We start from the raw sequence: 71819 nt of genomic DNA, 5'->3' as shown, positions 1-71819 counted from the left end.
GTTTTGTGTTTGTCTTAGTTAGAATAAGGGTGAGAGTTATGAAATATTGGAGAAAATCAAAATACTATTGTGATCCATGTGGGTCCAATGCCTAACTCGGTCCACATTCAGCCTCGGCTCGGCAGTTGACTCCCGAGGAACCTGATCCATGTAAAAGATGGTCATGAGTATGCCTTTGTGCCATCTGCCGTGTCAACGGACCGGTGCGGCGGCGGGCGGTCCGGTGGTTTGTTGCCGCTCGCTGCTTGGTGCATGCCTGAGCCTAAGAAGCGGATACGCGCGCGGCCATTGATATTTAATTTTCTGGAGGCCAAAGTTAAAACGCCTCCACATGCCATTTGCCAAGCGTGTTAGCCCTCATCCCATTAACCTCCGAGCCGGAACGGACGCCGCACGACCGTAGCAGAATCCGGACTCTGTGAACCGTCGGATCACATGTGCGGCCCGGGACGCCGCTGACTTGACAACCAAGTCACACAGCACACCGCAGCTAGCGCAGTCCAACATCATTCCATGTTCTCCCCGCACTATCTTTCTCATTCCCCCCTCCCCCGCAAATCCCATTCCTATTCCCACATGCATCACACGCCTAGCTAAAATTAAATTAAAAAAACACAAATGTGGCTCCAATGGGATTCGAACCTGTGACCTCTTAAGCAAATGTGTTCGTAGCTACCACTACACCACATGTGTGTTTATGTCAATATCTGTTACAGTAAAAATATCTACTACATCTCTCCCAAAGCCCACCTGCTACCTTTGCACAATGTGTAGTAGTAGATAATTATCAACGAGATTCCTAAATTATATTTTTGGATGGAGCGAGTAGTATTTAAAAAAGAGCCTTGCATGCAATTTCTTTTGTTTTTCAACTTAAATTCTTTTTTATATGTGTGACATTTATTCTCCATAATATTTTTTCTATGGATCTGACTTGTGAGTCATTTTCATAAACCAACGCCAAAGATGAATCCATGTTTCTTACTTGGAAACCTCGAACAAACACCACTGACAGGAGACGCTCGCGTTGGCGTCGCTCATCGACGACGAAAAGAAGCTTGGCGACTGCCAGTTCGACCTCTGGAAGCAGTACTACGTGGCCACATGCGTCACTGTGTTCGGCAAGCTCCGGCGCAGCCGTCGCTTGGACGCGGTCCAGAGCGGCTGCACCGCGTTGTCCATCTTCAAATAGGGGGACCTCATGGTCGTCGCCAACGCCGGCGACTCTCGGGTTGTTCTAGGCACCGCATCCGACAACGGCGTCGTCACACCGTCCAGCTCATCATCCACCTGAAGCTCAACCTCCCACGTAAGTAACTACTGACCGGCCATGAATTCTTGTGCGCTGGGACGACGGTCGTTGCTGACGTTGTGTGAGTGTCCTCGAACAAGATTTATGTAGAGGAGTAGCACATCCGGTGGTGCAACGACTAGGTGTACTACCTCGCTGATGAGCCCGGGGTGGACTTCGTTTGGCAGCCCAGCCAAGAGTCATCAGTACTCGCCATGTCGTGCACGTTCGACGACTACTATATCAAGGACTATGGCGTCATCTTGGCACCAGAGGTGACGCAGAGGAGGACCGACGGCAATGACCACTCGTCATCGTCGGGGTAGCTTTTGTGCCGGCCTGCCTTTAATTCTCTTCGCAAACACATACACTTGCTTTTTTGTTTAAGCAAGCGTGTATGGTGGTGCGTATCTGATGACTGATAATGTACGAGGGAACTTCTACCGGCAGGTGTGACAAGTGCTATTCAATGATGAGACCATGCAAATCATGGCATATATCGAAGTCTGCATGATACTGATGGTTGCAATGGAGTAGTGAAACAGCTAAATTAAAATAACAAAATTTATGTATGGCTAGGATTACAAATGGACTATAAAATATTTTTTATAACAATATAAGACACATTTTGTATATAAGTTATTATATGTTCTCGTTGCAACGCATGGGTACTCACCTAGTTATTTTCTAAGCATGCATGATGCACAGTGGAAGCACGTACTTTTCCTTTTGGTTATAACATGAATTGCATTGGAACGGTTGTATCATCACATCGGTGCTTGGAATATGGATGGTGCTATGTACGTACGTGAGTAACATGCTTATTAAATGTTATAAATATTCGTAGAAACCGTGTAACTGTAGGTGCAAGGGATATGTTTTCTCCCTATACGTTCGCTTAAATTGACCAGTCAAATACAATTTAAACATTCGCACTAAGGCTAAAAGAACTTTAAATTTAGATACATAAAATATCTAAACAGATATATGTCTAAATTATAGACAACAACACAAAACAACCGTTCACATTCATATAGAAAGAGTCCTAAATTATTTAGATGCTTGAGCCTAAATATGTAAACAGATCTCTATCGGATCATCAACCCCCATTTTGTAAGATCAGAATTAAAGACACTTGTCGGATCATATATACAGTTCGTATTCTCACTAATTAATTAGGGAAAATGAAAAAACATAGTTGCATTTTTATAGTGTTTTTGTTGTCTAGAAGTCTAGTTTGACAAAATATAATGTACGTGATTTATTTGATGCTCATGCTAATTCACATTATGAGAACAAGTTCATTTCTCTACTCTTGGAAGGATATTTCTTTGTGTGGCCTAGTTTATGACTCTGAATACAACTTCATGTATGTCTTTCCAAAGGAGCCAACAACAGAGGTGGATGAGAGTGGGCTTTTGCTCACTTGCAATGGAGTCCGCAAGCTCGATCTCCCAAGGTCTAGGGGACGACATATGAGAAGTCGTTGAAGCACCCGAGCTTAGCCAAAAAAATGCGCGCAAAGGGGCACCAGACTATCAAGTGGTCACTGTCTTTGTCAGCCAAATGGCATATGTCGCAGGTCGGGTTCTGAAGCACTTTTTTCCTGACAAGGTTCTTTTTGTGGTTGATTTTGTCCTGGATGAGTATCCAAATGAAGGTCTTGACCTTTGGGAGAGAGTAGGAGCTCCACACAAATTGGGGGTTGTTGTTATGACCGAGCAGACTTACAAGAGAAGGGATAAGGCTGGCAAACACCAGACCGCGTGAGGGATAAGTGTGCTAGGATATGCAGACAAACCGCGAGATTCAAGTTGTTAGGCTGTCTCCAGCAACGTCCCCTAAATTTCGTCCCCTAAAGGAATATTCCCTGTACTTTACAGAACACTCTAAAAGATTCTGTCCCCTATATATTCTGTGTCTCCAGCAACGTCCCCTAAATTCGGTCCCCTAAAGCTACAGTGTTAACAGAATTCCTTTTTCCATTTCTTTTTTTGTTTTCTTTGATTTGTACCCATTTCATCAAATTGTAAGGATGATAAAAAAATGTATTCAATATTTTTACAAATAATAATATAAAAAATGGTTCATTCATACTTTCGAATTGTAACAAAAAATAACATTCCATTTTTTGATTTCTGTAATTGTTGTTCAAAAACGTGTCATATTCTTTAAATTGTACGGAAAATTTGTTTATAAAATGTCATGCTTCCACCGTAAGCCACGACACTTATTCAAGAAGCCATCGACTAGCTTCGGCTGCACGACAAGAGTATGGCTTCTCTCCGAAGCGTATCCCTTCTATAAATACTCACAACCTCAACACATCACTCACACTTCGCATACACTGCTCCACAACAATGAACCCGTTCATAGATTCCAATATTTTTGTTCGCATGGCGCAAGACATGGAAGATGAAGACCATGACCTCGAGGTTGCGACGTACCAACATCGTAGGCGTCGTGCACTTAACGAGCGTCGGTATGCTGGTTCCATTCCCGGGCGTGTTCGCATCCATCGTGACCATATCAGCGGTGATGCAAGAATCCGAGCCGACTACTTTTGCGCGCAATCGGTGTACACGGATGCACAATTTCGGAGGAGGTATGTTTTTTGTTACGCACATCTATTCACGTCCATAGTACGTACTTCACACTTGTACTGAAATATAGGTTTATCCAATATAGGTTTCGCATGCGTCGTCATGTGTTCGAGCGGCTCGTTCTTGCGGTGCAACAAGTGGATCCCTACTTCGTTCAACGTCCAAACTGTGCCGGTGAGCTTGGTCTATCTGCCCTTCAGAAAGTTGTTGCTGCCGTACGTATACTTGCATATGGTGTTCCTGCGGATGCCGTTGACGAATACGTACGCATTGGTGAATCTACGGCACATGAGGCTTTGAAACACTTTTGCACCGCCATCCAAACCGCTTTTGGGGGGTACTATCTCAGGAAACCAACTCGTGCTGATATCGCTAGGCTTCTCCAAGTTGGAGAGGCACGCGGCTTCCCCGGTATGCTAGGTAGTGTCGATTGCATGCATTAGGAGTGGCGTAACTGCCCAACTGCATGGAAGGGGATGTTTACTGGTCGGGGTAAACACCCTACAATGATCCTCGAAGCTGTTGCCTCATATGACCTATGGATTTGGCATGCATACTTTGGCATGCCCGGTAGCTGTAACGACATCAATGTTCTTCAACGTTCTAACCTGTTTGATTCGCATCTTACCGGTGATAGTCCACCAGTCACTTTCTCTGTCAATGGACACACGTACAACATGGGATATTACCTAGCAGATGGTATTTATCCGGACTGGCCAGCGTTTGTCAAGACAATCCGTCACCCGTATGATGTCAGGACACAACACTTTGCCACTATTCAAGAGTCCGCTAGAAAAGACATTGAAAAAACATTTGGAGTACTACAGAAGCGATGGGCCATAGTTCGTGGTCCTGCATATGGTTGGTCTCCACAACACATTGGAGACATCATGAAAACTTGCATCATCTTGCACAACATGATCGTAGAAGATGAAGGTCCTTCGTCTTTGAACACAAGCTTCGACAACATCGGAGTTTTGGCCGACACCTCTCATGGTTCCATGTCCGAGCGCAATGAGTTCATAAACAATAGGTACGACCAACTACATGATGCAGTTAAATATAATCAGTTGCAGGTTGATCTAATCCACCACCACTGGGCGCGGCTTGGATCGGGAGCTACTTAAGTATGTAGTTTATGTTAGTACCATCAATAAAATGTCGTAGTGTCATGTGTAATGTCGTATGTTCTGTTTGTCTGAAGGTAGTATGCAGTAATGTCCTAGGTTATGTTTGTCCCAAGCTATTATGTGTAATGGTGGAATGCAACTACTGCAATATGATGAAGCAAGTCTACTATTATTATGCAACAACATTATTGTACAACCCCTACAATGCACAAGTGCAGAAACATAAACTTGTTCTTCATTCTCAGAAAAATGACAAGTGCAGAAACATAAACTTGTTCTCGAAACCATGACACAACAGGAAAATGTCAAGTGCACAAGTGCTGTAAATAAACTTGTTTTCGAAAACAACTAACATTACTTCCTCAAACACTACAATGTCTTCATGAACATTCACTTGCTTGACGACGAGCTTCCAGTCACCCTTGCCAGAATCTCCTGTTGTTTCGCCTCATAGTACTGTCGAAGGAGGGGGTTACATTTTGTCAAATCCATGCTCAATATCAGTACCTCCTGTTCCGTCTCCTCCTTCACCTTTTGTCGTTCCATCTTCATCTTCTCTAGATTAAGCTTCTTCCTCTCCAATATGAGTTTCTGCCTCTCCTGTTTCTTCATGAACTCCAACTTCTTCTCCTCAGTTGAAGCTACTGATTTGTACACAGATAACCGTTCCAAAGAAAGCTCACCCATCCGTGTTAGGTACTCCGAATCAGTGGATGATGTGTTCTCTGATCTTTGCTTCTTTGCCTTTTCCTTGGCTGAATCACGACCAAGCGGTCTCTTCGAAGTAAAACTTGATGGAGCTGAGTCTTCACCACCATCTAAGTCAATAGTATTGGATTGGGTTCCAATAGGGTTTGGTGGAGGAATCTGGTTACCCATGTGCTGGTCCATCCATTTTGGTTGATCCTTCAATATGGACCAACAATGTAAGAAATGGAAGGGCTTCTTTTCAACAGCAGCAAACCGAGTAGCCGCAAGAGATGTCTGCAAAACATATAATGCATTTACTCAAACCGCTGGGATGTAGTAAAGTACATTGATGAAGAACATATGCATAATACAACATACACTTACCTTATCTGCATCAGTCATGCCACTTGGGTTTTGTCGAAGCACAGCCATCATGTATCCAGCAAATGTAGAACATTGAGTTTTGATACTGTCCCACCTGCTCATGAGAGATTTTGTAGACCTCTCTGGCATTGATCCTCTGCGAGAGTTGTATGCCTCTGTAATCCGATTCCAAAATCCTTGACGCTTCTGACCAGTGTTGACAATGGGATCACAACTCACAGCCAACCAAGCTTGACAAACCCTCATATCCTCTTCAGACGTGAAATTTGCTAGCTTTGTGCGTTGAGGAGCCTTCTTCACAGGAGGTGGTGCTGGTGATCCCTGGGCTGGTATCTCAGGCGTAGGAGCAAATGCAGTGTTCTGAAACTGAGTGGCATCATCCTCGGAGAGGTAACTTCCATATTGTGCCATAACTTGGTTCCAGTTGGTACCCATGCTGTACAATGAAGGTACTCGCACAAAAATAGAACATATTTAACTAAATAAGTGTACTACATTTCAGGCAACCATATGAAATGAATACAAACCATGACACTGTTATCAGTCTCATGCACAACAAAGTCAGTAGTGGCGAGGACTACATATATTGCAAAGTTCATAACATTAAGCATTACCAAAGATAGGTATGGACAAACATAACCAGCATATGAACTAAAGCAGGTTCTTGTGGCACACATCAGTTGTGTTCACATACAAAAGACTAGTACGACATACATAAACCTAGCACATACACCTAATCTAGTAGGGATAGGTGTCGTCGGTGGAGTAGTCACGGCCGTCGTCGTAGCCGACGATATCGTCATTGTTTAACTCTGAATCATAATCAATCAGAAGCTCATCCTCTGTTTGTGATGATTCAGCAATTGGTGTAGGGGTCATGTGCTCCATCTCCCAGTCTTTTTCCAGTGCAAGCTGATCAAGGTCGTTGGCGAGGTCCTCGATCTGAACTAATGCACGATTCATTTCATTCAAGACTGGTCCGCTAACTGGTTGGAAGGCACCGTGGACGACATCGACGATGTCGGCACAACGCTCCTCCACTACTCTGATTAAATGAGCGAGTGCTCTTCGGAGCTTTGCGTTCTCCGAATCCATGGTCTACATAAAAGATATGGTTCTGTTAATATCTGTAGGTCAAAATTTTATGTAAACCGTGGCCTAGTTCATAATTTATAATGCTAGAGAGTGTATACAAATGGATTGTGAATACCAGTCCATATGTTTTTGTCAATACACACCGCATTCAAATGTTGTGACTGTCAAAATCAATAATGAAGACACAACCTAGTGCTGATCATTCTGTGTGTCGAAACCCTAAACCTAGTGATGATGATTTAGTGTGTCAAAACCTGTCGCCAAGTATTTGTGAATACACATCGATTCGCACAACAACAAGTATTTGTAGCACATTCAATTTTTGTCACTGTCAATAGCAATAATCAAAACTATACCAACTGGTCAATGAACCCTACAAGCATGGAATGTGTGTTGGCGTAACCATAAACCCTAGATCTGGACGAGTTCTACAAAATCAACTACTTGAATCATACAAACGACAATGGATCTGCAATGGATACCTTTTTCTCTTCGGATGTGGAGCACCGGAGCTAGTGGAAGCCGATGAAGATGGCGGCGACGAGATGCGCTTGCGTTTCTGCGCACCTTCCTTCGTCGGCGCCGTGGATCTTCTCAGCTTCTTCGCGATGGCGGTTCGACGGCGACGAACACCGACGGTTGCACCGGACCCTTGGATCTCAGTCTCCTCGCGGGCCACCTCCTTGCCTCCAACCACCGAGAGCGGTCCGCCGCCGGACCCGCTCGAGCACGGCCGCTTTGAGCCCAGCTTGCTCGGCTCCGCTGACGAGCCGCGCCGCGAGGCCCCCTCGCCGAGATGAATCGAAGTCGCCAGCGACGGGACTACAGCGCGCTCGGATTTTTCACCCCCGCGCGAGCCCGACGACTCGCCCGGATAGCGCACGTCTCCAAGTCTCCACATCTAGGGTGCGTGCGGCGTCCTCTAAAATTTAGAGTGTCATTTAGAGGACCTTGCTGGGCGCCTAGAGGAGGCTTCTGAACTCTAAATTTAGAGTACAGAACGCTTTACAGTGCGTTGTTGGAGCTAGCCTTAGATCAGCATGAATAATAACCAGATCTCCTATTTGTCAAGAGGTTCGACTGGCTATAGGCCTATATAATTAGGACTTTTGTAATCTGACAATCAGGCAGAGAAGTAATAAAGAAAGAGATTACTTCCTGCCACCTAACCTCACACATCCTACCCCAGCAACCACAACGCTTGGACTATCCTCTAGGCGACGCTTCCTTTGGCCAAGACCTCTCATCTACCACCGGTATTCCCTGCGCAGTGCAAGTCACACCAATCTGGTATTGCAGATGCCATGCTTAGAGGTGCCACCTGCACTCACCATCACGAACGCAGGATCGGGATACCCTCCACTGACGTCCTCCCAGACCAATGAGTTGGTAGATTTAAAGCACATGATGATGGACTTCCATCGTTAGATGGCGCAACAGATGTCTAGTTAGATGGCGCAACAGATGTCTAGGACCTCACCGTCCTCGATGATGTCATTATTAGATATATATGGAATATTAGATATATACAAGTATAGGAGCTGCGTCTCCTTGATTAGCTCCGGGAATATCTCCGGTTGTAACCACCTCGATGTACGGCTGTTTCATCTATATATAACCAGAGGCAGGCAACCCATAGAGGTGCGCTGCATTCCAATCTACATGGTAACAGAGCCAGCGATTCTTTCTTATGACCACCAACCCTTCCGAAAATTCTGATATTTCCTCCTCCTCCCCTACCACCGTTTCCCCCATGGCAAACACATCGGCTTTCATCCCTCTTCATCAGACAGTCACCATCCGTCTCAACAAGACGAACTACACCTTATGGCGCGCCCAACTTCTACCATTCCTACCGAGCACAAAGCTGCTGGGCCATCTCGATGGCACCACACCGGCGCCTTCCCAGATGATCTCGACGTCCATAGCTGCAGGTGCCGCCGTGGTCCCCAATCCGGAGTACGAGCGTTGGTATGATCGTGACCAACAGCTTCTGAGTGGCCTCCTGTCCTCTATGACAGAAGAGGTCCTGCGTGACGTCGTTGAAGCTACAACAGCTAGAGAAGCCTGGGATTCTCTCCAGAGAAAGTTTGCATCCTCATCACGAGCCTGCACGATACAGATTCGTGTGGATCTTGCTACATGCAAGAAGCGGGATCTGATGGCGGCTGATTTCTTCAACAAGGTTCGTGGCCTGGCCCATGAACTCGTTGTGGCTGACGCTGCCCTCCGCGACGAGGAAATTCTTGCCTATCTTTTTGCAGGATTGCCTGCCGAATATGATCCCTTTGTCACCACAATGACAACTATGTCGTCCACTCCGACCCTAGATGATGTCTTCGCACATCTAGTGGCCTTTGAAGCTCGACAACTTCGTCACCATGCAGAGCACCTGACACTGAGGAAACCCGAAGCTGAGGAGTTGCGCCTGGGAAACCCGAAGCTGAGGAGTTTGAGTTGATTCACCCTAATGCACCGGACACAGTCTGGTGGTGCATCGGACACTGTCTGGTGGCACACCGGACAGTCCGGTGCGTCAGACCAGGGAACACTTCGGTTTCCTTTTTGCTCCTTTCTTTTGAACCCTAACTTGTTCTTTTTATTGGTTTGTGTTGAACCTTTGGCACCTGTAGAATGTATAATCTAGAGCAAACTAGTTAGTCCAATTATTTGTTTTGGGCAATTCAACCACCAAAATCATTTAGGAAAAGGTTTGACACTATTTCCCTTTCAATCTCCCCTTTTTTGGTGATTGATGCCAACACAAGCCAAAGCAAATATATAAGAGCATAATTGAACTAGTTTGCATAAGGTAAGTGCAAAGGTTGCTTGGAATTAAACCAATTTAAACTTTCATAAGATATGCATAGATTGCTTTCTTCTTATTTTTAAAATTTTGGACCACGCTTGCACCACTTGTTTTGTTTTTGCAAATGTTTTTGGAAATTCTTTTTCAAAGTCTTTTGGAAATAGTCAAAGGTATATGAATAAGATTTTGAGAAGCATTTTTAAGATTTAAAATTTTCTCCCCCTGTTTTAAATGCTTTTCCTTTGACTAAACAAAACTCCCCCTTAATGAAATTCTCCTCTTAGGTTCAAGAGGGTTTTTACAAATTGAAAGAAGATCAAATATCTTAGATACCAAAATTTGAAAAACTCCTCTTTAAGATATAGATATCAATTGAGATAGAATTTCTTAGAGGCATACTAATTTCAAAGATACCAATTGAAGAACATTTAAAAACGTAAACTTGTTTCGAAAAAGAAAAAAATTGAAATTGTCATGGTGGTGCGGTCCTTTTGCTTTGGGCTAATACTCTCTCTCCTTTGGCATTAATCGCCAAAAACGGAGTCTTTAGAGCCCTTTTTACTTTCTCCCCCATTGGTACAAGTAAATATGAGTGAAAGATTATACCAATTTTGAGAGATGGCGGAATACCGGCAAAAGGATAGATAATACCGATGGTGTAGAGTGGAAGCGATGTCTTTGCCGAATACTCCATTTCCCTTTCAATCTAAGACTTAATACACAAGATACTTATGGAAACATATTAGTCTTAGCCTTGGCACAAGAGAGATAGGAAATATGCAAATGTACCAAAGGAAAGAGACATGGTTAAAAGGATATGTCAATTAAGCTTAGACAGTTCTATATAATATAGATTGTTCCCCCTAAATATGTGCCTTGAGAGGAATACAGATTTTGGCCTAAAATGCCAAGTGCACATAGTTAGGTTAATGAGAACATATCTATATCATAGAAACTGTAAAGTGCATTGTGTCATAATAAAAGTGTGATGCTCATGACAGACTATGCACTTATGAAAGCATGTTGGAAACATTTTAAGCAATTACCCTTAAGGATTTCAAAGAGACTTAAGGAGCCTCCACCTTTGGAACAAAGGTAGCTTATCCTCGTTACAAGGTTAAGCTTTAAGCTCTTGGACAATAAAATCACTTCACCTAGTATTAACAAAAATGCATAAATGTAGGAATGAAATTTTGAGAGGTTAAACTAGGTATGAAGCAGGGATATACATAGACATGCTTTCTCTCCCTTTTATACCAGATATGCAAGGAATGTATAGAAGAGGAAGATTTAGGTACATGTGTAAATGAGAGGAAGTAGTTTTACCTTTTTGTACCTTCACATAGAGATGCTCTCTTTATTGTGCTTTGTCCTTAGTCTTAATTACTTAAGACCTATATTCAAAACAGTGTATGGAAATATTTTGCACAAGAGAGGATTCTACAACTAGTGATCCTTTTCTAAGTCATTGTTATTATATATCAAGTAGATCACAAATTGCATAAATGTATCATGAATTCTCCTTTTAACTTAGTGCATATCAAGAGAGATATTGATTGAAATTATAAGAGGCACTAAGAAACATAAGTGTTAATGGAAGTTATTCAATGATCAAACAAATAACAGATGCGATTAAAAGAACAACATATGCATTAGATTATCAAACAAGCTTAAAATAAGAGAATCTAGTAAATATGCTACTTTAACAGTGAAAGTTACAATCCTTGATAAAGGTGACATTATTTTACCAAGTTGGATTGAAATGTAGTAGCATACTTCATGAGAAACTTATTCTCATACTTGAGACTATATGAGATTACTAAGATAAAGTGTTAGTCTCAACATAATCAAGATATAGAAATAGGCTCCCCTAAAGATATGCATTCTCAAAGACAAATAGGGAGAAGCATTATTTATCTTGATCAAGGCTTATAAAATTTACAATAAACAACTTATGCCTAGTGTTCTCATAATGAAAAAGATTTAGAATGCTTACAACCACATCATTGATTGTTTTGAAGACCTTATTGTCCAAGTAGGTGTTGTTGTTCTTGATGTCTTCTTCTTTCATTTGAGTGTCATCCTTTTGTAGTTGTCACTTTTTCCTTCCAAACTTATTGAAAATACTCAAGAAAAATGTTAATAGCACAAGGGAGTATATTATGAAGGATGATTTCTTTATATAAGAAATATAAACAATTCATCATCCATTCGTCACACAGACATGAAGTAAAATCCTTAGCATTAGTGCATATCATTATAAAAGAGGAATACGCACCTTTTAAACATTTTGATCAATCATAGGAAATTTACTTCTTCATATTGAATTTATTATCATAACTTAAAAGCATATCAATATGAGAACAGATGTAGCAAAGGCATGAATTAGATTCTAATGGACAAGTGCATTTATGAGAACGAGATTGAATGTGCATCTAGCTGATTTAAGTTCAATAAAGAATCTATTCTTCACATAGGTAGAATATGATAATTTAGAGTAAATAACCATTGATGGGAATTATATTTGTTTAAGAAGATGAGTTCTCATACCTTTGCTTTTACCTTTCTTCCTTTGGATGAAGAGTAACCCTTGAGGCTTGTGGCTTGCACTTACTTTCTTGTAGATTTTCATAAGTAAGCTCAAGAGATATGTCATTAGTAACACAAGCACTAGTTTCCCTTTTTGTAATCATTTTTGACAAGGAATGAAAAGTGGATTACTAAAGCACGGAAACTTTATAATATGAACTAGATTATTCCATGATGTATGCTCAGTTTTAACTTATAAAACAAGCATAGTTAATTCTTTAAGATTATGGAAATAAATTTAATTCATAATATGGAGAGCGATGAATGTAGAAGAATCATATCCAATATAAGCAAGAGGCAAAACAACATAAATCATTGGATTGACTTTTCTTTTCATGTTAGATTATGCATTTCCATAAAGAAACTTATTCTCTACATGTGAGACTACTTAGGTTATTTAGACAAAAACAATAGTCTCACAATTATAGATAAAAAGAGAGATTCCTTTATAAGTGTCCTAAGGATTTGGATTCCTTATATGGCACCTTATTCTTTTAAGAACTTGGAGTATCTCTCTATATCTAGAACATGTCAATAATAGGATAATTAGTGTAAAGCATGCCATGAGGTTTTTACAATAATTTCAAGCACGTAGATTGCCATAGTATAGAAATGATGAATATGCAATCTACCATATGAGAGTAATTTCTTCAAAGAATGGTGACATAATTTACAAACATTTGAAGTGCTTCCTTTTTCTATGTGACTACACAAGATACATAAGAAATGGTAATTTAAGATACTTGCATTTAAAAGCATAAGTGTTACCATCCTTTGGCTTTCCTCCATGTTGTAGGCCTTGATTTTTTCGCATAGGATAATTCTTTATTTCCTACAACATCAATATCTTCTCCCGAGATGATATGAGTTTTAGACATAACAATTCAAAATAACTTTGGGTCAATCTTGGATATATAGATCACTGAAGATTGATAGCTTGAGTTAATAATAATTGAATTGACTCTCTCAAGCACCCCAAAGCTTCATATCATCTCCTTCTCCTGCAAAGTTTGTCAAGCATATTTTGGTACCCATCGCTTGATGGGTCCATCAAGGTTAGTCAACAAAGATCTAGGAACCCAAAAGTCCTTTGTGTTAGCACTTGGTAAACTCATTACCTTTGTAGCACAAGTTGCAATTTTGGGTTGCCTAGTTACGTGTGAAATAATTGACAAGCTAGAAGTGGGATAGTTACCAATGGGACAATCCTTGCATTGATGTCCCTTCTTTCGGCATATGTAGCAAAGGCGATCTTCAAGTCTTGAAGATTTCTTCTTTCCTTATTTCTTGCTTGCTACATGGTTAGTCAATATTTTATTTTCTAACACTATGCCTTTTTGTTTCAAATAGGGACAAGACTTGATTAAGTGTGCCTTCTTTGAGCATTTGAAACAAAGTTCATCATCCTTGTTAATAATCAAGCCATTTTTAATATAGGGACATGACCTAATCGAGTGTCCCTTTTCAAAGCATTCACTACACTTTTTACTTCTCTTAGTGTGAAGTGTGGCTTGATCATTACCTTGGATGTTAAAGCACAGTTGAGGCTTTTGGCAGAGGTATTGATTTTCTTCTTTTGTTCCTTCCTCTTGGCAATCCTCAAGTCCTTGACATTTTCTTCAAGGGATTTAGTGCATGCCATGGTTGATCCCGTCTCAAGCTTCTTCACCATGTGATCACAGTTATCTTGAGAAGGTTGAGCAGTGCACTTCCCTTTTAGTTGTGTCAAGCTCATTTTTAGCATCTCATTTTCTTCTTTGAGCTCTTGATATGTATCATGTTTTGTTCCTGAAAATTCTAGCTCAAAGGAGGATTTGCTTGTCGACGGACAACAAGTATTAGCACATGGTAATATAGTTTCAATTTGAATACATGTGCATGAGTGAGGTTGTTGGAATTTTAAGTTTTCTATCACAACCTCATGAGCAATGTTTAACATGATATGATCATCCATAAGATTTTCATGAGAACATAGAAGCATATCATGTTCTTCTTGAAAAGCTAGATTTTTAATTTTTAGCTTTTCTACTTGGTCCTTAAGCAAGGCATTCCTATTTACTAATTGAGCGATACAATATAAAGAGTTATCTTGCTCAATTGAAATAGTTTCATACCTTTGGACCAAATCAACATGAGAGCACTTTAGCTCCTCATGTTCTTTAGTCAACTCGTCAAATCTTAGCATTTTTATGGAGAGAATATCTTCTAGCATTTGACGAGCTTCGCTTTGCTCTCTCGCTCTTTTTAGAAGTTTGAGTATGACCGCCTTATCTTTTAGGCTTAGATGAGCGTAGAGTTGCATGAAACTTCTTTCATCCTCCTCATCCTCATTTATGCTTCCACTATCATTTTCATTAGCTACACAACATATGTGGGAATCGAAATTGGAAGACAAACCTTTTGGAGAGGTGGATTCATCGTTTGGTCTCCATCATTCATTTTCTTCTTCTTCCTTCAAAGGGTTAGTTTCACAAGAACCAAAGTAAGTAGAAGCACAAAATGAACCATCATGTTTGGACTCATCAAATTTAGTTTTAATTCTAGTCCAAATATCATGCGCATCAGGAATATGTTCATAATAATTCATTATGAAGGCATGATAATCTTCCTTGCTAAGAGAATTAACTAGGATGTCAAAAGCTAGATAGTTTAAGCGTATACATCCTTGATCTTCTTTGGAAGTATTTTCTTATCATAACTAGAGGGTATAATACTCTTGTATAAGATTTGTTCTAATCGTGGATCTACGGTTCTAAAAGCATTTAGTACCCTAGTAGACCATGAATCATAATTAGAACAATCGAAAAGTAATATCTCAAGAGTTACCTCCTTGTTCTCCTTGGTCTTCTTGTTCTTTTGGGATCTTCTTTGAGCCATCACTTCGAGTTGTTAGACTCAATATGAAGTGCCTAGCTCTGATACTAATTGAAAGTCGCCTAGAGGGGGGTGGATAGGCGAAACCTAAAAATTATAACTTTACACCCCAACTAGATCCCTTGATTAGTGGTTAGAACAAGATGCACAATTATCGGAGTATGAAAACTAAGTCCTTTGCTTGCAACAAGTATTGTTTTCAAAGAGTGCGGAATTTAATCAATAGTACTACTACTAGAAATGTTAGTGGAGAATAATGCAAGAGGGCTTAGATAAGAAGAGGAGTAACACAAGTTCTTTCTTGCAAGGAGTTGCTTCTCTAAATGTGAATTTAACTTGAAGCAACACAAAGTAATATTAGCAAAGAGTAGCGCAAGAGAACTTAGAAAGGGAGAGAACAAACAAATCACAAGCAATAAACACAAGAGACACGGGTGATTTGTTTTACCGAGGTTCGGCCCTCGAAGGCCTAGTCCCCGTTGAGGAGTCCACTAAGGACGGGTCTCTTTCAACCCTTTCCCTCTCTCCACCGATCACCAAGACCGGCGAGCTCTTCTTCTTCTCAAGGATCACTTAAGACCCCGCAAGGATCACCACACTCTTAGGTGTCTCTTGCTAGCAAGCCTCCAAAACTTTGGAGGAAGTTCAATGGGAGTCAAAACTCCATGAGCGAATGATGACAAGATGTAGCGCACACTTTCTCTCAATGATTCTCATAAGGCACTATTGCTAAACTCACACGAGAAGCTTTCTTTTGCTTGCTATCTCTTTTGTGGCACTTATGTTGGTTGTAGTGGTCTAAATCTTGCGTATAAGATGGATCAATGAATAGAGGTGGTTAGGAGGGCTTGGATATGTCAACTATATGACTTGGAATGTTGCTTGGGCTCCCATCCCTTGAAGTGGCCGGTTGGGGTGGTATTTATAGCCACCAACCAAATTGTAGCCGTTGGAGAAGGCTGTTGGCGATGGAGCTGGAGCTGGTCTCACTTCTGTCGTGTTACTGTGTCCGGTGCGCCACCACGTCACCCTGTCGTTAGGGCTTGGAGCTGGTCGACCGTTGGAGGCTTTATCCTCATGTGGCACCGGACAGTCCGGTGTCACACCGGACAGTCCGGTGCCCCTCTGACCTGCTGCTCTCACTTCTGCCGCGTTACTGTGCTGCACTGTTCATCCGTTAGAGTCGACCGTTGCGCGCAGATAGTCGTTGCTCCGCTGGTGCACCGGACAGTCTGGTGAATTATAGAGGAGCTGCGCCTGGGAAACCTGAAGCTGAGGAGTTTGAGTTGATTCACCCTGGTGCACCGGACACAGTCCGGTGGTACACCGGACAGTCCGGTGCGCCAGACCAGGGAACACTTTGGTTTTCTTTTTGCTCCTTTATTTTGAACCCTAACTTGTTCTTTTTATTGGTTTGTGTTGAACCTTTGGCACCTGTAGAATGTATAATCTAGAGCAAACTAGTTAGTCCAATTATTTGTGTTGGGCAATTTAACCACCAAAATCATTTAGGAAAAGGTTTGGCCCTATTTCCCTTTCAAAACCCCATTTTGTAATATCATAATTAAAGACACTTGTCAGATCATATATATAGTTTGTATTCTCACTAATTAATTAGGGAAAATGGAAAAAATGTAGTTGCATTTTTACAGTGTTTTTGTTGTCTAGGAGTCTGGTTTGACAAAATATAATGTACGTGATTTATTTGATGCACATGCTAATTCACATTATGAGAACAAGTTCATTTATCTACTCTTGGAAGGATATTTCTTTGTCTGACCTGGTTTATGACTAATCTTGTGATTTATAGGGGTGCATCAATATCCATTTCTCTATGCACATGCATTTAGTAATGTGAATTTAATTTAGCGGTAAATCTCCTTTTTCCAGTTTTTGTTTTCCTTAATTTTTTAGCAAGCTTAATCCAAAAACCATGACAGATAAGTAACAGGGTCCATGAACAATATCTATACGATGTATAATATTATTTTACCACACGTGTGTCGCATGTGTGCTTTCACTAGTAAGCTTAAAGTCTTTGTAGGGCACGCAATCACATTCCTCAATCAGACTAGAACACATAGTCCCATTAGTCCCTTTTTGTTACAAAAGTGTGATGCTTAATGCAAGAAGGTTTTGGAGCACATATGGTCATGATAAATCAATGAAGTAGCATATCTACTATATATAGTCCTAGCCCTAGGATTAGGATATTCATTCACCCAAAATGTTACGAGAGATAGAGTAATATTTGTTTTGTGTTTGTCTTAGTTAGAATAAGGGTGAGAGTTATGAAATATTGGAGAAAATCAAAATACTATTGTGAGCCAAGCGGGGTATAGCATTATTCTTATATTTTATGGACCATTTAACTACAACTTGTACACAAAATGAAGCACCAGATGTTGCTTTTGTCTCGTTCTTCTTCCCCTCTATCAATGCTTCTCACTAGCTAGTTTGGTGTTGGTAGAATGTATTGTGTCACATAGGCGCATTGCTATTCTAATCTTCCGATCACATGGTCGTACATAGATGATGTTGGGGGCCTTGATCTTCCGAAGGTCTAAAAAACACGGCTAACTATTTGTTTTTAGCATAAAACTAAGTATTATAGGAACTTCGTTACTAGGAAAGCTTCGACATAATTTAAGGGAGGCATCACGAAGCAAGCTTCGTCATCACGAAGCAGGAAGACAATGTAGGGAGAAGGTGATGTTCAAGTTATTGAATATAAATGACAATGTCGTCCCTATGACATTTGTAAGCCCTATATGTAATTGTTGAGGGCATGAATGTAATAATGCACGAAGCTGTACGATTGCCTATAAATAGATGAACAGTATCCACGTACTGTTCATGCTGGATTGTAATTGTTCCCGCGTCATTGTCTTCAAGCAAACTGAATGTATCGATGTAATACAAACTTTAATAGTATCTATACCTTCGTTATAAAATAAATATGTGGCTTGATCTTACATCTTGTAAATATATTCTTATTTCTACAAATGACGAGGAATGTGCAGCATGTTCCTTCTATACACAAGAATCTCGTTAGTGGAACCCTTCTATGTAGAGATGGATTCAAGATAGTTTTGGAGTCCAATAAATTAGCTGTCTAAGTCTGGACAATTTATTGGTAAAGACTATGATTGCGGAGGCTTGTTCTATTTTTCTCTGTTATATTTCAATAATAAGTCTGTGAACCATATTTGCGCTAATGTTGATAATCTTGCGAGTATTTGACATTCTCGTTTGTGTCATATTAATTTTGGCTATATGTCTCGGCTTTCCACCATGAGTTTAATTTCGAATATCACCATAGTCAAAGGTTCTAAGTGCCATAGTTGTGTGCAGTCGAAGCAACCTCGAAAGTCTCACAAGGCTGCTGAGGAGAGACACCTGGCACCTCTAGAACTCATACATTCTGATCTTTGTGAGATGAATGGTGTGTTGACAAAAGGTGGCAAGAGATACTTCATGATATTGATTGATGATGCGTCTAGATTTTGTTACGTATACTTGCTAAAAACTAAAGATGGGGCTTTAGACTACTTTAAAATCTATAAGGCTGAAGTTGAAAACCAACTAGAGAGAAAGATCAAATGTCTTAGATCAGATCGTGGTGGCGAATTCTTTCCCAAAGTCTTTGATGATTTCTGTGCAGAACATGGCATTATTCATGAGAGGACGCCTCCATATTCACCCGAATCAAACGGGATTGCTGAATGGAAAAACCGTACGTTGACTGACCTGGTGAATGCTATGTTAGACACTTGTGGTTTATCTAAGGCATGGTGGGGGAAGCAGTCCTGACTTCATGTCATGTTCTGAATAGAATTCCTATGGGCAAAAAAGATAAAACCCCTTATGAGAAGTGGGTTGGGAGAAAACCATCACTTTCATACTTGCGCACTTGGGGGTGCATGGCGAAAGTCAATGTACCAATTAATAAAAAGCGCAAACTTGGACCAAGGACAGTGGATCGTGTCTTTCTTGGATATGCTTCGTGTAGCATAGCGTATAGATTTTTAGTAGTTAAATCTGAAGTTCCTGATGTGTATGTTGATACTATTATGGAATCACGTGATGCTACTTTCTTTGAACACATATTTCCAATTAAAGACATTCATAGCAATTCTAGATACTCTTCTGAGATAACTCCTGAACATAGTACACCTGTTGAGAGTTCTGGACAGCCACATGAAATTGTCCTAGAGGAGGATGACAATGATGCTCCTAAATAGAGCAAGAGACAAAGGATTGAAAAATCCTTTGGTGATGATTTCATTGTGTACCTTGTGGACGATACTCCTACTACCATTGCGGAAGCATTTGCATCTCAAGATGCACATGATTGTAAAGAAGCAGTTCATAATGAGATGGACTCCATTCTTTCAAATGGTACGTGGGAAGTCACTGATCGACCCTATGGTTGTAAACCTGTGGGTTGTAAGTGGGTGTTTAAAAAGAAGCTCAAGCCTGATAGTACAATTGAGAAGTACAAGGCTAGGCTTGTGGCTAAAGGCTATACTCAAAAAGAAGGAGAAGACTTCTTTGATACTTACTCACCTATTGCTAGAATGACTACTATTCGAGTACTACTTTCCTTGGCTGTCTCGTATGGTCTTCTTGTCCATCAGATGGATGTAAAGACAACTTTTCTTAATGGAGAGCTGGACGAGGAAATCTATATGGAACAACCTGATGGATTTGTAGTAAAAGGTCAAGAAAGCAAGGTGTGCAAGTTATTGAAATCTTTGTATGGTCTGAAGCAAGCACCAAAGCAGTGGCATGAGAAGTTTGACACGACTCTAACGTCTGCAGGCTTTGCCATTAATGAGGCAGACAGGTGTGTATATTATCGCTGTGGTGGGGGCGAAGAAGTTATATTGTGCTTATATGTTGATGATATATTGATATTTGGCACAAACATTGATCTGATCAATGAAGTCAAGTCTTTTCAATCAAAGAGTTTTGATATGAAAGATCTGGGAGAAGCTGATGTGATTCTAAACATCAAGCTGATTAAGGCAGATGGTGGGATTACTCTCGCAATCTCACTATGTTGAAAAGGTTTTGAAGCGATTTGGCTTCTCTGATTGCAAACCTTCTCCAACACCTTATGATCCCAGTGTGGCACTGAGAAAGAACAAGAGAATTGGTTTAGACCAATTAAGATATTCTCAGATCATCGGTTCACTCATGTATCTTACTGGTGTAACAAGGCTCGATATTTCGTTTCCCGTGAGCAAATTGAGTAGGTTCATGTCAAACCCCGGGACTGATCATTGGCATGCACTTGAGCGGGTTATGCGCTACCTGCAAGGTACAATGAGCTATGGAATTCACTATTCTGGTCAGTATACAGCACTTGAAGGATATAGTGATTCGAACTGGATATCTGATGCAGACAAGCTTTATGCCACCAGTGGTTATGTCTTTACTATTGGTGGAGGTGCGATATCATGGAGGTCATGCAAGCAGACCATCTTGACGAGATCAACCATGGAAGCCGAGCTAGCTGCACTTGACACAGCAATCGTTGAGGCAGAATGGTTGCGTGAACTCTTGATGGACTTGCCGGTGGTTGAGAAACCAATACCAGCTATCCTTATGAACTGTGACAATCAGACAGTGATTGCTAAAGTGACAAGTTCTAAGGATAATGGGAAGTCATCAAGACATGTCAAAAGACGATTGAAGTCTATCAGAAAGTTGAGAAACTCCGGAGTTATAAGTGTGACTTATATTTCAATAGATAAAAATCTGGCAGATCCTTTTACAAAGGGACTACCATGTAATGTGATAGAAATCGCATCGAGAGATATGGGCATGAGACCCATATAAGTTGCCATGGTGGAAACCCAGTCTATGTGATCGGAGATCCCGTGAATTAAGTCCTGGGAAGAACAAGTCATTGGTGAACTAAGGAGAGTAACCTTTAACCCTCTCTAAGTAAAGATGCAATACTCTCAAATGCTCTAAGGCAGGTTGACTTTGTGCCTTAATGTGTTTTGTTGGCTTTTATTAGCGAAGATGTTGTCCTGCAGAACATTCTTGAAAGAACACACCTGTATGAGTTAGACTGTCTAACGTCGCAGTCTATGAGATCTGGGTGATCTCTAGTAAACTCATGAAGAGACCTTGGAGTACGACGTATATGCTCTACCCGAGAAAGGGACTACTGGTAGCCAGATACTGGTTATGGCTTTAAGTGAAACCCATTCACACAAAACTTACAATTCAAGGCATAGTCCATTATCCAAGTGAAAGCTCTCTTGTGGGTTTTGGTGTTTGGATGACAACCCAATTAAAGGACTAACAAGTGTGCTAAGTGTTGAACAGGTGCTTAATGCAAAGCTAACAGGGTTCAACACAAGTGAACAAGTGTGATGGTCCAAAGACTGGATTATCTATAGATAATGAACACTGCTTAAGTGAGACTCGGTGTGCATAACTCAGAGACAACCGATCAAGCCAAGGATGGAGGCAAGAAAAGCTTCGAGGTACCGAGTGCACGGGAGAAGGTCAAGGAGACCAGGAACCCAAAGCCAGGGGTGAAGAAGAAGACTTGCAAAGTCAAGGTTGATCGAGTTAAGAGTTATGGTGCATCAAGGATCACTACATAAGGACATGACTTACAACCGATGAGGTAACATCTACAGTTATGTGGTGTAAGTCATAAGCTCAAGATAAAGCTCGAGAAATGAACAAGGGAGTTGGAGCTCAGATATGTCAATCTAGATCAAGTCAAGTTGAATTAATGGTTTAGAGTCCAACATCGACCTCAAACATGCCAAATTGGGTAAAACGATGAAAAAGGTTAAGTATGTAAGGTTTGAGTGTTCAACCATGTTGCATACACCTCTTACTACAAGTTTGGTGCTTTGGTTTGCTCTCTAACTCTTTCTGTAGAGAAAGTACCATTCTGAGCTCTACTGGAGGAGAAACAGAAAAGCTAGGAAAAGAACAAGAAAGATGTAAGTTTCTAGGACTAAATCAATTGGATTATACTCTAAATGTGTTTGTTTAAGTCTCAGGAAAATCCTCCCAAAAGTTGAAGTCAAACAGAGAAAGAATGGAGGAAAAAGCACTTAGTGTGTTGTTGGCTGGTGCACAGGACAGTGAATAGTAACCTGTCCGGTGCACAGGTCAGTGAATAGTAACCTGTCCAGTGCACAGGCCAGTGAATAGTAACTCTGTCCGGTGCACAGGACAGTGAATAGTAACCTGTCCGATGCGCAGGACAGTGAATAGTAACATGTCCGGTGCACCAACGTCTAGCTGTTCTAGAGAAGGAAACTCAATCAGATCTGTTACTGTTCATTGTCCGGTGTGCCACCGGACAGTCCGGTGCACCTGCGACCAGGGAAGGCTGGGCGCTTCCAAATGAAGCTCCAACGGCTCCTAGGCCCTTTGTGGCTATAAAAGGGACCCCTAGGCGCCTCAAACAAGTATACAAGTGCAGCCAACAAGTCCATACATCATTTGGATCAATTATTTCTCTCCCTCTCTTGTGTATCTCTCTAGTTTATGTAGAGGCGAAGTTATAAGCCTTTAGAGAGAGGGGAAGTGCTGCTGAGAGCTAGAGCTTACTCTGCCGGAGTGCTATCGAGAAGATTGTAAGCAGCCACGACATCGTTGTAACTGATATCAACATAGTGGAAGGCTCTATCTGTCGCACTGACAGATCCAAGCAAACAGAGGAAGGAGTTGAAATAGACTCTAAGACAAGGTGTGGCTAACTCCAATGAGGACTAGGCAAGCATTTCAGGCTTGGCCGAACCTCGGAATAAATCCCTGTCTGTGTGCTCTGCTCTATGTTGTATGTTGTTTATCTGTCTTATTTGTTGTTTATACTTGCACTTCAATATTTATATGTGGTTCAAGCTGTCTTCGAAGTGCAGGGTATTTTAAGACAGGAACTTCTATTCTGCTGCAACCTACTCGAAGGGTCTTTCATTCCACTGCGATCCAGCCTTCGAGTAGATTAAGAATTTCCAGTTATAAAGTGATAATTATTATTCGTCTATTCACCCCCCCCCTCTAGGCGACATCCAGATCCTGTTCCCGGGCATAGAGAACTTTCACCAAGTTGTGGGTTACTGTAGCTTAGAGTTCTAGGCGGAAGTTCAACTTAACAGTCTCTGCTGAAACGCTACTATATTAAAAAGTAGTGAACAGTGGCAAAACTGCAGATGGGCATTTGAGATCTGGTGGGGGATTGTTGGATTTATGGGATAGGCCCAATTGAGAAATTCAATTAAATCCTATAAAAATCTCAAAAGCCCATGTATGGGTATGGCTAGGGAATGGTGGGACAATTAGTACCATATTGCTAGTCCAAGTGGAGTGGAACTAGTTTAAACATGGAAGCTACATTCACTCACCAAGTCATGGATGAGAGGAGAGAGTGTGGAGAACCACACGCGCGTGCGCGCTCGCTCGCCTGGCCTAGCCTAGCCTAGTCGGGGCGGGGCGAAGGGTGCACGACGTGCGCGTGAATAGTCTGTCGAAATCCGGCCCCTCGCCTTGCAGGGGTGCGGCTTCCTTTTGCCGTTTTAATTTTTGGTTGCTTGGATGTTAAGTTTAGAATCCTAATCGATCGCTATAAGGATCTGAACAGAACGCGAGTCCTTCGCGTGCAGATCGGATCATGGATAGTTATCGGTTCGTGGACTCGGCCCTATATAAGGCGCCTGGCAGCCAGCGTCAAATCCATCCCAATTTTCACCTCTGCTCACGACTGCGCCGCCATCGTAGTTCTCTTCATCCCGACCGCCGACGTGCATCAGGGGAGACTTCGTAAGTATCTCCGCATCATCAAGGTCGTACTCCTCTACGGTCAGGGGAGCAGCGCCTCCGGCAGTCGTCACGACTGCACCAGCGTCGGCAACAGTCTTCGCCCCTTTAGGGACATCGTGGGGGTGGGCACTCCGGACGCCGACACCTTTCTTTTCTTCAACCGACCGGCCAGGTTTACTACCCCGTACACTAGAGCGGGGGCCTTCCCCTTTGGGCCCATTGCTGCAATAATGACATCAGGGATGTTATGCGAGTAAGGGAAGATAAGCAACTCCCTTGCCATGCGAGCCAGCGCCACATCCTCGCAGCCGAATGTCGCGGTCACATCTCTCACCACCCACCATTTCGTGCTACCCAAGCCAACCCTCATTGGAATCAAATCTTTTCCTAACTTACCCTTGTGACTTGTTCAACGAAGTCCTCCGCAGCTTGAACTCCTGCATTGTCCAATGACCGGGGCGGCTTGCTCATTGTGGCAAGATTCACGACGAAGGCTTCAGAGGCAACCGCTGCATTCACCTCCTTCGAGCAGACCGACGGAGTCTCAGTCGACGTTTGCGACTGGGCAGGGACCCCAGTCGACGTCCTACTCCCCCTCTTTGGCTTGGCCTTGTGCTCCTCATACTCGAGCCCCATCAAGATAAAAACACGGTTCACGCGATCTTAACCACCTCGCAGAGCAGCACCCTTCTCAAGCTTAGCCTCCGTCACCAGACCAACAAGGTCCTCTGCCTCCATCTCTGTCTCCGCGACAAAAAGCTCATAGGAGCAGTCACCCAAATCAACAGTGAATGTCGAACTAAAAATTTGCCTGTCAAAACCATCTAAGTCTATGCGGGCCACGACCCCAATTGTCCACCCACGGCTAAGTAGTCGCACGCCGCACACTAGAAACTCTTCCACCAAGTCTCTACCACTGCAGGTACGTGTATCAATTCTGAAGGCATGATCCCTCCGACCCCTGTCATCAACAGTAAAGCGAGGGAAGGCCTCGAACTCAAACGGAGACATCGTACTAGGTCGAGGCCAGCCTCCGCCTCCCGTGCAACGCACATAGAACCACTTCTCCATCCACCCAACCCATTTATTTTTGGCACAGGGGGCTAACTCAGCAACTTTCTCCTTTGTTTTCCCCGTCTTCAGGGTAAAGGTGCAACTCCCAAACTGATCGACCCGCCCGCTCATCGCCCTTTTCTGCCAATGCAAACAATAGTGCTTAGCGAAGACCTCCGTGGATGGGTCTCCGCTGAATGTGGTCGTCGCCCAAATAAACTTGCTCAGAGCCACCACTACGTTTGGGGTTAGCTGATGAATCTGAACCTTGAACTTGTCGAGGACCGCAATCAAAAAGTCATGGAAGGGAAGGCGAAGACCAGCAACGAACAAACTCTCAAAAACAAAGACTTCGTCGTCCGGTCTCGGGCTAGTCTCCGCTCCAGTGGCCCGACCACAACCAACAGGGAAAAAACTCAAGGATTCCATCTCTTTCACTCTATGCCACGACGTCTTCGAACGGTCCAGCTCATAATTAACTTGGCCCAGCCCACCACCACGGCTAACCCTAGCAGAGGAAGAGGCGGCGCCCGTCGGTGCAGCGGTGGCGCTCGGCATCACCGCCGCACCACCGCTACTCGGAGGAGGCATGGCGGCATACCGGGGATGGCGGCGACCGGCGGTCTTCAAGTGGCCCAGCGCTCTGCACCGCTGCATTGATCTCATCGACGGAGTAGCAGCATTGCCGGCGAGAAAGTGAGCAGTGACTAAGCAACATGTTTTTGTCTACAGAAAGCAACAAGTAGACACCCCCCACCCCCGCGCAAAGCAATGTGAATTGCCACCTAAAAAGACTGCATCAGATCACTGAAGGGCCTATATAGATCAAAGGATTTTTCGAAGAGATTTTGAAGGAATAAATTCTAAAGGAAAGGAATTAGTTCATTGTGTTTGGAATGAAAGAATGTTGAGTTCCCTTCCAAATGAAAGAAAACCATGGTAGTACAAAATATAGGAAAGAGAACATCCACTCCAACCTAAGGGAAAGAATCTTTGCTCTCCTTCTTGCTATGCTTGCTCATGTTCCTGTACTTCTTTTCATCCAATGCAAACAGCTTCAAATATCCATTCCTATTGTTTAGAAACCATAGCTCTTCACTATCCACTTCATCTTATTCCTTCGTTATTTTTTTTTCTATTCCCGTGTTTGGTATTCCATTTTGTATTCCTTGATTCCAAACAAACCCTAATGCCAATGAATATTAGAATGCTATTGCAGCGTGAGGCATAATGGATCCAGCGACCCACCATCAATATCAAACGTGAGGAATCCAATGATTCACCTTCTGTAAGAATCAATAAGCAGTCAGGCTCATTTGAACTAGTTTTGGATGTCTACCAGATTGGACCATGAGGCCAATATTGTAGCATACAAGAAACATGTGGGTTACCATGTTCGAACTTATTTACTTTGGGTATTTTTTCACTTGTTTTCAAATATATAAATCAAAATTCGCTTAATAAATGGATCCAGTGCAATGCAAAACATGGATTTCCTCTTTTGAGGGATATTCGACCTTTCTTCGTCGTCAGGTACGCTAGGCACCATCGAGTCACCCACCACGCAAGGCTCATTTGAACTAATAAAAGAAGAAACATTCAAACCAGATTTGATCCGAGAAACAATAAGTGCATAGGAAAAAAGAGCAAAACATGTTCAAATGCTTTGAAGCCATTACATTAAATATGAAATTGAAAAGAGACAATTACCGCTATTTCGTTTTTAAATTATATGAAGCAACTTAGCAACACAAGTATGATAGCACTTCCGTACTAGCATAAAATGGACAGTTTAAGTTGGATGCCAACCACCCATACATCAAATAGGACTCGCCACCATTCAAAGTTCCAACTCTACCATGGATATGTTTAACACCTAATGATTGACCGAACATTGTTGAGAAAATTGTTGGGAAATAGGACCGATTGATGCCCGAACATGGAGAACACCAGCGATTTTGTGCTGCGAAATGCGAACATTTTTAATACAAAAAAGAGTTGTACACGACATGATCCCTAGTGTGGCTAGGGGTGGTAATGAATCATGACCCAAATGTTTCTTCAAAATTCATTTGAGCTCTTAACTAATTTTAGTTCAAAAATGAATAGAAATAGAGCCTGATTCTAATCCGATCCAATGTAAAATTTAGAGCTCATTACCACCCCAAAGTCTGGCACCATGATTGATCGTGGTCACCACGATTCAGTCCCAACTGCATATAACTGAGAACTAAGCCACACCCTGTAATTAAACAGCTTCAAAGCAACTGAATAAAACAAAAAAAATCTGGATACTGCATAAGACCTATCTGACAAAAACCACAAAAGAGAATCTCATAGAACTAAGTTGGCATACTTCATCAAATTGTAGATAGAAATCCATATGGAAGAGCGAAGATGTTTCAAATTCAAATGCACGATCTTGTGAGAGATATAACAATATCAAAGTTGAGAAGTTCTCTGCTCTTAACTTCTTATGAATGATCCTCGTGCAACAAAACATGATGGTGAAGCGCAAAACATTTCCGAAAAGTTGGGATACTGTAGAAGCTGGTGTTGGTGCTGAACTATCCTTTATTTTCATTTGATAAGGAGTTAGCACTGTCTGAACCCTTATTTAGTTATTTTATTTGAATATGTCTGAATATGTGCATGGGGACAGTCCTCCCACTGAACAAGTGTTTTTTAAACGAAAAATAAATCATTTTGGTGCCGATGGTGTTGCTGTTGCATGTGTGGTGGCTGGTGGAGGGGCAGGACAGTGTGCTCTGTTTGTACTCCCTCTATCCATTAAAGTAAGCCAGACTCTAGCAGGAGATAAGTCTTGTAAATTGTTACAGATCAGCACCATCTTAAAAGTTCTTCGAATACTAATCTATTGGTGCGATTTTTGTATACTAAGCATGCATATAATTTGACTAGTTGTTGGACAAAACTTGTAAAAGATTGACTTTTCCCTAGTATCTAGTTCAAATAGGCCTTATATTGAAGGACAAAGGGACTGAGGAGGTACTTGTAATGCAACATGGAATTCTGGATGTTGCAAGCTCAATATTTTGAAACAAATACAAATGTGAACTTCATCTACTTGTCCCATAGTATGGAACTATCAAAGTCTACATTACGGACAGCCAATTCTATACCTACAGTCTTTCCAGCTTGTACATTTATAAACTGAATTTTCTCTATTAACTCTAACTGCGCAAAGAATTTGACTCATGTTTCTCTTCAGTGTATTTTCATGATATAATACATATTTGGTTTGCAGCTAACCTGTTGATGGTTGCCGCATTTCATATATAGTTGGCCAAAAGTCAAATTCAAACACATATACTGAAAACTGAATGGCTGCCCAGCAAAACAATCTTTTGTATTGTAGTTTGAATACTGAAACCAATGCCAAATTATGTATATGAAACCATCTTAGGTTACCACAAGGTTGGCTACCAATCAAAATTTTGTAACTTCTTGAAGCAATCATATACTCCCTCTATTACAAATTATAAAATGCTTTGGCTTTTCTAGATATATTGTTTTTTCTATGTATCCAGACATAATGCATATCTAAATGCATACCAAAAGTTATCTGTCTAGAAAAGTCAAAACGTCATATACTTGGAACAGGAGTAGATATGACAAAAAGAGCATGCAAGTGATGTTCTTACAGAAGAATATATATATTTCATGGCAAGCTAGTACCTAAACTTCAGATGGAGTCTTTGCATCGATTGACAGGGCGTGCAACCCGGTCTTGAGCTCCTCCTGCAGGAGATCATAGACAGCCCTGTGCCTCTTGAGCAAGCTCTTCCCCTCAAACTCCTTGGACACCACCCTCACATTGAAATGTGTCTCCCCATTGGTCCCAGCCACGCCAGCATGGCCCTTGTGGAGGTGTGATATGTCTTCAATCTCCAACTCTACCGGAGAAAGTGCCCTCTCCAAACTCTCCCTTATCCTCTCCTTCCTCCCACCGCCCGCAGCACCATTCACTTCTGCATCAAGTGGTAGAAGTTGACCCAATTGTTCATCCTCGTCGCGCCTCTCTGCATCCTGTGGCCTTTCCTTTTCCTTTTCTTGCACCTCGAAAGCTGCAAATTCAGGCTCTTTCCCGTTCACTAGACGCGGTCTGGTAACCTCTTGGACAGATTGCTGACTTGACGTTGAGTCACCACCGGCGATCTCAAGTGCCTTGCGCTTCATGAGGCTGAGCATGTTGAGCAGGCCGCTGTTCCTGGAGGGAGAGAGGCTCTGCCTGATCCCGAGCAGCTCGATGAAGTCAACGGGCACCCTGGCCACATCCGCGGCGGGCGCGCCAGAGAGCCCTAGCACGAGCAGCGCGGCGAGGCCCTTGGTGAGCTGCGCGTCGGAGTCGGCGTGGAACCTGACGCTGCGGCGGCCGGCGTCGCCCTCGTCGGGCTCGGCGTGGACCCAGACCTGTGAGACGCAACCCCGGACGCGGTTGGCGTCGGTCTTGAGCGCCGGGTCCATGGGCGGCAGGCGCGCGGCATAGGCAAGGAGCTGCTTGTACCGGGTGCGCGCGTCCGGGACGGACTGGAAGAGGCCGACGATGTCGCGTAGCGCGGGGGGCAGTTGCGCCGGGTCGACAGAGCCGGACGGGGACGAGGTGGCGGTGGATGGGGAAGGGGAGGCCGCGGACCGGGCTGTGAGGCGCTGGAAGGAGATGGGGGAGGAGAGGGTGAGGCGGTGGGGGCGGGGAAGGAAGGGCTTGGAGATACGGTTGGAAGAGGATGAGAGGAGGCGCAGCGGGGCCCCGGCGGCGGCGGCAGTGCTGGCGGCGGAGGCCATGGGTGGGGCGGGGTGGGGAGGCGAGGGAGGATTCTTTCTCTCCAGTATACGGTGGTCTGGTCTCGACAAGAAGAGCGAACAGGATTTGTTTCTTCCGGAGAGAAAAGAAAAAAAAGGAGGAATTGGCCGCGGAGTGCGGAGGACAGCAAATGGGCCACGCAACTTGCAGAGGCTCATGGGCCTTGTAAAAATCTGCATCTTTTTTTAGATTAACCTGGGTTCGAAGGCTTGCTTCTCCTCGCGTGCGACGGAGGCCTGGCAGAGTTGTGGAGGAAAGTAAAAAAAATGTTGCTGCCCAGGATCGAACTGGAGACCTTCAGTGTGTAAGACTGACGTGATAACCACTACACCACAGCAACTAAGATATTAATAAATGGTAGCACAAGGTAAACTTCTTGGAATACAGGACCTGCAAATTGGATTTGGGCATTAGGCTGCCCGCAGTGGAGGACTGGGTGCTGGACTCTATCCCATATAGCGTAAAGAAACACCTGCAGCGGGTCATTGGGTGCTAGACTCTACGCGTGATCGAGCTGCAAATGTAGAGTTCGGACGCACATGCGCTAAACGAGGCATGCAAGCAAGCAGCCGACGGAGGCAGATGCATGCATGCACGCGGAGGTGGGGAGACGGGCCCACATGCATGCACGCGGAGTGGGAAAAAATATAATATAATATACGGTAGTTGGTATAGGGTTGGAATATAGAGTAAATATTAGTGCGGAGGATTGTGGTATAGAGTGCTGATTAGGACAGAATATTTTTTTAGGGTAGAAATTTAGAGTAGTATGAGTGCGGATAGCCTTAGGCTCCCGGCCGCTCGGCGCGCTGATCTCCGGCTGGTGCGGAGGTGACAACCGCTGTGCCGTCCTGTTGAAGGAAGACGAAAGAACCAGCGTGGCGGGATGCGCGAAAACAAAACTGGAACGTCTACAGCCCACGACACCAGACACCACCACCCAGGTCAACAAAAATCGGATGAAATCCTTCCATAGCCGACGACACCACCACCCAGGTTAACAGGATTGGGAGGATTGTTGTGCAAGAATGATTTCCTTGCTAATAGCTAATAGGCAACCCCTGCAAGCAAAATTGGAGCGTCTCCTTATTCATCAATTGCCATTGCGACCAGCCGGCCACCGCTACTGTCTGCTCATTCCTATTGGTTGGAGAATGAAACCTAACCTAAAGAGTTGGGTCTGTATTAATATAGATCGAATAGCTAGGCCAGACCCATTACACATGGGGTATATAGGTAATTACAAGAAGAGAAACCCAAAACCCTAACAAGGTGCTAACACCCTGTTGAGACTGGATCGAAATTCGGGAAAACACTCGACAACAGTCCCTTGATGAACATGTCGACAAGCTGCAACGTAGTCGGGACGTTGAGAACCCAAACGTCACCGACGGCGACACGCTCATAGACGAAGTGAATGTCGATCTCCAAGTGCTTCGTGCTCCGATACTGCATGGGATTGGTGGAGACGTAGACCGCGCTGACGTTGTCACGGTAGACGAGGGTGGCGCGCTGGAGATGGCTGTGGAGTTCCTAGAGAACTGGCGGAGGTAGGAGGCCTTAGCCACGCCGTTGTCCACAACGCGGTACTCGGCCTCAGCACTGGAGCGAGAGACAATGGACTGCCGCTTGGCGGCCTAGGAGACGAGGTTGGTGCTCAGAAACACGACATAAGCTGTAAACCCTGAATTGGTAATTGTATGGCACTAAATATTCAAGAGATAATACTAGGGTTGTTTTTTTACTTTATGTTTTGTTAAAGAGTCATGATCCTCTCGAATAGAAATAAGGGTTCTTAATTATTGAATGATTTTCTCCTTATTAGGTTTACGTGTGATAAAGCCTTCTATAATAATAGAGGAATATAATAATAAATGGATACATGATTTGCATCATTTTGGATTTTTGGGTTCTGTGCATATTTGAATTTAACATCCCTACCTAAATTGGGATTTAAAATAGGAAAGAATAAAGGAAATAGAAAAGAAAAACAAAAAACAAAACAAAAGAAAAGAAAAGAAAAAGGGACGCTCTAGACAATGAGTTGCCGCTTGGCGGTCCAAGAGACGAGGTTGGCGCTTAGGAACATGATATAATCGGAAGTGGACCGACGCGTGTCGGGTCATCAGTGTAGACCACGAGCTCCGATGTCGAGGAGGGTCAAAGGAGAATGTCATGGTCGATGGATCCACAGAGGTAGCAAAGGATCCACTTGAGCGCGGTAAGATGGGGCTCCCGCGGGGTGTGAATGTAAAGGCACACCTGTTGCTACGATGCAAGAAGACGCCACCACCATTGCTGTTGCACCGAAGAACAACGAAGGTATGTTATCCTACACCTCTCAGTAGATTAGATCAATTCATTATCGAAGTTTTCCAGCTACATATTGGTATTCTCTAGTGACTTAGGAATTGATCATAGACACCACAGAATCTAACCTATTGAATACGAACATATTATTAAAGAATTAATTTTAAAAATACTAGAAGAATATGTTGTTTAAGTAAAAAATTAAGGTCAAATAGAAATGGTTTCTGATATTTTTTTATTCCTGTGTCAATGCAATAAATGAGAAGTTTTACATTGCTATGTTTCTTGAATAGGGTCTCAGATTTTACGGACATAGCCATTAGGATCAATGCATTCCCTACCTTGTAAGCCAACACTAGTAGAAAAGAGCTCATAGCCTGCGGCACCCATAAATTATCACTGGCGGTTTCAGTTATCGCGCGCCAGTGAAAAGAACGAGGTGGGCCCGGCTTTGGAACCGCCAGTGGAAACCCATTTCCACTGGCGCTTATCTTAACACAACCGCCAGTGGAAATAGGATGTTTTCACTGGCGGTTGGTGTAACATAACCGCCAGTGAAAACCAATTTCCACTGGCGGTTGGTGTAACAGAACCGCCAGTGGAAATACCCTATTTCCACTGGCGGTTGTGTTAAGATAACCGCCAGTGGAAATTGGTTTCCACTGGCGGTTTTTCAAGCCAACCGCCAGTGAACTGTCTGTTATAAATAGCCCTCTTCTTCCCCCCGACAGTGAACTGTATGCTCGCAGCCAGCTTCCATTGGAGGCGATTTTGGAGGTCCAGATTTCACAAAAATATAAGGGGGGAGGTTTTGGTCTTCATTTCTTGGAAGAAGGTGGATAAGAAAGGTTGGTTTATGTTTCTTTGTCAATTTTTGTTCATTCTTGCTCAATTTTAGCCACATTTTGGATCTAGGGTTTTACATGTGAGAGAGAAGAGTATAGCTAGGTAATTTTCTCTATTTCCTCAAATGAGGTTGCTTAAGATGGTTAGTTTTTGTCTATTCCCTCTCCTTTTTCATGTTTAGTTCTCAAATAAGTTTATCCATAACACATATTTAGTTGCTTTATGAATGGTGAATGTGTTGTATGGAAGGTTGGTTTAATTATGTTTCAATTGTCAGTTATTGTTTATTTTTGCTCAATTTTAACTACATTTTGAAACTAGGCTTATGTTTATTAGTTGCTAGGAAAGTTTGGCTTATGTTTCTTTTGCCAAATTTTGTTCATTTTTCCTCCATTTTAGCCACATTTGGATATAGGGTTTCACCATGTGTTAGAGATAAAGTAGTCTAACTACTTTTATTGGAAGAGATAAAGTAGTCTAACTACAAACCATAGAGAAGCCCGCCTCTTCCTCATCCTCCAAAACTTCGGACTGGAAGGGTAGGCAGCAGATGTCGCACTCCAGCGCGTCCTTCTCCATGGATAGTGTCACAATCGCCTCTTCCTCATCCTCCAACCCCGCCTCTTCCTCATCCTCCACCACCACCTTAGTTTCTTTGGAGTGCCGCCGTAGAGAAGCCCGCCTCTTGCTCATCCTCCATAGAGAAGCCGTGGTCTTTTTCCCAGTCATGGTTTATCACCAGATCTGATACTTGTGAAAGAACTTCACACCAATGGTGATGAGAGACGCGAAGCCAGGAGACGACGTAGTATTTAAACACTGCAAGAACGGGCATTCTAGTGACAGAGGAGGGAGAGAGAGGGAAGAGAGAGGAGGGAGAGAGGAGAGAGAGAGAGGAGAGAGAGAGAGGAGAGGAGAGAGAGATATAGAGGAGAGAGAGGAGAGAGAGAGGATAGAGAGAGAGAGAGAGAGAGGGTTTCACATTTTAGCCACATTTTTGGATATAGGGTTTCACCATGTGTTTTATGTTACTTTTTTTACAGGTGATGATGGAGAGGATATCCTGGATGTATAACTTATCAAGGCTAGATCCATCATACATATCTGAGGTCCATAAGTTTATTGTTGTCGCTAAGAACCATGCTTGGAGAACAAAGACAAAGCACATATATTGTCCATGCATGGACTGCAAAAATGCTGTTGTATTTGATGACACATAACAAATCATATCTCATCTGGTATGCCGAGGATTTGTGAAGGATTACATAATTTGGACAAAGCATGGAGAGGGTAGCTCTTCGCCTTATACAGCTGGAAACCCTGCGAACATCGACGACAGCTTTCAGTTCGTTCACGAGACACAACAACCTCTTCCACAGAGCGAACATGTAGTGCCAAATGTTACTGATCATGGTTACGCCGGAGGAAATGAACGTGAAAGAACCCATGTTCTGCCAAATTTTATGGACGAGGAAGATGCAGAGTTGTTAGAGGCAATGTTGCGTCGTCATACAGATCCATCGATGTTCTTCATGAAAGGTATGGAGTCCCTGAAGAAGACAGCAGAAGAGCCTTTGTACGACGAGTCTAAGGGTTGTACCAAAGAGTTCACGATGCTCCGGTCTGTGTTAAAGTTGTTGATGTTAAAAGCTAGATATGGTCTGTCTGATGCTGGCTTCGATGCGTTCTTGAGTATTGTCGCAGACATGCTTCCAAAGGAGAACAAAGTGCCTGCTAACACGTACTATGCAAAGAAACTAATCAGTCCACTCACTATGGGCGTGGAGAAGATCCACGCGTGTAGAAATCATTGTATCCTTTATCGAGGTGATGATTATAAAGACTTGGAGAGCTGCCCAAAGTGTGGTGCAAGTAGGTACAAGACGAATAAAGACTATTGAGAGGAAGAGTGTGTTGCATCTGTGTCTAAAGGGAAGAAGCGAAAGAAAGCCAAAAAGAAGACTTCAAAATCCACGAGCAAAGAAAAAGAAGAAGTAGACTATTATGCGCTCAAAAAGATTCCTGCTTTGGTGATGTGGTACCTCCCCGTCGTCGATCGATTGAGGTGTTTGTTCGCTAACCCTGAGGATGCCAAACTTATGAGCTGGCATGCTTCTGATGAGCACAAAAACGATGGGAAGCTTCGACATCCAGCCGATGGGAAGCAGTGGCAAGATTTCAATGAGAACCACCGAGACTTTGCCGATGAACCAAGAAATGTTAGGTTCGCACTGAGTACTGATGGAATGAATCCATTTGCTGAAAGGAGCAGCAAGCATAGCACATGGCCAGTGATCCTCACCATATACAACCTTCCTCCATGGTTGATGCAGAAACGGAAGTACATTTTGCTAACCATGCTTATTTCTGGACCTACACAACCTGGAGTTGATATGGATGTATTTTTAGAGCCCTTAATGGAGGATATGAAAATATTGTGGGTAACGGGTGTTCAAATGTTGGATGAGTATCGTAAAGATTCATTCACGTTGAGAGCAATTATTTTTGTTACGATCAACGATTACCCTGCACTCTTCACATTATCAGGCCAGTTTAAGGGAAAGGTTGGTTGCACAGTATGCATTGATGAAACTGCTTATGTGTCCCTTACTGCATCTAAGAAGATAGTGTACATGAGGCACAGACGCTTTTTATTGGAAGGACACAGGTACCGCATGCGAAAGATGGATAAGTACTTTGACAATGATGGTGAACTACATTCTACTGCTCCATCGGGTAACAATAAAGGTCATAGAGTTTTTGAAATAGTCAAGAATATCAAGTTTGTTTTCGGGAAGAAGACAAAAGACGGAAAAACAAGGAAAGATGTCAAACCAGCTCCGGGGGCTATATTCAAGAAAAAGTCTATTTTCTTCGAGTACTTGCCTTACTGGAAAGAGTTAGATGTGCGGCATGCGATCGATGGTATGCACGTTCAGAAGAACGTGTTTGAAAGCATAATTCAGATCTAAGTGAGGCAAATTCAGAACTGTCTAAGAAGAACAAATACCGCCACCACCTTGGCACAGGTGGTTACAAGCGTCAGGTTCCTAAATGGAGACAAGAAGACGCCGAGAAGAAGGCTCCAGGGTTGCCGACGCTGTCCGAGCAACTCGGTGAAAGGACAGCTAATTGGATCCGTGCTAGAAAACCAAGGGAAACTGAGTCTGGTGTATCTTTTGATGATCCCACTGTCGAAGAAGCGGCAAAAAACATATATGCAATTGCAGCTAAGCAGAGCGAAGGAACATTTAAGCCGCAAAGGGAGAAAGACATTCTAACGGCTGGTCTCGGTAACCCTGAGCATCCTGGTCGTGTACGAGGAATATCATCTAAGGAAGGATGGAAGGAAGGATTCGGACCACAATGGGAAGGTCTGTACAAGAAACGTGATCGATACAAGGAAGAGATGGCAAATTATTTTAAGGAGGAGGCCAAGAAAGAGTTCAAAGGCCTGATGTCTGAAATGCTATCAAATCCTCCTCCAGAATCGATGCAGCAATTGGCGATGGCGGGTGCGATGTCTGTTCAACAGATGACCACTCCACAGATGCAAATAATTCCAGCAGCTCAAACGCCGGCTGCCACCGAGGGTACGACCATCCCAAGCTCTGTCGCGTCAACGGGAAATAAGGTCCGCTATCCAGTTGATGACATCACAAGGCCTGTGGCATGCACACTAGTTATAAGATATGGTATTTGAAAGGGAATTAGGCTTACACCTAGTTCCTAAATAATTTTGGTGGTTGAATTGCCCAAACACAAATCTTTGGACTAACTAGTTTGCTCTAGTGTATAAGTTATACAGGTGTCAAAGGTTCACACTTAGCCAATAAAAAGACCAAGTGTTGAGTTCAACAAAAATGCAAAGGGGCAACCGAAGGCACCTCTGGTCTGGCACACCGGACTGTCCGGTGTGCCACCGGACATGTCCGGTGCACCAGAGGACTCCAACTCGAACTCGCCACCTTCGGGAATTTCCAGAGGCACTCGCGCTATAATTCACCGGACTGTCCGGTGTGCACCGGACATGTCCGGTGCTCCAAGGAAGGGCGGCCTCAGGAACTCGCCAGCCTCGGGTTTTCACTCCAGCCGCTCCGCTATAATTCACCGGACTGTCCGGTGTACACCGGACTGTCCGGTGCATCTGCGGAGCAACGACTACTTCAGGCGCCAACGGCTCCCTGCAACGCATTTATTGCGCGCCAGCGCGCGCAGAGGTCAGGCACGCGCATGCTGGCGCACCGGACACTCTACAGTACGTGTCCGGTGCGCCACCGGACATCATGGCGGGCCCAGAAGTCAGAACTCCAACGGTCGATTTCCAACGGCACTGGTGACGTGGCGGGGGCACCGGACTGTCCGGTGTGCACCGGACTGTCCGGTGCGCCATCGAACAGACAGCCCAGCCAACGGTCAAGTTTGGTGGTTGGGGCTATAAATACCCCAACCACCCCACCATTCATTGCATCCAAGTTCTTTACTTCCCAACTACTACAAGAGCTCTAGCATTCAATTCTAGACACACCAAAGAGATCAAATCCTCTCCATATTCCACACAACGCCCTAGTGACTAGAGAGAGAGATTTGCTTGTGTTCTTTCGAGCTCTTGCGCTTGGATTGCTTCCTTCTTTCTTGATTCTTTCTTGTGATCAAACACTCACTTGTAATTGAGGCAAGAGGAACCAATTGTGTGGTGGCCCTTGCGGGAAGTTTGATTCCCAAGTGATTTGAGAAGAGAAGCTCACTCGGTCCGTGGGACCGATTGAGAGAGGGAAGGGTTGAAAGAGACCCGGCCTTTGTGGCCTCCTCAACGGGGAGTAGGTTTGCAAGAACCGAACCTCGGTAAAACAAATCCGCGTGTCACACTCTTCATTTGCTTGCGATTTGTTTTGCTCCCTCTCTCGCGGACTCGTTTATATTTCTAACGCTAACCCGGCTTGTAGTTGTGATTATTTTTGAGAATTTCAGTTTTGCCCTATTCACCCCCCCCCCTCTAGGCGACTTTCAATTGGTATCGGAGCCCGGTGCTTCATTAGAGCCTAACCGCTCGAAGTGATGTCGGGAGATCACGCCAAGAAGGAGATGGAGACCGGCGAAAAGCCCACTACAAGCCACGGGAGCACTTCATCGGAAGAGTCCCGCACCAAGAGGAAGGAGAAGAAGAAGATCTCCTCCAACAAAGGGAAGGAGAAGAAATCTTCTTCTCACCACAAAGAGAAGAAGGAAAAATCTTCTTCCCACAAGCCGCGTCGGAGTGGGGACAAGCAAAAGAGGATGAGGAAGGTGGTCTACTACGAGACCGACACTTCATCAACATCAACCTCCGACTCCGATGCACCCTCCGTAACTTCTAAACGCCAAGAGAGTAAGAAGTTTAGTAAGATCCCCCTACACTATCCTCGCATTTCTAAACATGCACCTTTACTTTCCGTCCCATTAGGCAAACCACCAACTTTTGATGGTGAAGATTATGCTAGGTGGAGTGATTTAATGCGATTTCATCTAACCTCACTCCACAAAAGTATATGGGATGTTGTTGAGTTTGGTGCACAGGTACCATCCGTAGGGGACAAGAATTATGATGAGGATGAGGTGGCCCAAATCGAGCACTTCAACTCTCAAGCGACAACAATACTCCTCGCCTCTTTAAGTAGAGAGGAGTATAACAAAGTTCAAGGGTTGAAGAGCGCCAAGGAGGTTTGGGATGTGCTCAAAACAGCGCACGAAGGAGATGAGCTCACCAAGATCACCAAGCGGGAAACGATCGAGGGGGAGCTCGGTCGGTTCCGGCTTCGCAAAGGGGAGGAGCCACAACACATGTACAACCGGCTCAAGACTTTGGTGAACCAAGTGCGCAACCTTGGGAGCGTCAAGTGGGACGACCACGAAATGGTTAAGGTTATTCTAAGATCTCTCATTTTCCTTAACCCCACTCAAGTTCAATTAATTCGTGGTAATCCTAGATATACTAAAATGACCCCCGAGGAAGTAATCGGGCATTTTGTAAGTTTTGAGTGCATGATCGAAGGCTCGAGGAAGATCAACGAGCTTGATGATCCATCTACATCCGAAGCTCAACCCGTCGCATTCAAGGCGACGGAAGAAAAGAAGGAGTCTACACCAAGTAGACAACCAATCGACGCCTCCAAGCTTGACAATGAGGAGATGGCGCTCGTCATCAAGAGCTTCCGCCAAATCCTCAAACAAAGGAGGGGGAAAGACTACAAGTCCCGCTCCAAGAAGGTTTGCTACAAATGTGGTAAGCCCGGTCATTTTATTGCTAAATGTCCTATATCAAGTGACAGTGACCGAGGCGACGACAAGAAGGGGAGAAGAAAGGAGAAAAAGAAGTACTACAAGAAGAAGGGCGGCGATGCCCATGTTTGTCGGGAGTGGGATTCCGACGAAAGCTCAAGCGACTCCTCCGACGACGAGGACGCCGCCAACATCGCCGTCACCAAGGGACTTCTCTTCCCCAACGTCGGCCACAAGTGCCTCATGGCAAAGGACGGCAAACGGAAGAAGGTTAAATCTAACTCCTCCACTAAATATGAGTCTTCTAGTGATGATAATAATAGTGATGAGGAGGATAATTTGCGTGTTCTTTTTGCCAATCTTAACATGGAGCAAAAAGAAAAATTAAATGAATTGATTAGTGCTATTCATGAAAAGGATGACCTTTTGGACTCCCAAGAGGATTGTCTAATTAAAGAAAACAAGAAACATGTTAAGGTTAAAAAGGCTTATGCTCTAGAAGTAGAAAAATGTGAAAAATTATCTAGTGAGCTAAGCACTTGCCGTGAGATAATTGACAACCTTAGGAATGAAAATGCTAGTTTAAATGCTAAGGTTGATTCTCATGTTTGCATTGTTTCAACTTCCAATCCTAAAGATAATAATGATGATTTGCTTGCTAGGATTGAAGAATTGAATATTTCTCTTGCTAGCCTTAGAGTAGAAAATAAAAATTTAATTGCTAAGGCTAAAGATTATGATGTTTGCAAAGTTACAGTTTCCGATCTTAGAGATAAAAATGATATTCTTCATGCTAAGATTGTTGAACTTAATTCTTGCAAACCCTCTACATCTATTGTTGAGCATGTATCTATTTGTACTAGATGTAGAGATGTTGATGTTAATGCTATTCATGATCATATGGCTTTAATTAAACAACAAAATGATCATATAGCAAAACTAGATGCTAAAATTGCCGAGCACAACTTAGAAAATGAGAAATTTAAATTTGCTCGTAGCATGCTTTATAATGGGAGACGCCCGGGCATCAAGGATGGCATTGGCTTCCAAAGGGGAGACAATGTCAAAATTAGTGCCCCTCCTAAAAGATTGTCTAATTTTGTTAAGGGCAAGGCTCCCATGCCTCAGGATAATGAGGGTTACATTTTATACCCTGCCGGTTATCCCGAGAGCAAAATTAGGAGAAATCATTCTAGGAAGTCTCACTCTGGCCCTAATCATGCTTTTATGTATAAGGGTGAGACATCTAGCTCTAGGCAACCAACCCATGCTAAGTTGCCTAGAAAGAAAACTCCTAGTGCATCAAATGATCATAACATTTCATTTAAAACTTTTGATGCATCTTATGTTTTGACTAACAAATCCGGTAAGATAGTTGCCAAATATGTTGGGGGCAAGCACAAGGGCTCCAAGACTTGTGTTTGGGTACCCAAAGTTCTTGTGTCTAATGCCAAAGGACCCAAAACCATTTGGGTACCTAAAGTCAAGAACTAAACTTGTTTTGTAGGTTTATGCATCCGGGGGCTCAAGTTGGATACTCGACAGCGGGTGCACAAACCACATGACAGGGGAGAAGAAGATGTTCTCCTCCTTCGAGAAAAACCAAGATCCCCAACGAGCTATCACATTCGGGGATGGAAAACAAGGTTTGGTCAAAGGTCTTGGTAAAATTGCTATATCTCCTTACCATTCCATTTCAAATGTTTTTCTTGTAGATTCTTTAGATTACAATTTGCTTTCCGTATCCCAATTATGTCAAATGGGCTACAACTGTCTCTTTACTGATGTAGGTGTCACTGTCTTTAGAAGAAGTGATGATTCAATAGCATTTAAGGGTGTGTTAGAGGGTCAACTATACTTGGTAGATTTTGATAGAGCTGAACTCGACACTTGCTTAATTGCTAAGACTAACATTGTTTGGCTCTGGCACCGCCGACTAGCCCATGTTGGGATGAAGAATCTTCATAAGCTTCTAAAGGGAGAGCACATTTTAGGATTAACAAATGTTCATTTTGAGAAAGACAGGATTTGTAGCGCATGCCAAGCAGGGAAGCAAGTTGGTACCCATCATCCACACAAAAACATCATGACGACCGACAGGCCACTGGAGCTCCTACACATGGACCTATTCGGCCCGATTGCTTACATAAGCATCGGCGGGAGTAAGTACTGTCTAGTTATTGTGGATGATTATTCTCGCTTCACTTGGGTATTCTTTTTTCAGGACAAATCTCATACCCAAGAGACCTTAAAGGGATTCTTGAGACGGGCTCAAAATGAGTTCGGCTTAAGGATCAAGAAAATTAGAAGCGACAATGGGACAGAGTTCAAGAACTCACAAATAGAAGGTTTCCTTGAGGAGGAGGGCATCAAGCATGAGTTCTCTTCTCCCTACACGCCACAACAAAATGGTGTAGTGGAGAGGAAGAATCGAACTCTTTTGGACATGGCTAGAACCATGCTTGATGAGTACAAGACACCGGATCGGTTTTGGGCCGAGGCGGTCAACACCGCTTGCTACGCCATCAACCGGTTATATCTACACCGAATCCTCAAGAAGACATCCTATGAACTCCTAACCGGTAAAAAGCCCAACATTTCCTATTTTAGAGTTTTTGGTAGCAAATGCTTTATTCTTGTTAAAAGAGGTAGAAAATCTAAATTTGCTCCTAAAACTGTAGAAGGCTTTTTACTAGGATATGACTCAAACACAAGGGCATATAGAGTCTTTAACAAGTCTTCAGGACTTGTTGAAGTTTCTTGTGACGTTGTGTTTGATGAAACTAACGGCTCTCAAGTAGAGCAAGTTGATCTTGATGAGATAGGTGAAGAACAGGCTCCGTGCATCGCGCTAAGGAACATGTCCATTGGGGATGTGTGCCCTAAGGAATTCAAAGAGCCTCCAAATACACAAGATCAACCATCCTCCTCCACGCAAGCATCTCCACCAACCCATGATAAGGACGAGGCTCAAGTTGATGAAGGAGAGGATCAAAAGGATGAGCCACCTCAAGATGATGGCAACGATCAAGGGGGAGATGCAAATGATAAAGACAAGGAGGACGAACAACCAAGGCCGCCACACCCAAGAGTCCACCAAGCAATCCAACGAGATCACCCCGTCGACACCATTCTCGGCGACATTCATAAGGGGGTAACCACTCGATCTCGTGTTGCACATTTTTGTGAGCATTACTCTTTTGTTTCCTCTATTGAGCCACAAAGGGTAGAGGAAGCACTCCAAGATGCGGATTGGGTGATGGCGATGCAAGAGGAGCTCAACAATTTCACAAGGAACGAGGTATGGCGCTTAGTTCCACGTCCTAACCAAAATGTTGTAGGAACCAAATAGGTCTTCCGCAACAAGCAAGATGAGCATGGTGTGGTGACAAGGAACAAAGCTCGACTTGTGGCCAAAGGATACTCCCAAGTCGAAGGTTTGGATTTCGGTGAAACATATGCACCCGTAGCTAGGCTTGAATCAATTCGCATATTATTAGCCTATGCTACTTACCATGGCTTCAAGCTTTATCAAATGGACGTGAAGAGTGCCTTCCTCAACGGACCAATCAAGGAAGAGGTCTATGTTGAGCAACCTCCCGGCTTTGAAGACAGTGAGTATCCTAACCATGTCTATAAGCTCTCTAAGGCGCTTTACGGGCTAAAGCAAGCCCCAAGAGCATGGTATGAATGCCTTAGAGATTTCCTTATTGCAAATGGCTTCAAAGTCGGCAAGGCCGATCCTACTCTATTCACTAAAACTCTTGACAATGATTTGTTTGTATGCCAAATTTATGTTGATGATATCATATTTGGGTCTACTAACGAATCTACTTGTGAGGAATTTAGTAGGATCATGACACAGAAATTCGAAATGTCTATGATGGGGGAGTTGAAGTACTTCTTAGGATTTCAAGTGAAGCAACTCCAAGAGGGCACCTTCCTTAGCCAAACGAAGTATACTCAAGATATTCTAAGCAAGTTTGGGATGAAGGATGCCAAGCCCATCAAGACACCCATGGGAACCAATGGGCATCTCGACCTCGACACGGGAGGTAAGTCCGTGGATCAAAAGGTATACCGGTCGATGATTGGTTCATTGCTTTATTTATGTGCATCTCGACCGGACATTATGCTTTCCGTATGCATGTGTGCAAGATTCCAATCCGACCCTAAGGAATCCCACCTTACGGCCGTAAAACGAATCTTGAGATATTTGGCTTATACTCCTAAGTTTGGGCTTTGGTACCCTCGGGGATCCACTTTTGATTTAATTGGTTATTCGGATGCCGATTGGGCGGGGTGTAAGATTAACAGAAAGAGCACATCGGAGACTTGCCAGTTCTTGGGAAGATCCTTGGTGTCTTGGGCTTCAAAGAAGCAAAATTCGGTCGCTCTTTCAACCGCCGAAGCCGAGTATATTGCCGCAGGCCATTGTTGCGCGCAATTGCTTTGGATGAGGCAAACCCTGCGGGACTACGGTTACAAATTAACCAAAGTTCCTTTGCTATGTGATAATGAGAGTGCAATCAAAATGGCCGACAATCCCGTCGAGCATAGCCGCACTAAGCACATAGCCATTCGGTATCATTTTCTTAGGGATCACCAACAAAAGGGAGATATCGAGATTGCTTACATTAATACTAAAGATCAATTAGCCGATATCTTTACCAAGCCACTTGATGAACAAACTTTTACCAAACTTAGGCATGAGCTCAATATTCTTGATTCCCGCAACTTCTTTTGTTAGATTGCACACATAGCTCATTTATATACTTTTGATCATATCTCTTTTATATGCTATGACTAATGTGTTTCCAAGTCTATTTCAAATCAAGTCATAGGTATATTGAAAGAGAATTGGAGTTTTCGGCGAAGACAAAGGCTTCCACTCCGCAACCCATCCTTCGCCGTCGCTCCAAGCCACTCTCCATCTCTGGGGGAGAGAACAAAAGGACTTCATCTTTGGTATAATCTTAACTCATTTGTTTATGACCAAAGAGGAAGACATTACTTCGAGGGCTCTAATACTTCCGTTTTTGGCGATTCATGCCAAAGGGGGAGAGAGTATGAGCCCAAAGCAAAAGAACCGCACCACCACCAATTTCAAAAACTTAGTGTTTTCCAAGAGTATTTATCAATTGGTATCCTATTGTGTTCAAAAGGGGGAGAAAGTAGTATTTCAAAAATGATATATCAAAACCCTCTTGAACACTAAGAGGAGGATCTCCTTTAGGGGGAGTTTTGTTTAGTCAAAGGAAAAGCATTTGAAACAGGGGGAGAAAATTTCAAATCTTGAAAATGCTTTGCAAAATCCTATTCATTTACCTTTGACCATTTGCAAAAGAACTTTGAAAAGGATTTACAAAAGAGTTTGCAAAAACAAAACATGTGGTGCAAGCGTGGTCCAAAATGTTAAATAAGAAAGAAACAATCCATGCATATCTTGTAAGTAGTTATATTGGCTCAATTCCAAGTAACCTTTACACTTACATTATGCAAACTAGTTCAATTATACACTTCTATATTTGCTTTGGTTTGTGTTGGCATCAATCACCAAAAAGGGGGAGATTGAAAGGGAATTAGGCTTACACCTAGTTCCTAAATAATTTTGGTGGTTGAATTGCCCAAACACAAATCTTTGGACTAACTAGTTTGCTCTAGTGTATAAGTTATACAGGTGTCAAAGGTTCACACTTAGCCAATAAAGACCAAGTGTTGAGTTCAACAAAAATGCAAAGGGGCAACCGAAGGCACCTCTGGTCTGGCACACCGGACTGTCCGGTGTGCCACCGGACAGTGTCCGGTGCACCACCGGACATGTCCGGTGCACCAGAGGACTCCAACTCGAACTCGCCACCTTCGGGAATTTCCAGAGGCACTCGCGCTATAATTCACCGGACTGTCCGGTGTGCACCGGACATGTCTGGTGCTCCAAGGAAGGGCGGCCTCAGGAACTCGCCAGCCTCGGGTTTTCACTCCAGCCGCTCCGCTATAATTCACCGGACTGTCCGGTGTACACCGGACTGTCCGGTGCATCTGCGGAGCAACGGCTACTTCAGGCGCCAACGGCTCCCTGCAGCGCATTTATTGCGCGCCAGCGCGCGCAGAGGTCAGGCACGCGCATGCTGGCGCACCGGACACTCTACAGTACGTGTCCGGTGCGCCACCGGACATCATGGCGGGCCCAGAAGTCAGAACTCCAACGGTCGATTTCCAACGGCACTGGTGACGTGGCGGGGGCACCGGACTGTCCGATGTGCACTGGACTGTCCGGTGCGCCATCGAACAGACAGCCCAGCCAACGGTCAAGTTTGGTGGTTGGGGCTATAAATACCCCAACCACCCCACCATTCATTGCATCCAAGTTCTTTACTTCCCAACTACTACAAGAGCTCTAGCATTCAATTCTAGACACACCAAAGAGATCAAATCCTCTCCATATTCCACACAACGCCCTAGTGACTAGAGAGAGAGATTTGCTTGTGTTCTTTCGAGCTCTTGCGCTTGGATTGCTTCCTTCTTTCTTGATTCTTTCTTGTGATCAAACACTCACTTGTAATTGAGGCAAGAGGCACCAATTGTGTTGTGGCCCTTGCGGGAAGTTTGATTCCCAAGTGATTTGAGAAGAGAAGCTCACTCGGTCTGTGGGATCGATTGAGAGAGGGAAGGGTTGAAAGAGACCCGGCCTTTGTGGCCTCCTCAACGGGGAGTAGGTTTGCAAGAACCGAACCTCGGTAAAACAAATCCGCGTGTCACACTCTTCATTTGCTTGCGATTTGTTTTGCTCCCTCTCTCGCGGACTCGTTTATATTTCTAACGCTAACCCGGCTTGTAGTTGTGATTATTTTTGAGAATTTCAGTTTCGCCCTATTCACCCCCCCTCTAGGCGACTTTCAGTATTAACAATCAGCGTACAAGGAAAGTAGCCACAGGCCTTGCGATCCCAGGACGCAAGTTCCATGGAAATGACATTCCAGAAGAATATTGCAGGGTAGAAGTGACGACAGTCGTCCAAGGATACGAGGACGACATGCTAGACATCCCTGGGCTCGAAGGTATCGAGACACTTGGACAAGCTATCAAGAATTTTATCCTTTGGCCTCGAAGGGATGTCGAATTGGTTGATTGGTCGAATTCGTCGCAGGCCGAACCGTCTCTGCCTTCTCAAATTGATGTTCCTATTGTACATCCATCATCACCTCCTCAAACTTCACATGCTGCTCCTCATCCTCTTTCTGACCCTCCTTCTCCTCATCCTCATGGTGGCCCACCGTCTCCGCCACATACATCGCCCTTCAGGGATCCACCTTCTCCACAGCCATCTCCACGACCATCAAAGAAAACTAAAGTTTCTATACCAAAAGTAGTGTCCCCGTATGATAAGAAAAAGAAGAGTAAATCCACTGCTGGCACTGTTCGTTTTTTGAAAGGGATTGGACGGAGCCTCACGTCAGACACTGTTGATTTGGCCGATCTCGAGGAGTCCACAAAAAAGGCTGAGGCAATGGCCGCAAAGATAAAGAAGCCAACTAAGGCAGATTATAAAAACGTGCCTAAAAAATATGTGCCGGGCAGACCACTACTCACTTTTGAGAAACTAAGGAAGGTCCCGGCTAATATTAAAAGGTTGCATGATTGGTACATGCGGGCATCTTCAGTTGGCATCGACACCATCAGTGTTAATATACCAGCCCATGCTTTTATTGGTTCAAATCAAAAAGTCGTTGTTACATTCGAGGACATGTGGTTAATGATGAACCTTCAGAGACTCGACGTGCAACTTGTAACCATATTTGCATTGTAAGTGTCACTCATACTCCACATATATGTGTTATTATTAGTGAGTTGTATAAATTTTCAATATCTGACATGCACGTGTGTGTTGCGGAATGCAACATGATCAGCAGGAGATCCTTTATGGTACCAATCCCAATGCTAGTGCCAGTAAAAGGGTTGGGTATCTCAACCCAATAAAGATATGCGAGGATAACCACACTTTTAGAATCGGAAAAGGCAACGAAGCATTACAGGGGCTAACAGACGAAGAAATTGAGGTGCGTATCTAGGATCTGAAGAAGGATTTTGAAGCAAGATACGCCACCTACATAGGACACGCAATGCTTCAATTTCAAGACAGGGAATCCATAGTGGCCCCGTACAACTTTAAGTAAGTGTGATTTTGCATAAATAAAATTAATAATTTCAATACACATGTATCACAAGTTTGATTCGTACAGGGACCACTGGATATGCTTCTTCATTTATCCTAAGGTTGGAAAGGTGCTGGTGCTCGACTCCTTGCACACCGAGCCTTCGGCCTATTCAAAATTCCTCAGCATCTTAGAGCTGTAAGCCTTTTCTATGCATGCATACTTATAACGATGAGAATTGTAGAATAACATGGTGATTCTATTTGAGATCACAGGGCATTTAGGTTTTATAAGCTACATGGTGGAAAGTACGACACGTCCAAAAAAAGGCGCGTCACTAGACATCCATTATAACTGGCCGGTAAGTATGTGAATTTATGAATACATATCATACATGTACGTACATAGGACAATGTTGCAACTAAATAACCAATCTCCCGTTATGTAGTGCCACAAGCAACCACCCGGATCGGTCCTATGTGGGTTCTACGTATGCGAGTTCATGAGAATGAACGGGCGATACATCACGAACCCTGGCAAGGTATTATTAGTAATAGTCACGTATGTATTTATGTCATTAAAGATGCAAATGTGTTATTATTGAGTATAAATAGATGATGTTTATAAACTTCCTTTACAGCAATTTCAACAAGGAAGCCCGAAGAACTTGACTGAAGGTGCATTGTATGGCATAGTTGAGGACCTGTGCACATTCATATTGAAAGAGGTCATTCCCGCAGAAGGGAAATATCATGATGCTTCCGGAACATTAGCTTTGCCAGAGTTTAGAATACTAACAGAAATTAGTAGACTATCTCTTAGCCGAGATAGTTATTAGAGCTTAAGTGAAAACTTTGATGTATATAATGTGTGATGCATACATGGTTGTAAACAAGACTTTGATGTATATAAATGTATGATAGAATTTAATTCCATGTTGCTTTTAATATCAATACTACATGTTTATCAATATCAATATATATATATATATATATATATATATATATATATGTATATGTTTTTTGTGTGTAAATATATATAAATTTCAGTACTGATTGAAAATTTAAAAAAGGCGGGAAAACTTTCCACTGGCGGCTAAATAAAACAAACCGCCAGTGGAAATGCTATTTCCACCATTTCCACTGGCGGTATAAAACCGCCAGTGGAAATAGCATTTCTACTGGCGGTTGCTTAAGAAAACCGCCAGTGAAAATAACATTTCCACTGGCGGTTCTAGAATAACCGCCAGTGGAAATGGTCCACTGGCCCCTAGCACTGGCGGCACTGAAAAGCGCCAGTGAAAACGTCTCTAGAACCGCCACTATAGAGGCTGTGTGCCTGTGTGTACTAGTGCAAAACACGCTTTTCCTGCTTCCAGCAGGGGATGATACATGTTGCGATTGCAAGCATGGTATTTTAGGGTTCCAATCAGATTTGGGTGCGTAGGGCATCATCCGCGACCCCAGGGAGGCAGGGACGGCAATGTATTTTCATGGCCGCAGCAGTCCAAGTGCGTGCTCAACCAGCCCACACAACAGTCAACACCTGCAAACGTTCCCTAGCTCATGACAGATAAACATTCTCTGCTGCAGATTTGTTCGCTTGCTGCGAGGCCCTTCCGGCGGCCAGCAGACCCAGCACAACCACTCCATGACGGCCGGCATGACTCCAACAATTTCAGGTCCAAGAACTCCCATGCACCGTCTGCTGATGACAGATAAACAATATATATAGAGAGAGAGAGAGGAGAGAAGGAAAGAAAAAAAGGAATAGGAAGAGAGAGAGAGAGAGGGAGAAGAAAATCACAAGAGGAAAGAGAGGGAGAAGAAAATCACAAGAGGAGGGAAACAGCGAGTAAGCCACTTTAGCGTTCAATCTCATTGCTTGGTGTGTTAGGTTTGTTTTCTCTCTCTACGTACTGTTGGCATTTTCCTTGAGAAGACAAAATATGTTCTTTAGGGGACCAGAGCAACAGCACCATCATCATCACCCTCTTTCTCTCTCTAGATTAGAGCAATCTTTCTCTCTCAAAAAAAACTGCAATGATCAACTTTACCACACCCTCCTCTTCCTTTGATGATCCTTGCCGCCTTTGCCCCCCTCTTTGCCCTTTATTCCCTGCCTCTAGTTGCTTTGCTTGCCGCTAACGAACTGCTTTCCATTGCTAGGTCCTAGCCCCCTCTTCCAGCAACACGCAATGCCCGCAGCCATAGCTGCACCTGCTAGCCTAGCCATGAAGGAGTTCTCGTACGAGGAGGTGGAGGCGGCGACGGGCGGGTTCGCGGCCAAGAACCTGGTGGGAAAGGGCAGCCACGGCAGCGTGTACAGGGCCAGGCTGAAGGAAGAAGGCGGCAGGACGGCCGTCGTCGCCGTGAAGCGGCCGTCGCACGCGCAGGGGGAGGCCAAGCTCGGCAACGAGATCGCCGTGCTCTCGGCCGCCCCGCGCCACCCGGGGGTGATCGGCATCGTCGGGGTTTCGTCGTCCCCCGCCGGCGCCGCCGCGCCGGGGCCTCGGCTGCCTCCGCTGCTCGTCATGGAGTTCATGCCCAACGGGTCGCTGCACGACCTGCTGCACCGGTCGCCGAGGCCGCCGCCGTGGCCGCGCCGCGTGGAGATCGCGCTGGACGTGGCGCGCGCCGTGCGGGCGCTGCACGCCGCGGCGCCGCGCGTCATCCACCGGGACGTGAAGTCCGCCAACGTCCTCCTCGGCCGCGACGGCCGCGCCCGGCTCGCGGACTTCAGCCTCGCCGTCAGCGTCCAGGACGACGACGAAGGAGAAGGCTCGGCGTCGGCGGGGCCAGCGCCAGCGCCAGCCCCGGCGGGCACGATCGGGTACCTGGACCCCTGCTACACGGAGGCCGGGCGGCTGGGCCCCGCGAGCGACGTGTTCAGCTTCGGCGTGGTGCTCCTGGAGCTGGTGAGCGGGCGCAGGGTGATGGACGTGGACTCGTGCCCGTCGTCCATCGTGTCCTGGGCCGCGCCGCTGATCGGCGCCGGGCGCGCGCGGGAGGTGCTGGACGGCAGGGTGGCCGCGCCGCCCACGGCGTGCGCGGACCGCGTCCTCGCCGTGGCGGCGCGGTGCGTGTCGGACAGCGCGGAGCTGCGGCCGGCCATGGACGAGGTGGTGTCCGAGCTGCGCGGCGCGCTCGAGAGCGCCGGGTGGCGGCGCCACCGCGACGGCGGCGTGGTGGAGCGGGTGTGCAGGCGCGTCGCGTCGTGGGGCCAGCGCGCGCGGCGGAGGAGCAAGAGGAGGGTGCGGGCCACGGCCACCAAGGTCGAGTGCGCCGAGCACTCCGGCGGCGGCGTAGCACTAGCAGTAGCACCCGATCGCGACGGCTCGTCGCGGAACAACGGCATGGTGAGCGGCGCGGCGGCACACTCGAAAGCAGAAGAGGACGCGTTGGCTCGATTCGAGAGCGAATTGGATCTCGTTTTCAGGTAGTTGATTGGTAAAACCTTTGGACGGATGTTTACTGTTGCTTGCTACTGTTACTGTCACAGCGCGCAGTTAGGAGACTGACTGACTGACTAATCTACGGCTGTTTAATTTGATCGTTGTTCACCTCGTGCAAGAGACGCGTACGTACGTGGTTGTTAGGCGGCTGGAGCTGGACAATAATCTGGGCACGGGTAGCTCAGGTAGCAAAAATGAACCCACGCTGGCATGGCATGGCATGCATGAGGCCTACGGCATCGATCTGTAGAACTGGTACTGGTAGACTAAAACATCAGAAGGACTCCTCCTTTTTCTTGCTTTAGGCATGAGATGGCCATGATGTGAACAGTGAACTGGCAGCTGCACGCATGCTGCATGCATGCAAACCGTAGAAAAGCTGCCGGCGGGTAGCTCCTTGATCTGATCTACACTGACAACACCGTAAAAGGTGAGTGCAAAACAAAAAAAAAAGAGCTAGTGAGAACGGAATAAAGGTGCCATCAAGTTAATCTAAGCTACCTAGCCTCTGATCTCATGCACTCACGGCCAGTCGGCCACGGCCCCATGAAAACAGCTTTACTCGTTGTACATATAAAAATCCAAATCCGTATCTACTTTTTGTTAATCTGTTCATTAACCTGCTTTAGTTTTGGCTCTTGGTTTCTTTAATGTAGAGAAGGATAGACAGACGCCAGGGATGCAAGCAAATTGAATGCCAGATGTTTCATAATCTCCTAATATGCACTGATTGATTTTTGTTCTGTACTACCAGCTAACTTCGGTGATTAAAAAGTAGTGTTGGCCATTTTTAACTATGTCAGCTCACCTAGAGTATTTTCCTTAACCAAGCATTCCAAATGCAGCACAATGTCCTCCAGAGAAAACATTGGAATTCTTGGTCTTGGAACAATGTCCACGTCTGCAGATCTAGTTCTCAGATAAAATCGTCAAGTCTTGCGAGCATTTCTTTTAGCCTCATTCTCTACCAATGAAGCACTTTCCTTTTACTGGAACTGAACTATAGTCTTCGTAGTTTAACTAAACTCAATTTGGGAACTGTATATCGTAATTGTACTTTTCTTTTCACAATTGTGAAGGATTATTGAAAGGAAAATGGCCTTAACCATTTCCTCTAAGTTGATTTTGATGCTTGATGACCAACACAACCTAATGAACTAACTAGTTTGCCTAGTTGATTGTTTCACAGGTGCATAAGTCTATCTATCACAATTCTAAGTCGATTGTTTGGAATAACATAGATTATTCCAGACATGAGAGCTTTTTAGAGAAATCACATGTACGCGGACCGTCTAGGCCCTAACGTCGGACCGTCCGCGGCACCTCTATTCACCTCGGACAGGAACTATGTTGGAATCATATTCCTACTACGGACTGTCCGATGGAGAGAAGAGCATCATCCGAGACCAAGCTCGGACCGTCCGACCCTCAAGCACGGATCGTCCGCCCGTTGAAAACCAGAAAAACTAGAAGGTGCCAGGTTCGATAAAATTTATTTTTAGTGTCCTCGTGGACCGTCCGGGGTGCATGGCCGGACCCGGACCGTCCACGACTGCTTTTTTCTTACATTTGACGACACATTTAATGCACTTATAGCTGTTGATATAGTTGTTACTGTTGACCGTTGCGATTTCAGTCATTGATGTGCATTGGCAGGCCATCCGGGCTAGGAGCGCAAACCGTCCGCTTTTGGCATAAAGTGGGCAATGGCTAGGAAGTGGTTGGTGGCTACAAATACAACTCCAACCACCTCCATTCAATCATCCAAACACTCCACTCATCTACATTCAATACAAGAGCAAGCACATCACTCCAAGACACATTCAAACCTCCCAAGCTCCTCCAAGTGTCATAATTGTGACTAGTGATCATTAGTGATTAGTGTCTTAGAAAGTCTAGAGAGAGTGTGATCTTGTGTTTTTCTTATTGCTCTTGTTGCTTGGCTTTGTTGATCGTGCATTCTTTCTCTCCTTCTAAGCTCTCAATGACTTGTAAAGCTATCAAAAGACACCTAATTGTGTGGTGATCCTTGCGGGGTCTAAGTGACCATCGAGATTAAGAAACATTCAACCAGTCTAAGTGACCGTTTAAGAGAGGGAAAAGTGAGAGCACCTAGAGGGGGGGTGAATAGGTGATCCTGTAAAACTTGAAACTTAAGCCACAAAAACTTGGTTAAGTGTTAGAACAATAATCGCCAAGTGGCTAGAGAGGAGTCTCAACAAAACACAATAACCACAAAGATATCAATCACAGAGATGGCACGGTGGTTATCCCGTGGTTCGGCCAAGACCAACGCTTGCCTACTCCACGCTGTGGTGTCCCAATGGACGAGGGTTGCAATCAACCCCTCTCAAGCGGTCCAAAGACCCACTTGAATACCACGGTGTTTTGCTTTGCTTTTCTTAATCCCGTTTGCGAGGAATCTCCACAACTTGGAGTCTCTCGCCCTTACACTTGAAGTTCACAAAGAAGCACGGAGTAAGGGAGGGATGAGCAACGCACACAAGACACAAAATCAGAATGTCAACACGCACACAAGTCGCAACAAGAGCTCGCAACACAACCCGACGAGTTCACAACTCAACAAGAGCTCTAGATGCTATCACGAAGAAACAAATGCGTGGAATCGAAGTCTTGGTGCTTAGTGTAAGGAAAATGGACCCCGGGCCATTTGGCTAATTGAGTTTGGTGTTTGATGATTAACACAACCTATGGACTAATATGTTTGCTAGTGTTTATAATTATAGTTCACAGGATGCGAAGAGAATTGGACCAAGGCAATGAGGATGCAACACCTCAAAAGAAGACATAAAAAGATGCATAGGAGTCCAATACTCAAGAACAAAAGAAGCCCGAAGAAATCAGCGAAGAAATCCAAGAAGTGGGCTGTCAGCCAGTGCCTGGTGGCGCACCGGACATTGATGTCCGGTGTGCACCGGACTGTCCGGTGTGGCATCGGACAGTCTGCGCAGAGAGGCCGCAGATAGGCACTCTCTGGCTGTAGCACCAGACTGTCCGATGTGCACCGGACTGTCCGGTGTGCCAACGGGCAGACGGCAACGGTCGGATCCAACGGTCGACTGCTACAGGCGCCAACGATCGGCTGACGTGGCGTGCACCGGACACTGATGTCCGGTGGTGCACCGGACTGTCCGGTGCACCCGACGACAGAAAGCTGCTGCTTTCTGTCCAACGGCTAGTTTGGGGTGTGGAGGCTATAAATACCACCCCAACCGGCCATTCTCAAGTGTGAGAGCCCAAGCAACATACCAAGACACATAGTGCATATTTCCAAGAGCTCAAACACCCAAGTGCTTAATAGAATCACTCGGTGATTAGCGTAGGTGCTTTGCGAAGTGCTTAGGTTAGTTAGACCGCTTTAGCGCTTGCTCTAGGTGAACCCTAGTTAGTTGAGTGAGTTTTGTAAAACCACACAACCCCTCGGCTCTTGCGCGAGCCGTTGTAATTGTACCGAGTGGGGTGAGAGTCTTGCGAGACCGTGACAACCGCGTTTGTGTCACGGCCGCCACCGTGTACCGAAGGGAACGAGGCCCGCGGCGTTTCGGCCGGAAGCTCGATAGTGGAGACGGCAGGGAGCGTCCGAGAGGAGCCGGAAGCGGAGCACCACTTGCGCATGGAGAAGGCCCGTGGCTCTCTATGGAGTTACTCGACCGTGGTGCTTGGCCCTCGCGTGGGCTTCCCTTTGCGTAGGGGCACCAACGAGGATTAGTCGGGACCTTGCGTGGTTCTGGATACCTCGGTAAAAATACCGGCGTCATCCACGAGAGTTTGCTTCTCTACTTAGCTCTTTACATTCCGCATTTACATTAAGCATTTAAGTTTCAATCTTGTAGTCATACTTATTTAGTGTAGATTGAAACTTAGCCTTTGCGGTAGAGATAGCAACACTTAGACAAAACCTAGTTTGCACATTCTAGTTTTGATTATTTGCATAGATTTTGCTCTAGGGATTTAATTGTGGCCTAGTTTAGTAAAAGCTTTAGAAGTCCTAATTCACCCCCCCTCTTAGGCGTCACCCGTTTCCTACAAGTGGTATCAAAGCCCGGTTTGGCTCATTTGAAACGCTTTAGCTTCACCGCTAAAAGAGCCGACGCTTTTTAGAGGAAGGGATGGATACCCATAGGCCACCACACTTCGATGGCACTAACTTCCCTTATTATAGTGCTAGAATGGCTTGTTACCTAGAGGCCGTTGATCTAGGTGTTTGGAGAGTCACTCGTGACGGGATGAAACCCCTCAAGAATCCCGAGAAACCCACCACGAGTGAGGAAAAAGAAATTCATTTAAATGCTAGAGCCAAAAATTGCTTGTATGAATCTCTTAGCATGGATATTTTTAATCAAGTATTTACCTTGAAAACTGCTAATGAGATTTGGCTAAAATTGCATGAGCTCCATGACGGCACATCCAATGTCCGTGAGCAAAAACATTGCCTAGTCTTAAATGAGTATAATTCTTTTGCCATGAAAGATGATGAGCTTGTTAGAGACATGAATTCTCGTTTGAATCTAATAATCAATGAGCTCAACTCTATTGGCATTAATAAGCTAGGTGATGTGGACATTGTGAGGAAGATTATCTCCCTGCTACCACAACAAAGATATGGGAGCATCATCACCATCCTTCACAACATGGAGGATTTGAGCAACATGACCCCGACCATTGTGATTGGGAAAATCGCGGCCTTTGAGATGTCGCGAAAAATGAGTCGGGGAGAGGAGCCAACTTCCTCAAGGCCATATGCTTTTGCATGTGATGAAAGGAAGGGCAAAAAGAAGGCTCTCACTCCAAGTTCCTCAAGTGAAGAAGAGGAAGAAGAAGAAAGTGATGATGATGAAGATAATCAACCATGCACATCATCCTCCGAGGACGAAGAAACAATCCGACGCGTCGGAAAGGTAATGAGGATGATCCGCAAGATTAATCTAATGGGTGTGCCCCTGCAGGTCGAGGATCTTCTCTTTAACATTGACAGGAAAAAGCAAAGGAAGAGAGGATGCTTCGCATGTGGGGAGAAGGGCCACTTCAGGGACAACTGTCCAAATATGGCCAAGCCCAAAAAGGAGAGGAGCAAAGGCAAGGCGCTAACAAGTGTTAGAACTTGGGATGATTCTTCAAGTGAAGATGAACCTCCAAGGGCGCGCAGCCACCGGTCCTCGTCACGATCATCACGGTCATCACACAAATGTCTTATGGCAAGAGGTAACAAAAGCATTTCATCCTCTAGTGATGAAAGTAGTAGTGATGATGAAGGTGAGGGAAAGCCCTCTCTAGATGAGCTTGCGGAAGCCGTAGAATTTTTCCAGGATGTTTGCACTAAGCAAAAAGCTCAACTTAAAATTTTGAAAAATAAGTTAGTTAGCTCTCAAAATGATTACAAAGGTTTGCTAGAAAAATTTGAAACTTTTGCAAACTTAAATAGTGAGCTATTGAGAGCACCTAGAGGGGGGGGTGAATAGGTGATCCTGTGAAACTTAAACTTATAGCCACAAAAACTTGTTAAGTGTTAGCACAATAATCGCCAAGTGGCTAGAGATGAGTCTCAACAAAACACAATACCACAAAAGATCAACACAGAGAAGACACAGTGGTTTATCCCGTGGTTCGGCCAAGTACAAAACTTGCCTACTCCACGTTGTGGCGTCCCAACGGACGAGAGTTGCACTCAACTCCTCTCAAGTGATCCAATGATCAACTTGAATACCACAGTGTTATGCTTTTCCTTTCAATATCCCGTTTGCGAGGAATCTCCACAACTTGGAGTCTCTCGCCCTTACACTTGAGATTCACAAAGAAATACGGAGTAAGGGAGGGAAGCAACACACACAAATCCATAGCAAAATGCGCACACACACGGCCACGAATCGAGCTCAAAAGACTATCTCAAAGTTCTCACTAGAACGGAGCTCGAATCACTGAGAATGACAAACGAGTGCGCAAAGACTGAGTGTGGATGATCAAGAATGCTCTAAGGTTGCTTGGTGTTCTCCTCCATGCGCCTAGGGGTCCCTTTTATAGCCCCAAGGCAGCTAGGAGCCGTTGAGAGCAATTCTGGAAGGCTGATCTTGCCTTCTGTCATCGGGCGCACCGGACAGTCTGGTGTACACCGGACACTATCCGGTGCCCGATTTCTTTCCTTAAGCGGCGCAGCCGATCGTTGGCCGCCAGAGAGCCGTTGGCGCACCGGACATGTCTGATGCACACCGGACAGTCCGGTGCCCTCTTCTAGCCGTTGGCTCGGCCACGTGTCCCGCGCAGATTGCGCGGCCGACCGTTGGCCCGGCCGACCGTTGGCTTACCGGACAGTCCGGTGCACACCGGACAGTCCGGTGAATTTTAGCCGTACGCCGTCGTCGAATTCCTGAGAGCGGCCACTTCGCTCGAGCCAGCCTGGCGCACCGGACACTGTCCGGTGCACCACCGGACAGTCCGGTGCCCCAGACCGAAACAGCCTTTTGGCTGTACACAGCCAACTCTTCTCTTTTCTTCTTCTTTCTGTTTCTGATACTTAGACAAGTATATTAGTACACAAAACCAATGTACTAAGACTTAGAAACATACCTTTGCTCTTGATTTGCACTTTGTTCATCCATGGGCATAGATTCACATTTAAGCACTTGTGTTGGCACTCAATCACCAAAATACTTAGAAATGGTCCAAGGGCACATTTCCCTTTCAATCTCCCCCTTTTTGGTGATTTATGCCAACACAACATAAAGCAACTAGAACAAGTGCAATATCACTTCAAATAAAAACTCAAATTTATTTTGATTCAATTTGGCATATATGGATCATCCTTTGCCACCACTTGGTTTGTTTTTGCAAATCAAACTCAAAATCCTATCTCTAAGTCAAATCCACTTGTAGAGACATAAAGAGAGGTTTTCCAAAGAAAATTGATTCAAGATTCCAAAAACTCCCCCTTTTTCCCATAATCAACACTTCTCCCCACAAGAGGCTAACTTTTGACAAAAGAGACAATGCAAGAGTTTTGACAAACCAAAAGCTCTATCCCTGTTTTCAAAGTTTCTCAAGTGGTAGCTGATCCATTTATTGCTTTGGCCTTTATTTTCTCCCCCTTTGGCATCAAGCACCAAAACGGGATCAATCTTGGCCCTTTAACCCCATTGCCTCACCAAAATCTTCAATTAAGAGCAAATAGGCAATAAGAGTTTAAAGATGAACTTGGAATAAGTTACCCTCTCATCGGAGTGCAGTGGAAGTCTTTCATGGTCCAAGTCCACCTTTTTCCCTTTCAATTCTCCTTGGAGACTAAAACAACCAAACTCAAGTACATGGTTAGTCTCAAAGGGTCAAGTTGTAGCACAGCTCCCCCTAAATATGTGCATCACTTGCACAAGGACTTGTGAGGTCCGGGGAGTGTTTGTACAACTTGAGCACCATAATAAACAACACAATGCAGAATGAACATGATTAAAGGCATAAACACATGTATGCTATAAATCAATCCAGGTTCCGCGAATCTAAAACATTTAGCTCACTACGCAACCTGCAAAAGGTCTTCTCATCTAGAGGCTTAGTGAAGATATCGGCTAGCTGGTTCTCGGTGCTAACATGAAACACTTCGATATCTCCCTTTTGCTGGTGGTCTCTCAAAAAGTGATGCCGGATGTCAATGTGCTTTGTGCGGCTGTGTTCAACAGGATTTTCCGCCATGCGGATAGCACTCTCATTGTCACATAGGAGTGGGACTTTGCTCAGATTGTAGCCAAAGTCCCGAAGGGTTTGCCTCATCCAAAGTAGCTGCGCGCAACACTGTCCTGCGGCAACATACTCGGCCTCAGCGGTGGATAGGGCAACGGAGGTTTGTTTCTTAGAGTTCCACGACACCAGGGACCTTCCTAAGAATTGGCACGTCCCTGATGTACTCTTCCTATCGACCTTACATCCAGCATAGTCGGAATCTGAGTATCCAACCAAGTCAAAGGTAGACCCCTTTGGATACCAGAGCCCGAAGCAAGGCGTAGCAACCAAATATCTAAGAATTCGCTTCACCGCTACTAAGTGACACTCCTTAGGATCGGATTGAAATCTGGCACACATGCAAACGCTAAGCATAATATCCGGTCTACTAGCACATAAGTAAAGTAGAGACCCTATCATTGACCGGTATGCTTTTTGATCAACGGACTTACCTCCTTTGTTGAGGTCGGTGTGTCCGTCGGTTCCCATCGGAGTCTTTGCGGGCTTGGCGTCCTTCATCCCAAACCGCTTTAGCAGATCTTGCGTGTACTTCGTTTGGGAGATGAAGGTGCCGTCTTTGAGTTGCTTCACTTGGAACCCAAGGAAGTAGTTCAACTCGCCCATCATCGACATCTCGAATTTCAGCGTCATCACCCTGCTAAACTCTTCACAAGACTTTTGGTAAGTAGAACCAAATATTATGTCATCGACATAAATTTGGCACACAAACAAATCACCATCACATGTCTTAGTAAAAAGAGTTGGATCGGCTTTCCCAACCTTGAAAGCATTAACAATTAGAAAGTCTCTAAGGCATTCATACCATGCTCTTGGGGCTTGCTTAAGTCCATAGAGCGCCTTAGAGAGCTTACACACGTGGTCGGGGTACCGTTCATCCTCGAAGCCAGGGGGTTGCTCCACGTACACCTCCTCCTTGATTGGCCCGTTGAGGAAAGCGCTCTTCACATCCATTTGGAACAACCTGAAAGAATGGTGAGCGGCATATGCTAGCAAGATACGAATTGATTCTAGCCTAGCCACAGGAGCAAACGTCTCCTCAAAGTCCAAACCTGCGACTTGGGCATAACCTTTTGCCACAAGTCGAGCCTTGTTCCTCGTCACCACCCCGTGCTCGTCCTGTTTGTTGCGGAATACCCACTTGGTTCCCACAACGTTTTGCTTGGGACGAGGCACCAGTGTCCAAACTTCATTGCGCTTGAAGTTGTTGAGTTCCTCCTGCATGGCTAACACCCAGTCCGGATCTAGCAAGGCCTCTTCTACCCTGAAAGGCTCAATAGAAGAGACAAAGGAGTAATGCTCGCAAAAATTAACTAATCGAGATCGAGTAGTTACTCCCTTGCTAATGTCACCCAGAATTTGGTCGACGGGATGATCCCTTTGAATCATCGCTCGAACTTGGGTTGGAGGTGCCGGTTGTGCTTCTTCCTCCATCACATGATCATCTTGTGCTCCCCCTTGATCACACTCCTCCTCTTGATGAACCTGTTCATCGTTTTGAGTTGGGGGATGCACCATTGTTGAGGAAGAGGGTTGATCTCGTTCATCTTGTTCCTGTGGCCGCACTTCTCCAATCGCCATGGTTCGTATAGCGGCCGTCGGACCATCTTCTTCATCTACATCATCACAATCAACAACTTGCTCTCTTGGAGAGCCATTAGTCTCATCAAATACAACGTTGCTAGAGACTTCAACCAAACCCGACGATTTGTTGAAGACTCTATACGCCTTTGTATTTGAGTCATATCCTAACAAAAACCCTTCTACAGCTTTGGGAGCAAATTTAGAATTTCTACCCTTCTTCACTAGAATGTAGCACCTGCTCCCAAATACACGAAAGTAAGATACATTGGGTTTGTTACCGGTTAGTAGCTCATACGAAGTCTTCTTGAGGAGGCGATGAAGGTAGACCCTGTTGATGGCGTGGCAAGCTGTGTTCACGGCTTCCGACCAAAAGCACTCGGGGGTCTTGAATTCTCCAAGCATAGTCCTCGCCATATCTATGAGTGTCCTGTTCTTCCTCTCTACCACACCATTTTGCTGAGGTGTGTATGGAGCGGAGAACTCGTGCTTGATCCCTTCCTCCTCAAGGAACTCCTCCACTTGAAGGTTCTTGAACTCGGACCCGTTGTCGCTTCTTATCTTCTTCACCTTGAGCTCAAACTCATTTTGAGCTCTCCTGAGGAAGCGCTTGAGGGTACCTTGGGTTTCAGACTTATCCTGCAGAAAGAACACCCAAGTGAAGCGGGAAAAGTCATCAACAATAACTAAACCATACTTACTTCCTCCTATGCTCAGATAGGCGACGGGTCCGAAGAGGTCCATATGTAGCAGCTCCAGAGGTCTTGAAGTGGTCATCACATTCTTGCTGTGATGCGCTCCTCCCACTTGTTTACCTGCCTGACAAGCTGCACAAGGTCTATCTTTTTCGAATTGAACGTTAGTCAAACCCATCACGTGTTCTCCCTTTAGAAGCTTGTGAAGGTTCTTCATCCCTACATGTGCTAAGCGGCGATGCCACAGCCAGCCCATGCTAGTCTTAGCTATTAAGCATGCATCTAGACCGACCTCTTCTTTTGCAAAATCAACTAAATAAAGTTTTCCGTCTAATACACCCTTAAAAGCTAGTGAACCATCACTTCTTCTAAAGACAGACACATCTACATTTGTAAATAGACAGTTGTATCCCATATTGCATAATTGACTAACCGATAGCAAATTATATCCAAGAGACTCTACTAAAAACACATTAGAGATAGAGTGCTCATTAGAAATTGCAATTTTACCTAACCCTTTTACCTTGCCTTGATTCCCATCACCGAATATGATTGAATCTTGGGAATCCTTATTCTTGACGTAGGAGGTGAACATCTTCTTCTCCCCCGTCATATGGTTTGTGCATCCGCTGTCGATAATCCAGTTTGAACCCTCGGATGCATAAACCTGCAAGGCAAATTTAGGCTTGGGTCTTAGGTACCCAACTCATGTTGGGTCCTACAAGGTTAGTGCAAATATCCTTAGGGACCCAAATGCAAGTTTTGTCTCCCTTGCATTTTGCCCCTAACTTCCTAGCAACTATTTTCCTATCCTTTCTACAAATAGCAAAGGAAGCATTTAAAGCACAATAAATTGTAGAAGGTTCATTCACTACTTTCCTAGGAGCATGAATAATATTCTTTTTAGGCACATGATGAATAGCATTTCTCCTAGACATATTTCTACCATGCATATAGGAAGAACTAGAAGCAAACATGGCATGAGAGTCAAAATCATCATAAGCATTATAATTCCTATAAGCATTTCTAGTTTGTCTCCTATCATGATACATAAAAGCATGGTTCCTTTTAGTACTACTTGCCATAGGGGCCTTCCCTTTCTCCTTGGCGGAGATGGGAGCCTTATGGCTTGTTAAGTTCTTGGCTTCCCTCTTGAAGCCAAGTCCATCCTTAATTGAGGGGTGTCTACCAATCGTGTAGGCATCCCTTGCAAATTTTAGCTTATCAAAATCATTCTTGCTAGTCTTAAGTTGCGCATTAAGACTAGCCAATTCATCATTAAGCTTGGAAATTGAAACTAGGTGTTCACTACACGCATCAATGTCAAAATCTTTACACCTAGTACAAATTACAACATGTTCTACACAAGAATTAGATTTATTTGCCACTTCTAATTTAGCATTTAAATCATTGTTGACACCTTCTAAAGTGGAAATGGTTTTATGACAAGTAGATAATTCACCAGAGAGCATTTCATTCCTTTTAATTTCTAGAGCAAGAGAATTTTGTGCACTAACAAATTTATCATGCTCCTCATATAAAAGATCTTCTTGTTTTTCTAGTAATCTATTCTTGTCATTCAAAGCATCAATCAACTCATTAATCTTATCTATCTTAGATCTATCTAAGCCCTTGAATAAGCATGAATAGTCTATGTCATCATCATCACTAGACTCATTATCACTAGAAGAAGCATAAGTGGAGTCTCGAGTACTCACCTTCTTCTCCCTTGCCATAAGGCATGTGTGACGCTCGTTGGGGAAGAGGGATGACTTGTTGAAGGCGGTGGCGGCGAGTCCTTCATTGTCGGAGTCGGAAGAGGAGCAGTCCGAGTCCCACTCCTTGCCTAGATGCGCCTCGCCCTTTGCCTTCTTATAGTTCTTCTTCTTCTCCCTCTTGTTCCCTTGATCCTGATCACTATCATTGTCGGGACAGTTAGCAATAAAATGACCAAGCTTACCACATTTGAAGCATGAGCGCCTCCCCTTTGTCTTGGTCTTGCTTGGTTGTCCCTTGCGGCCTTTTAGTGCCGTCTTGAATCTCTTGATGATGAGAGCCATCTCTTCATCATTAAGTCCGGCCGCCTCAATTTGTGCCACCTTGCTAGGTAGCATTTCCTTGCTTCTTGTTGCCTTGAGAGCAAGAGGTTGAGGCTCATTGATTGGACCGTTTAGAGCGTCGTCGACGTATCTCGCCTCCTTGATCATCATCCGCCCGCTTACGAATTTTCCGAGTACCTCCTCGGGCGTCATCATCGTGTACCTGGGATTCTCACGAATATTGTTTACGAGATGAGGATCAAGAACGGTAAAGGACCTTAGCATTAGTCGGACGACGTCGTGGTTCGTCCATCGCGTGCTTCCGTAGCTCCTTATTTTGTTGATAAGGGTCTTGAGCCGGTTGTAAGTTTGGGTTGGCTCCTCTCCCCTTATCATTGCGAATCGTCCAAGCTCGCCCTCCACCAACTCCATTTTAGTGAGCATGGTGATGTCGTTCCCCTCGTGAGAGATCTTGAGGGTGTCCCATATCTGCTTGGCGTTGTCCAAGCCGCTCACCTTATTGTACTCTTCCCTGCACAAAGATGCTAATAGAACAGTAGTAGCTTGTGCATTTTTATGGATTTGTTCATTTATAAGCATAGGGCTATCCGAGCTATCAAATTTCATTCCATTCTCTACAATCTCCCATATGCTTGGATGGAGAGAGAATAAGTGACTACGCATTTTGTGACTCCAAAATCCGTAGTCTTCCCCATCGAAGTGTGGAGGTTTGCCAAGAGGAATGGAAAGCAAATGCGAATTCGAACTATGTGGAATACGAGAATAATCAAATGAAAAGTTCGAATTGACCGTCTTCCTGTAGTCGTTGTCGTCGTCCTTTTGGGAAGAAGTAGACTCATCGCTATCGTCGTAGTAGACGATCTCCTTGATGCGCCTTGTCTTCTTCTTCTTCCCATCTTTACGCTTGTGGCCCGAGCCCGAGTCAGTAGGCTTGTCATCCTTCGGCTCGTTGACGAAGGACTCCTTCTCCTTGTCGTTGATCACGATTCCCTTCCCCTTAGGATCCATCTCTTCGGGCGATTAGTCCCTTCTTGAAGAGAACGGCTCTGATACCAATTGAGAGCACCTAGAGGGGGGGTGAATAGGTGATCCTGTGAAACTTAAACTTATAGCCACAAAAACTTGTTAAGTGTTAGCACAATAATCGCCAAGTGGCTAGAGATGAGTCTCAACAAAACACAATACCACAAAAGATCAACACAGAGAAGACACAGTGGTTTATCCCGTGGTTCGGCCAAGTACAAAACTTGCCTACTCCACGTTGTGGCGTCCCAACGGACGAGAGTTGCACTCAACTCCTCTCAAGTGATCCAATGATCAACTTGAATACCACAGTGTTATGCTTTTCCTTTCAATATCCCGTTTGCGAGGAATCTCCACAACTTGGAGTCTCTCGCCCTTACACTTGAGATTCACAAAGAAATACGGAGTAAGGGAGGGAAGCAACACACACAAATCCACAGCAAAATGCGCACACACACGGCCACGAATCGAGCTCAAAAGACTATCTCAAAGTTCTCACTAGAACGGAGCTCGAATCACTAAGAATGACAAACGAGTGTGCAAAGACTGAGTGTGGATGATCAAGAATGCTCTAAGGTTGCTTGGTGTTCTCCTCCATGTGCCTAGGGGTCCCTTTTATAGCCCCAAGGCAGCTAGGAGCCGTTGAGAGCAATTCTGGAAGGCTGATCTTGCCTTCTGTCATCGGGCGCACCGGACAGTCCGGTGTACACCGGACACTGTCCGGTGCCCGATTTCTTTCCTTAAGCGGCGCAGCCGATCGTTGGCCGCCAGAGAGCCGTTGGCGCACCGGACATGTCCGGTGCACACCGGACAGTCCGGTGCCCTCTTCTAGCCGTTGGCTCGGCCACGTGTCCCGCGCAGATAGCGCGGCCGACCGTTGGCCCGGCCGACCGTTGGCTCACCGGACAGTCCGGTGCACACCGGACAGTCCGGTGAATTTTAGCCGTACGCCATCGTCGAATTCCCGAGAGCGGCCACTTCGCTCGAGCCAGCCTGGCGCACCGGACACTGTCCGGTGCACCACCGGACAGTCCGGTGCCCCAGACCGAAACAGCCTTTTGGCTGTACACAGCCAACTCTTCTCTTTTCTTCTTCTTTCTGTTTCTGATACTTAGACAAGTATATTAGTACACAAAACCAATGTACTAAGACTTAGAAACATACCTTTGCTCTTGATTTGCACTTTGTTCATCCATGGGCATAGATTCACATTTAAGCACTTGTGTTGGCACTCAATCACCAAAATACTTAGAAATGGCCCAAGGGCACATTTCCCTTTCAGCTATCAACTAAAATTGAGCTATTAGAATCTAGTGCTCCATCCACTGCTACCGATGATAGCCTTATTAAAAAGAATGAAAAACTTAAGGCTAAGTTAGCTAGCTCCCAAGAAGCTATTGAAAATTTGCTAGAGAAAATGAAAATTCTTAGCATACACAACAATGAGCTAACTACTAAGCTAGAAAACATTGGTAGCACCCCAGCAGCATCTTTAGTTGAAATACCTGAAATAATTAAGAAAGATGCTTCTACTTCCTGCTCTGATTTAATTGATGATTCTAACCCCTGCAACCAAGTCGTTGTTGAGAATATTGTTGTAGAGACATGTACGGATGAGGTTGCAAAGGAAAATGAACAATTAAAGCAAGAAGTGGCTCGCCTTGGCAAGGCTTTGTATGACAAGAAAGGCAAAGCCAAACAAATCCGACCTCCACAGGATAACACCATTGCGGGAGTGAACAAGCCTGTAGAGGGAGAAACTGTGATTTGTAGGCTATGCCACATGGAAGGCCACAAGTCTTTCCAATGCAAGGCGATGACCAGGGATAAACAAAGGCAAAAGCTCAAGCAAAAGCCATCAAGCAAAATCTCAAACACCTACATCAAAAAGGTGAACAAAAAGACTGCTACACCATACTTAATCAAAAAGAAGAAGAATGGAAAGGTGATAGCAATCAAGGCCAACAAGCAAGCCAACAAAGGAAAGGGGGCCAAACGCATCTGGGTGCCAAAGGAAATAATTTCAACCATGAAGAGCACCAAGAAGGTTTGGATCCTGAAAGGGAAGTGAAGTGGACCGAAGGTCATCGGGAAATTTGGAGACTTGGCAAAGTTGGGATCTATATCATGGGATACATCATATTGGATCAAGTTTATTGCCAAGTGGATTAGTGAAAATTTTGGACCCAAATTTCCCACCCATGACTAAGGTAACTAGTTTTATTGTATTTCTCGTTTTTAGATATGCGTATCTATTTATCTTTTATCTAGTTTACCTTTCTTGCCTAGTATTACATTTGTTATGTACTTTTGTTCAAAATCATGCATACTAGGTAAATCATATGGTAGGATTGCTAGTTTTTAAATTCATATACTTAAGCAAACCTACATGGCTTAAAATATTTAGTTAAAGCTCGGCACATAGCTTTTATATCACTCCATAGTAAATGATGCATCAATTGAAAATTTTGATTTCTACAAAGTGTATCATTTAACTTATATGTGCCAAAGTTTGGATTATGGATAATTTGCCCCTCTTGATATCAAATCAAAGTGCATGTCTCCTACAAGTATTCAAAACTTGTATGCACACCTTTAGGGGGAGGTTACTCTATAATCTAACACTTTGAGACTAACACCTTTTCAAGTCTATTTCATGTGATAGTCTCATTGTAAGGAAAATGAAGTCCCCGGAGAAAGACAACAATCTTCCACTGCAAAATCTCCAAGAACTCTCATGTCTCTCAAGCTCACCATTGACTTTCAATTGGTATCTTTTGAGACTACATTCAGTATCATTTACATGTCTTCTCCTAAATTTGATTAGACTATATTTCATATCATATGCTTCCATGTTGCAAAAATGCATAAGTAGTTAACTCATATTCTGTTACCTATGCATAAGGGAAGTTAGTCTTTTCAAATCATGTCTTGCACCTCTAATTTTCACATGCTTTTTCCTAAGTAGAGGATCTCTGTCAGGGAGAGTATTTCTTCATCTCTAAAAAGGGGGAGAAACTTCTTTCTAAAGAGAACACTTATTTAGGGGAAGTTCCTTTCAACTGGTATCATTCATATGGTTTAATTTAATATCCTTCTTGTGATATCATTTGATACAATTCTTGTTGAGGGCAAGCTTTTATTTACTTCCTACATGCTTTTAATGTCTTCCTTTTCGGTGGTTGATAGTCGCCTAGAGGGGGGGGTGAATAGGGCGAAACTGAAATTTACAAATATAAACACAACTACAAGCCGGGTTAGCGTTAGAAATATAAACGAGTCCGCGAGAGAGGGCGCAAAACAAATCCCAAGCGAATAAGCAAGTGAGACACGAAGATTTGTTTTACCGAGGTTCGGCTCTTGCAAACCTACTCCCCGTTGAGGAGGCCACAAAGGCCGGGTCTCTTTCAACCCTTCCCTCTCTCAAACGATCCCTCGGACCGAGTGAGCTTCTTTTCTCAAATCAAAGCCGGGAACAAAACTTCCCCGCAAGGGCCACCACACAATTGGTGCCTCTTGCCTTGATTACAATGGAGTTGTGATCTCAAGAACAAGTGAGAAAGAAAAGAAGCAATCCAAGCGCAAGAGCTCAAATGAACACGGCAAATCACTCTCACTAGTCACTAGGGCTTTGTGTGGAATTGAAGAGGATTTGATCTCTTTGGTGTGTCTAGAATTGAATGCTAGAGCTCTTGTAGTAGTTGAGAAGTGGAAAACTTGGATGCAATGAATGGTGGGGTGGTTGGGGTATTTATAGCCCCAACCACCAAAAATGGTCGTTGGAAGGCTGTCTGTTCGATGGCGCACCGGACAGTCCGGTGCACACCGGACAGTCCGGTGCCCCCTGCCACGTCATCACTGCCGTTGGATTCTGACCGTTGGAGCTTCTGACTTGTGGGCCCGCCTGGGTGTCCGGTGCACACCGGACAGGTACTGTTTGATGTCCGGTGTGCCAGCATGGGCGATTCTGACTTCTGCGCGCGCAGAGCGCGCATTAAATGCGCGGCAGAGAGCCGTTGGCGCGGAGATGACCGTTGCTTCGGAGGCGCACCGGACAGTCCGGTGCACACCGGACAGTCCGTTGAATTTTAGCGGGCAAGCCGTTGGCGTTTCCCGAAGCTGGCGAGTTCCTGAGGCCGACCTCCCTTGGCGCACCGGACACTGTCCGGTGTACACCGGACAGTCCGGTGAATTATAGCCGAGTCGCCCTGGAAATTCCCGAAGATGGCGAGTTTGAGTCTGAGTCCCCTGGTGCACCGGACAGGTACTGTTCACTGTCCGGTGGCACACCGGACAGTCCGGTGCGCCAGACCAGGGGTGCCTTCGGTTGCCCCTTTGCTCCTTTATTGAATCCAAAACTTGGTCTTTTTATTGGCTGAGGGTAAACCTTTTACACCTGTATAATCTACACACTTGGGCAAACTAGTTAGTCCAATTATTTGTGTTGGGCAATTCAACCACCAAAATTATTTAGGAACTAGGTGTAAGCCTAATTCCCTTTCAATCTCCCCCTTTTTGGTGATTGATGCCAACACAAACCAAAGCAAATATAGAAGTGCATGATTGAACTAGTTTGCATAATGTAAGTGTAAAGGTTGCTTGGAATTGAGCCAATATAAATACTTACAAGATATGCATGGATTGTTTCTTTCATTTTTAACATTTTGGACCACTTTTGCACCACATGTTTTGTTTTTGCAAATTCTTTTGTAAGTCCATTTCAAAGATCTTTTGCAAATAGTCAAAGGTAAATGAATAAGAGTTTGCAAAGCATTTTTCAAGATTTGAAATTTTCTCCCCCTGTTTCAAATGCTTTTCCTTTGACTTAACAAAACTCCCCCTAAATGAGATCCACCTCTTAGTGTTCAAGAGGGTTTTGATATATTTTTGAAATACTACTTTCTCCCCCTTTTGAACATAGTAGGAAAACCAATTGATAATATTCTTGGAAACACGAAGTTTTTGAAAATGGTGGTGGTGCGGTCCGTTTGCTTTGGGCTCATACTTTCTCCCCCTTTGGCATGAATCGCCAAAAACGGAATCATTAGAGCCCATGAAGTAAGTTCTTCCCCTTTGGTCATAAACAAATGAGTTAAGATTATACCAAAGATGAAGTCCGGTCCTTTTGCTTTGGGCTCTTACTCTCTCCCCCAAAGACAAGGTCCTTTTCTTAGAGCGATGGCGAAGGATGAGTTACGGAGTGGAAGCCTTTGTCTTCGCCGAAGACTCCAATTTCCTTTCAATACACCTATGACTTGGTTTGAAATACACTTGAAAAACACATTAGTCATAGCATATGAAATAGATATGATCAAAGGTATATAAATGAGCTATGTGTGCAAGTTTAGCAAAAGAAATTTCTAGAATCAAGAATATTGAGCTCATGCCTAAGTTTGGTAAAAGTTTGTTCATCAAGAGGCTTTGTAAAGATATCGGCTAATTGATCTTTAGTGTTAATATAAGAAATCTCGGTATCTCCCTTTTGTTGGTGATCCCTAAGAAAATGATACCGAATGGCTATGTGCTTAGTGCGGCTATGCTCGACGGGATTGTCGGCCATTTTGATTGCACTCTCATTATCACATAGCAAAGGGACTTTGGTTAATTTGTAACCGTAGTCCCACAGAGTTTGCCTCATCCAAAGCAATTGCGCGCAACAATGACCTGCGACAATGTACTCGGCTTCGGCGGTGGAAAGAGCGACCGAATTTTGCTTCTTTGAAGCCCATGACACCAAGGATCTTCCCAAGAACTGGCAAGTCCCCGATGTGCTCTTCCTATTAATCTTACACCCCGCCCAATCGGCATCCGAATAACCAATCAAATCAAAAGTGGATCCCCGAGGGTACCAAAGCCCAAACTTAGGTGTATAAGCCAAATATCTCAAGATTCGTTTTACGGCCGTAAGGTGTGATTCCTTAGGGTCGGCTTGGAATCTTGCACACATGCAGACGGAAAGCATAATGTCCGGTCGAGATGCACATAAATAAAGCAATGAACCAATCATCGACCGGTATACCTTTTGATCCACGGACTTACCTCCCGTGTCGAGGTCGAGATGCCCATTTGTTCCCATGGGAGTCTTGATGGGCTTGGCATCCTTCATTCCAAACTTGCTCAGAATGTCTTGAGTATACTTTGTTTGGCAAATGAATGTGCCCTCTTGGAGTTGTTTGACTTGAAATCCTAGAAAATACTTCAACTCCCCCATCATAGACATCTCGAATTTCTGTGTCATGATCCTACTAAATTCTTCACATGTAGATTCGTTAGTAGACCCAAATATAATATCATCAACATAAATTTGGCACACAAACAAATCATTGTCAAGAGTTTTAGTGAACAAAGTAGGATCGGCCTTGCCGACTTTGAAGCCATTAGCAATAAGGAAATCTCTTAGGCATTCATACCATGCTCTTGGGGCTTGCTTGAGCCCATAAAGCGCCTTAGAGAGCCTATAGACATGGTTAGGATACTCACTGTCTTCAAAGCCAGGAGGTTGCTCAACATAGACCTCTTCCTTGATTGGTCCGTTGAGGAAGGCACTTTTCACGTCCATTTGATAAAGCTTAAAGCCATGGTAAGTAGCATAGGCCAATAATATGCGAATTGACTCAAGCCTAGCTACGGGTGCATAGGTTTCACCGAAATCCAAACCTTCGACTTGGGAATATCCCTTGGCCACAAGTCGTGCTTTGTTCCTTGTCACCACACCATGCTCATCTTGTTTGTTGCGGAAGACCCATTTGGTTCCTACAACATTTTGGTTAGGACGTGGAACCAAATGCCATACCTCATTCCTCGTGAAGTTGTTGAGCTCCTCTTGCATCGCCATCACCCAATCCGAATCTTGAAGTGCTTCCTCCACCCTGAGTGGTTCAATAGAGGAAACAAAAGAGTAATGCTCACAAAAATGTGCAACCCGAGATCGAGTAGTTACCCCCTTATGAATGTCGCCGAGGATGGTGTCGACGGGGTGATCTCGTTGGATTGCTTGGTGGACTCTTGGGTGTGGCGGCCTTGGTTCTTCCTCATCCTCCTTTTCTTGATCATTTGTATCTCCCCCTTGATCATTGCCATTATCTTGAGGTGGCTCATCTTCTTGATTTTGTCCTTCATCAACTTGAGCCTCATCCTCATTTTGAGTTGGTGGAGATGCTTGCGTGGAGGAGGATGGTTGATCTTGTGCATGTGGAGGCTCTTCGGATTCCTTAGGACACACATCCCCAATGGACATGTTCCTTAGCGCTATGCATGGAGCCTGTTCTTCACCTATCTCATCAAGATCAACTTGCTCTACTTGAGAGCCGTTAGTCTCATCAAACACAACGTCACAAGAAACTTCAACAAGTCCTGAGGACTTGTTAAAGACTCTATATGCCCTTGTGTTTGAATCATATCCTAGTAAAAAGCCTTCTACAGTTTTAGGAGCAAATTTAGATTTTCTACCTCTTTTAACAAGAATAAAGCATTTGCTACCAAAAACTCAAAAGTATGAAATGTTGGGCTTTTTACCGGTTAGGAGTTCATATGATGTCTTCTTGAGGA

At 44.4% G+C, this 71819-nt stretch overlaps 3 protein-coding genes and 1 non-coding gene across 8 annotated transcripts; 1 reads left to right on the top strand and 3 right to left on the bottom strand.

Annotated features, from left to right (window-relative positions):
• Positions 1–5345: 5345 nt before the first annotated feature.
• On the bottom strand, positions 5346–6533 carry LOC103636696 (glutathione S-transferase T3-like). The gene is made up of 2 exons (XM_008659047.2): positions 6099–6533; positions 5346–6008 (listed from the first exon to the last, which is right to left on the bottom strand). The coding sequence occupies exons 1-2, from the start codon at positions 6531–6533 to the stop codon at positions 5415–5417; spliced, it is 1029 nt and encodes a 342-aa protein (XP_008657269.1). The 3' UTR covers positions 5346–5414.
• Positions 6534–26211: 19678 nt separating this feature from the next.
• Positions 26212–30219, bottom strand: LOC100286086 (uncharacterized). 4 transcript variants are annotated; one of them, XM_008656905.4, is made up of 2 exons: positions 29023–30194; positions 26212–26609 (listed from the first exon to the last, which is right to left on the bottom strand). In XM_008656905.4, exon 1 carries the CDS (start codon positions 30127–30129, stop codon positions 29023–29025), a length of 1107 nt encoding a protein of 368 aa, XP_008655127.1. In that variant the 5' UTR covers positions 30130–30194; the 3' UTR covers positions 26212–26609. The 4 variants fall into 4 exon arrangements, with proteins under 4 accessions (XP_008655127.1, NP_001387710.1, XP_008655126.1 ...); NM_001400781.1 differs by having other exon boundaries at positions 26452–26903; positions 29023–30199; XM_008656904.4 differs by lacking the exon at positions 26212–26609 and adding an exon at positions 26960–27286 and having other exon boundaries at positions 29023–30219.
• Positions 30220–30415: 196 nt separating this feature from the next.
• Positions 30416–30488, bottom strand: TRNAV-UAC (transfer RNA valine (anticodon UAC)). Its single transcript has one exon. It is a non-coding gene; the product is annotated as a tRNA-Val (tRNA).
• An 18772-nt stretch (positions 30489–49260) lies between these two features.
• LOC103634669 (serine/threonine-protein kinase-like protein At5g23170) lies at positions 49261–53242 on the top strand. Of its 2 annotated transcripts, XR_556847.3 has the most exons (3): positions 49261–51153; positions 52359–52649; positions 52826–53242. XR_556847.3 is itself a non-coding variant. In XM_008657267.3 (2 exons), exons 1-2 carry the CDS (start codon positions 49913–49915, stop codon positions 52408–52410), a joined length of 1293 nt encoding a protein of 430 aa, XP_008655489.1. In that variant the 5' UTR covers positions 49261–49912; the 3' UTR covers positions 52411–53242. The 2 variants fall into 2 exon arrangements, 1 of the variants encoding a protein (XP_008655489.1); XM_008657267.3 differs by having other exon boundaries at positions 52359–53242.
• The last annotated feature ends 18577 nt before the right edge of the window (positions 53243–71819 follow it).

Source organism: Zea mays, chromosome 8, assembly GCF_902167145.1.
Source record: "Zea mays cultivar B73 chromosome 8, Zm-B73-REFERENCE-NAM-5.0, whole genome shotgun sequence".
NCBI lineage: Eukaryota > Viridiplantae > Streptophyta > Magnoliopsida > Poales > Poaceae > Zea > Zea mays.
Note: the sequence above shows the minus strand (reverse complement) of the source record. Positions and strands in the feature narration are given on the sequence as shown.

What these genes read in the sequence shown, in the direction of transcription:
- LOC103636696 (XM_008659047.2), bottom strand. Translation starts at nt 6,533, where the DNA reads ATGGGTACCAACTGGAACCAAGTTATGGCACAATATGGAAGTTACCTC. An exon ending in GCATGACTGATGCAGATAAG is followed by an intron (nt 6,009 to 6,098) that starts GTAAGTGTATGT and finishes TATGTTTTGCAG; the next exon opens with ACATCTCTTGCGGCTACTCG.
- LOC100286086 (XM_008656904.4), bottom strand. Translation starts at nt 30,129, where the DNA reads ATGGCCTCCGCCGCCAGCACTGCCGCCGCCGCCGGGGCCCCGCTGCGC.
- LOC103634669 (XM_008657267.3), top strand. Translation starts at nt 49,913, where the DNA reads ATGCCCGCAGCCATAGCTGCACCTGCTAGCCTAGCCATGAAGGAGTTC. An exon ending in GAATTGGATCTCGTTTTCAG is followed by an intron (nt 51,154 to 52,358) that starts GTAGTTGATTGG and finishes ATTGTTTCACAG; the next exon opens with GTGCATAAGTCTATCTATCA.